We start from the raw sequence: 71202 nt of genomic DNA on the forward strand, positions 1-71202 counted from the left end.
AGGAGGGAAGAGCCAGGAAACAGTGGCGGTGAAACCCGCATATGAAACTGCAAAGGCTTCTCCCTTGAGCCTGGATTTCTGCAGCAGGAGAGCAGGCTACAAACGCCCAGGAGTGTAGTGTCAAGTAGAACCTGTCTTTGGGAGAAAAGCGACCAGTGATTTTGCATAAGTCACCTGAGACAGCAGGCCAAATATTTCCTGGCAGGGTTGTGTGTGTGACCATCAGCAGGTCAGGAGAAAAGCCTTTTCGGTTTTTTTTCAGGAGTGCTGAAGAGCTCGTCAGGTTTCTAGGCTGGAGGGAACCAAGCCCTTTGTCCCTGCTCCCCTTCCTGTGCTCAAGAAAGTTCCTCCTGAAGTTTTTGTGGCTGAGTTGATCGCAAATCTCAGAAAACCTGCAGACTGGGCTCTTGAGTCTCCCTTTACTTGCTGTCTTCAGCAGAAGCACAGCAGAAATGCGTAGTGGTTGGCTTCAAACCTTGAGAGGAAACTGAGGAAATGAGGATGGCAGAGAGCACAGGATGCTTGTCCTTCCCTGGGAGATAACTGTCTTTCCTGACTCTGTCCTCCTAATGCCCTTTCCACTTCATAGCTCCTAATGAGCTTTCCTTCTGAGATGGCATAATTGATATGTAATTAATGAAATCCAGAACAGTTAATCTCAGTTTGTAATTGGCTTTGGAGTATGCTGTTTCTGTTTCAAAATGGAGAAGAGCTTGTGTGCCCATCCGTTTGCTTTGAGTGCTGCCTCTTCTTACCAAGCTCAGAGCTTGGTCAGACCATGCAAAGATTGTACTTTGTAGGGTAGGAGAAAGGCAAATGTTCTGGATAGGGAGGGTCACTTGTCTTCTGTAGAGAGAGGATCATGTTAAACTGCAATGACTGTGAATCTACCTGGTCCTGTAGCCAGGGCCTCCTCTGCCATCCCTTTCAGCAAGCATATGCACCTTGAGGTGACTGCAGAGATCACTGAAACCTCCTCTGCCACCATCCACTTGCTTCCCAAGTCCTGCAATGGAGATGCCACGCCTGGATCAGTGTTTCCTCTCCAGAGCCATTTCTGGTGCCTGCACATGAACCTATGGCAAGGGCTGCCAGCTGACTGGCACACTCACTGCAGGGTGTCCTGGCCACCTCTCCCCCACAGGAGCATGACCAGCAAGCAAGCCCCATGCTTTGTGCTGCTCAGCACCCCAGTTCTCACTGCAGTCACTGGGCAGACTGGGCTGTGGTCAGGCAGCAGACAGGTAGAACCAGTACCTGAGTCATGACTGGGTTTGTTCAAAGTCTAAACTTCCTATTGCTCCTTTGCCCCTCTCCCGTTCACTTTCCCATAAACTGTACCTTTGTTTGACTCTCAGCACACCCTCCTTTCCTGTCTTTCTGTTTTTCCCCCAGAGACTTCTGATATGCATTGCAAGATGTCTGGAACTGCCAGGTTGTGTGGCACAATGTAAATATCACAGCATCAGGCAGGAGATAGCATCTTTCTCCAGTTGCAGAAGTCCCATGTCTCTCTGTATGTTCCTGGACATGGTAAACCTTCTGCACCAGATGTAAAGGAGTCAAAAAAAGGAAGTTATAGTAATTTTTCCCAGTTTGAACCACTAAGGGGATTTTTGGCACTGTGTAAACCACTGCAATAGCTGTTTGGGTGGGACACTTGCAAACTTTGCAGAAATCTCCATGGGAACCCTAATGATTGAAAATACACCTGTCTGTAAAAAAAAAAAAAAATGTGCCTCTGATTTGAAGAAAGCCAACCTCAGTTGAGTAAACAGCAAAATTCAAGATAAGGAAACGTTCACCCCAGTATATCCACACTGGACCCACGCTCCAGCTCCTATCTGTGGGCAATGTCCAGCAATCGTGTGAAGATAAAAATGACCTGACTGTTCACTCATCCAGCTTAACGGTGCTTTTCAGCAAATACGAACCAAAATGTTCTCTCCAGAGTGCCTTTCCTCTTCTTAGAGCAGAAGACAAAACAACTCCTTCTTAAAATGTTCAGCACTTGACTAGCCACCTCCTTGTGACCTGACTGCTGCTTATGTGGCACAGGTTTGGGGCTGTCTGCTGAGAACGTGTGCCGGGCGTCTTGGGTAGCTTTTGTGAGTCCAAACCTGTTGGGGGGCAGAGTCCTTGCCCCAGCTGAAGCAGTTACTAAATCAGCTCTCTGCCCAGTTTTTCCTGGAAAAAAGTGGCAATCAGGAGCCCAGGCTCCTCACTAAGGACGCTGTTACAAGGGAAAAGATGATACATGGTGCATCTTAAAAGTGACCACTGGAAGCACTGAGACAAACCGTGCTTGGTTCCTAACCAGGTCAATGCTCCTTTGTGTTGCAATTAGAGTGGAATAATGCACGTTGCATATGGTACAGTCCAAATTTCTCATAGAGATTAGTGTTGTGGAGCTGGGCAGAGCTCAGGAGCCTGATTGTAATTGTGAGGCATGGCAGTCCTTTGAAACTGCTTTTAGTGCAGGGCTGGAAAGGGCCTCTTGACTCATGTCCACTTACCTTCTATTTTAGACAACTTTGTCATCTAGTAGTTTTCACAAACAGTACATGTTTGGTATCCCAGGGAAGGGGTTGTCCTTACAGTGTTTCATCTGCTAAACTCTCCAGAACCTCCAGGCTCTATGATGAAAAAAAGTGTGCTTTCTAACCTGTCTTGAATTTTGTCCAGCTCATACCCACCTAATTTTTGTCCAAAATTGCTCTTTTGTTTATAAATCTTCTTTTCTATTCCTAGCATGAGAATTTCATGATGAGGTTATCCAGTGTCTATGTCTCAACTTCTCCTTGCAGTTTGTCCCAAACTGCAGTGTGTAATCGTTAGAGCATTGGACCTCCTGGCTCCATAGTATTAACAGATGTCACAAAATTAGAGAGATTTCAGAAATTCTTGGGGTGTCTAAAGAAACTAAGACTGCTGATCACCTCTAGGACAAATTAGAGGGACTACCCTGCTGTCCCAGCATCGCTGTTCCTCTCAGGCAAGGGTTGGTGTCCAAGAGGATTCTGTCAAGGCCAGTGACTCTTTCTAAGTCACTTGTTTGCCAGCCATACTTGGCCAAGGTTTAGACAGGGTGAGAGGAAAGCAAACCTCCATGTTTTCATGACAAAATATATTTTAACATAGCAAGACCTGTTTGCTCATTTAGTTTAAAAGCCCATCCATTTTCAACCTCCCCAGACTCTCAGGAAGCACCCCTCCCCTTTGCCTCTCCAGTCCCCAAGCCTAAAGCCTTGCAGGTTGTCATTGCTGCATTGAGACAACTATTTAAATTAGGGATGGGAACTCCATTGATGCTCTCTGCTTCACAGATACAGAAGAAAGAGATCAACCCAGGTCTGAGGAGTTTATTAGCTGATGCAAGCATGACCCCATGCCATCTAAACCTCCAGGAAGCAAGTCAGATTGATGCTCTGCTGATAAACATATCAGCAGCTGAGGAGCTGAGCACAGTGCGGCTCCCATAATTACTGACTCTGGTTCAAAGGCTTTTATGCAAAGGAACAATGGGCACCAAAACAGTTTTGTAGCCTGTTATGCACTGCAGTGTTTTGCTGTGAAGGAAAGGCTTGCCCTGTCAGAGAAGCCTCCTTTTGATATCCCTGCCCTCTTCACAGCACAGAGGTAATTCCTGCTGGTAAGGAGGCTATTGTCCACTTTTTAAGAACAGAAGCCAGGGGTGTACCTGCTGGCTAAGGAGATGAAAAAAAGGTCTTAGTAAAAAGGGAAGTGACAAGCAAAAAAATGTTCTTCTCATTGCAAATCTGTCCCTATTATCAAAGGATTTCCCTGTCACCAGCAGTGCCTGGGATGGAACTGACAGCTCATCTGTTTTGCCTTTGCTGCCAGCAGTGGAGCACATCTGTGCGTGTCATTAAGTAGTGTGCAGAAGACATTTACATTTTTTCCTCATGTCCATTTTTCCTCTTTGCTCATTGAGGTTCTGCCTTTGAAATGAAGTCTGTGTTCAGCATCATCTGGGAAACTGTGGGATGTGAGATGCTGCCCAGCCAGGCCCTGCCATTCCGGGGTGCTCTCAGAGCTGCTCCCACCTACGTCAGAACCAGCTTCTTCTTGAGCAACTCTGCAACCAGCCATGGATATTATGACTGGGCAGCTTCCTTATACCCAGAGCAGTATTTACTTTGCAGAGGAATGCTTTGTGTAAAGCATTCATGCCCTGCTCACTCAGCAGTGCTGAGGCAGGACTCTCTGTGCAGCACCTCACACATGGAGTGAGTCCCTCCAAGGTTCTTTCCAGCCTTTGTGAAAGGCAGGCCTTTTTCCAGTTCTCTGGGTTTCTTAGAACTCTGACCCTTGCACACAAAACTGGATTATCCCTTACAGTCTTCCATCTCTTTTCTGGGATGTGGTTTATTTTCATTCAGTTGCTTTTCTTCCTGCTCATTTTTCCTTCCTGCCCCAGAACAGCAAAGCAGTGTATTTACACCGCAGCCAGAGCTACAGAAAGTGCATCCATGCTATTGCAGAAGAGCAGAATTCTGTCCTAGATGATGGATTGTTTGGAGGACAAGGGAAGAAATAAAAGGGCAGCGATCCTCATGGGGTTATCCCAGCAGGCTCCTAACACCTGTACTTTTCCAGCCTCATTTTATAGCGTGACAGGTGTGACAGTGAAATGCTCTGCTTCCTGACCAGCCAGAGAGGTTTTGCTGCAAGTCATGATGGAAGTGCAATTTTAAACCACCAGGCTTCTTTTGCTCTCCTGCAAATGCTTGTTGGGATCTCTGGAGGTACAGGCAGGCTGGTAGGCCAGGGTCACCTGAGTGTTTATCTACAGTCAGGGTCTCTGAGGTTGGCACAGACTTCAGCTGTAAGGAAGCCTGCAGCCAGCATCCAGGAGTGTGTGTTGGCTAGCAGGCTGAGCTGAATAACAAAAACATGAATTAGTTACTAACAGTAACACAGTACCTACTTCATATTGTGCATAGTACTAATTTTCACTTTTCTTCCAAGTGCTGCAGCTTGCTAGAACTGGATTTCTTCTCTGGGGCATATATTCATACTGCTTTGGAATATTTCTGGCAAATATTCCAATGCAGATTTTTGTTATGAGCTACACTGAACCCCAGGATTTCTGTAGGACAGAAAACTTCCCCTCTAGGAAACCATGAATCCTTTCACTCATGAATGAAAGAGGCAGCATGGTGTGCTCACCTCAGAGAGATCTCTTTTCCCACAGACATAAGGGATCTTGAAAGAGATATCCTTCCAGCCAGGGCTCTGATGGTATCAGAGCTGCAAGGGCTGAAGGTGCAACTTGTTTCTTTTCAGTAGGAAGCCAAGAATCCAGAAGATGACCAAATCAGGAATGGTCAGTGTGGTTGGCTTTTTTCCAGGGTTCATTGCTGAGAACAGGCCTGTGATCCAGCAGCCCTGGTTGCATTGCAATGGGTTATCACCAAAATGGGACTGTTCCATACACAAATCTATGGGAAAAAAATACTTGATCAAAATGTGAAAATGTTGATTAGATAATTCCTGGCCAGTACCAGCCTGTAACCCTTTTATCAGTCATGCTGTGTGAGATGAAAAGACAGGTATGCAGAGTACATGAAGCTGTGTAGTAGTTGGTGCTTGCTCCCTGCCAGGAGAGTTTCCCAAGAGTAGAATGACCAAAGGCAACAGCTGAGGACTCCAGTCAAAGGAGATGTCTGGAAGAACCTTGCAGGGGGAAGCGATCTTGCAGTGAGTCACCCTCGGCTCAGGTCTGATATCCCTGCCCAAAGAGGCAAAGGTAATTGCCTCTGATTAATGCTGGCAAACTTCTGTGAACTCCAATGAGGATATGAAAGGACTGACATGCCTCTTTGAGATGGGGTAAGATAGAGTACAGCCAAGTGTGGGAAGAAAATTAAGCTGAGATGTAGTTTTTAATTACCAATAAAGCCATGCTCTAGAATAGAGGGTTGAGAGCAGGACTCGGTCTCTTCCTACTCTTTTGTGATCCTTGATGTATAGAAAGGAGTTTAGGGAAGAGCAACCCAGGATTGCTGTGGAGTCCCATTTGTAGCATTTAAATGCTTGTGCTGCCCCCTCACCCTTTCTTGCTCAGAGGCTGTAATTATTTAGACTACAGAGGTAGCCAGAGATTTCCAGTGGATGCCAATAAAACATGGAAGGGCAGCATCAGTGGAGTCAGCACTGATATTTAGCAGAAGAAACACTACATCTTTACTGACTATTTATGTGGATGAGGCAGGAAGAAGGCTGCCCCCAGAGTGTGCTGTTTCCTCTTGATGAACACCCCAGGCGCTCAGCAGCCCCACTCTGGTCTCACCTCTGGAGGAGGGAGAGGGGAATGGTCCAAGCATGCTTGACAGCAAGTGGCAGCACAAGGCTTTCATGCCCCTTGGGTGCATCTGTCTGCAGCTCAGTCAGGAGGCATAGTGAGAGCCTGGAGGTGCTGAGCTCACGTTGCCCTGCCACATCGAGTGTCGTGACAGCAGCACGGACTTCAGTGTGGCCTTGGACATGACCGCCTGGGCACCAGCTGCTTACCCAGAGACCTTGGCCTGCTTGGAAGCCTGTGCTGCTCATCAGCTGCTCTTGGCTACTGAAGCCTGCAGGGGTGTCTCAGTATTCAGAATGCCTCTTCCTCCTCTGCCCCTCCTAAAAAGGATAGACTCAGAATGGGATGCCGTTTCTACACCCATAATTAAAGCTAGTTCAGACTCCTGTTCTGGAAGAGTTGCTGCTGCTGCTGGGCTCCTGGACTTCCTGTGTGGTGTCCTCTCATCCACATGGGCTGTGGCTGTGCTCAGATAGTGCTGCCTGTGCTACAGGCATCACATGGAAGAAGCAGAACAGACATGAATGTCCCACATTCTGCTCTTGAGCCCATCTCTTTATTTTATCTGGAGACTTGAGAGCTGCGTGGAGACATCACGTTTCAGTCTTCCTCCTCTCCCACCACATCACCAAGGTGGCATATGCACTATTGAGTAGCAATAGGCATAGAGCTTCCTTTTAATCATCTCCTAACTTTGCAGACCATATGATTCATGTTTCCTTCAGCAATATTAAAGATATTATAAATATATAATATTATAAAGATAATATAATTTTATAATATATATATTATAAAGATATATTGGAGATAATTGCTCTCAGAGCTAGAGGTATAACCAAGAGGGTTTGATTTTCCAGTTCTCTCTGGAAACTCATGAAGGGCAATAATGGACACATTTTAGGACTTTTATTCCATTTTAAGGACCATGAAAAAAAGCATTGTCATGTTCCTGGCAATAACCCTTCCCCTCCTATTGCACCCTCTGTGTACCAGTTCATAAATGTTTATCATACCCCACAAAGGGAAAGGAACTCCATTTTGCAAATGGAAAATGGAAGTCATTCACCCAAAACTGCACAGGGAAATTATGTTAAAGCCTGGGATAGCATTTCCAGGTTTCTGATGACCTAAATTATATTTAGACTTATCTTCTCCCTCAACACCTAATACACTATCTTTATTATCCAAAAAGAGATGTTTGGAGATAGTGAATAAGTGCACTACATGTAAAGCTAGGATACTGCCATTACTGGTACACACAAGGCAGGCAGGTACTGCAAGAAGTCCTCTTCCTCCCAAAGTATGGATGTATTTTATTTATTTGCACAAAGTCCCTGTATTTCAGGTTCAGCATCCTTTGACAGGAGTTTTGTACATATAAGACTTTACTGTTAGATGCTAATAACTTATTGCTCTACAAATCTATTTGGCTTACAAGAAAAAAACCAAATCATCCTGCAGAAGATATCACAACACTAGATATCCTCTCCTACCCTCCCTTCAAATTATACATTGCTGTCCAGATAATATTCCAGGGTGGCTGACATCTTTCATCTACTCTATGTTATTAAAACCCCTTAGCAAGCAGAATGAAAATTCCTCTGTGCTATGTATAGCACCATGTGTAAAACAATTCACAGCTGGGAATACAGCCTAGGCACCCACACTTGGATCTTTATGGTTTGGGTTTTGCAAGCCTTTTTTCTCGGTGCCTGCCAAGCCTCTGGCTGGCCGGTGGCATTGGCACTCCGCAAGAAGCCTGCTGCTCTCCTTTCCTGGCAGAGCCTTCACAGCGTTTCAAAGTCTCCCTCCACTGCGGTTATTAAAGGCTTTTGTTTATCTTGTGAAATCTGCCCTGTGAATGCTGACGCTGACTGAAGCGCTGGGAGAGTTTCCCTGACTCTTCCTCTCTCAGTCTCTCACGGGTCTATTCCCATGAAAATGATCTCAGGTGTGCAGTGCGTCACCAGCCTGCCCCGGGCGCTCCCTGCCCCGCTGGCAGGGAAGATGAATGCGCTCGTTCTGAAGCTCTGCCCGTAGCTGGGTGCTCCTGCTGCCTCCTCACTGCGGACGGCGAGAGCCATCCCAGCGCAGGCCCCGGCTGTCCCCGGGCACAGCCGCTCCCCAGGAGTGGCAAAGGGCTCCCTGCAGGCGTGCAGCGAGGGCTCTGCACACCATAGAAACCCATGGGCACCGCTTGGGCAGCGCTTTCCCAGCCTCTCTCCCATCCAGCCCTGCAGGGATGCAGCCTCTGACGGGAAAACCAAATCCTCCCACGATGAGCTGTCCTTCAGCACGTGATGCTGACTTTCCCTTTGGAGGAGAAAGGATCTCCAGTGTGTAGGGCTGAGGTGTTGACCCACCTTCCAATGGAGATCCCAGCTAGATCCTTGGCAGATTCCAGCTACATCCCTGTGTCCCTGCTGCCGCTGAGCAATGTAACCAGGTGTTTACCTGGAGAAGCAGAGAGTTAAGCTCCGTGGCAGGGTGAGATGCTTATGAGGAAGGTGGAGGAAGGGACAAGCCCATGGCTTGAGCGTCCTGAGCTCCCTGCAGAGTTTAACATTTGTGATGGCGCCACCATCACCATCATTCACATGTCGGTAACTGCTTGGGAATCTCTAGTGCTGTCCCCACCAGGAAATTCCACCATGCCAGCGACACAGTGCAGCCACAGGAAGGGGGCTTTGCTGTCTGTGATTGATTCGCTAAACTGGGCTCTCTTCCACAGGAGGTCGAGCTCTTCCACCCTCACGACCGACTGGCAGAGCCAGGTCCCATGGGTGGGCTCCTGCTGCCAGCTGGGGAGCAGCAGGCACCAGGCCTGGCTCTGAGGCTGCCGCTGCAGTGCTTCCTTCTGCCCTGAGAGCCTGGGGAAGGTTTCAGCAGCGCCCGGTTCACTTTCTGAGAAAACAAGGAAAGAGAGCTTTACCCCAGACCCTGGGAAGCCCGTGTATTTTCATTGTATTTTAATTTTAAGAGATTGTCTGCCCCGCCCAAGATTATCTCATGGGAAAGAAAAGTCTGGCTCAGTGACTCGTGGTGAAACTTGTCCCACAGCCAAATTTCTTTGCACCTGATGTTCCTCCATAGCAGCAGAAACCGGAGTATTTTAGTTCACAACACTGCCCTAGGGGTAGTGCTGAGGATAAGGGGTTGGAGGGGGAGGATGGGACCCACATCTCCTGCTCCCCTAGAACAAGTCCTGCAAGTTTGGATGCCAAGCAGCTCAGTCTGGGAGCTGGAAAGGGCATGGTGTCACCCTGGGAACCAGGATCACGTGGGGCTGCAGCAGAGGGAACCTGTCTCAGGGATAAGTTGAGACATACCCTGCCCTCTTGTGCAATAGGTCTTTGCAAGTACAATGCTGTACTTACACGGTGGGAATGGGGAGCCCAGGGCTGGACTCTGCAGAGGCATGAGTAAGCAGCTTCCAGGAGGCCCAGGTGCCAGCTGGGCCAGCTCTTTGATTCCTTCTCTGGGAGCAGATGCAGACCAAGTGCTGGGCCTCAACCAGCATTCTCCACTACAAGAAGGACAGTCTTAGAGCCATATTGTAAACTTCAAGTGGTTCCTTTGGAAAAATGCTTTATTTCCTAGGCTCACTACAGAGCGATTTAGCAGGGTCAAAGAGAGGCAATGATGTAAACTGACTCGAGACGTACAAGCAGACCGTGTGGCCAAGGGCAGCATCCTGGGCAAAAAGGACTCTCAGCAGAACAGAACAGCAGCAGTTCAGTTTGCACACAGGCTGTGAGAGGAAAAACATGCCTTGTGGTGACAGCATCTGTTTGAGCAGTGCCGCTGCTCCCTTCTGCTCTTGTGGTGTTCCCACACTGCTCTTTGAGAGACTGCAGAAAAGACCATGGGAAAGGACCAATCTAGTCCAAATTAGGAGTAGGAATGTATTAGGAGCAAAGTTGAAGCAGGTTACTTATCTGCCAGTAGACCTGAGAAAAGCCAGACCCTGCTTCCAAGCTGGGCCTAACTTGGAGCAACCTGAAGAAAAAGCCAGTTAGCACCTGAGGATTAAATTGGGGAGTGTTAAGAAAGTGATAAGGTTGTCAATGTAATCACATCCTCTCAGGAAATGGGGGGAGGATGCCATTCCGAGGTAATTGCATTTCAGCAGGGTTCCTCCTGCTGGGCTCATGTCAGCTCCTAACCTGGTTATGGTTCAGCCTGTCCCTTCAAAATAAATAGGATGTAACCTACAGGGCATAAAGATCTCCAGAAGGACTTTCAGACTTGCCCTTTTGGTGCTGGAATGAGGATGTGCTGAGTCAGATGAAACTTGGTATTATTTTGGGGTTTAGTTCCCAGTCAGAGTTCAGTGGAAGCTAAGGAAAGTGTTTTTAGCTGGAAACATTTTTGGCACAGCTAAGCCCATTTAGGGTGCAATGCCTACAGAAAAAGGAAACCAAAGGGTCCTTTCCACACTGTGTGCCTTCTGTTGCTGACATTCACACTCAGGTCCTTTGGCAATGGCAGCAAGCACACTGGCGTCTTGTGGATTTAAAAAAACATGGTGTGTACCTGTACTGAAGTATTTGTACTGTTACCTATGCTAGGTCTCAACCAGCATTCTCCAGTACAGTAAGGACAGTCTTCCTTATCAGTTACTCTGCTGGATGCAAGGATATGCAGGAGTCTGCTACCCAGGATCCAAGTCAAAGCCCTGAGCAAGAAAGAAGGTATTAGGAAATTTCTACCCTGTAGAAATGTTGGTGCTTTTAGCATTTGATGCTGAGTTTTTGCTATGGAACAAGTCAGATCAACTAATCATAAGAATCCTTTGTGGAAGAAACTAAGCAGCACTTGTGAGGAATTGTGCTGGCCTACCAATGGACTGGGCTAACTTCACCCAGCCTGGTGGGGGGGCTTGTGTTAGCAACAGTTTCCCAGGAACTCCTCTGAGCTCTCAGCAGCATCTGAAAATACAGGTTGGTCAAGCAGCGCTGCAAGACAGAAACAAGCCCAGACTCTACCAAAGCCAGGTAGTAGCACAGATCCAGTACTGCGCTGTAAGAGGATGAGAGCAAGGCTTTACAGACACCTCAGGTGGCTTTGGTAGGAAGCTCCATTTAATGAGATAGATTCACCTCCCCACACCCAGAAGTTCAGCTTTGTTCACGGATTTCAGGGAGTTTAGAGTGCTTATTGTGCATATGACAGGATATGGCTCAGTAGAATGACTCACTCCCTGTAAAGTTAATTCACACTTTGCTGCTATTTCCATTCACAGGTGCTTCTGTAAGATTTAGTGCCAGGAAGTTACAAAGCTGGGAGCCAGCTCCAAATACTCCTATAGGTTACTTTACACCTAGTAAACAGTGGGTCTGTAGGACAGTGGGGTTGCAGACTTGGTAAATAGCCATGCCCCCTCCCCCACAAAAAGCCCAAACAAATCCTAAAAATCCCAACAACCTCCTCACCCAAACCACAAGTTCCCAAATCATGTTGTATTGGTAGTGATTTCCTATTCCCTTCTAAATTTCCCCATTACCTCTGCTACTCTGGTTTTTTGTCCATTTTTTCCTAGCTCTCTGCTGAACCACCACACTCCTCCCTCAGCAACCTCACTTTCCAGCCATCTGACTCTGGAGCAGCTATGGGGCCCCATATCTGGACAGGCAGGAGCCCTAACCTATCTGTAATACTGAAGACAAGGCTAAAAGTGTTAGTCCCGTGAGCTGTCTTGGATGGAGCCTCTGCATCCTATGTGGCACAGGCAAAATTTTTCAGCACTTGAGCTGTGTTTAACTGCCAAGATAAGCGAAGTGAAGCTGGTTCTAAATTATCCATCAGCCTAATGACAGAGCAGCATGCTGTCATCAAGGCTCCAAATGCAGGTCCTGCATGATCTTGGCCCAGTGAGGGCTGGGAGGGCTTCCTGACTGGTTCCTGGAGAGTGGCTTCTGGGGAGAGGCATTGAAAACCCTGGATGTTTGCTACTCCATCCCCCTCAGCAGCCTCCATACTGAGGGGCTGCTGAGGTAGAGAAAGATTAACTGAGGTAAGAGAAGGAACCTGGAAAGTTTCAGCTATGAGGGGATTTTTACCATTGCTAGTGGGGGTTAGGACATGGAGTGAGAAGTGGGGCCATTTCCCTGTTATGCTTTTTGTCAGTAAAATGGAGTAACTCCCTCTCCAAATTAAAGCCCAACTTAATTTGCACTGACAAAATTACAAACACAAATTGTGGACATTAAAATATTTATTTGAACAAATTTTAGACACAATCACATAGATCGAAATTAGCTCTCAGTACAGTTTCTTTTCCAGAATGAAATAACCCCTGTTTCATACCAAGCTACTGCAGGACAACCCTTGCTGTCCTTGGCAGGAAGGAGGCTGGTGTTCTTTCCACCTGTGGCTTTGCTCCACAGGGATGTGGCATGCTCTTTGGCAGGTCACACCACAGCCCTTGTTCTCACAGGCTAAAGAAGTGTGTAAAGACCCAACAGACAACCTGAACTAGTGATGCAGCAAGGTGCCTGTACAGGTAGGATATGCACACAGGGATGCATTGCTGAGTGAGAGCTTTGTCAGGTGTCCTACCTAGACCTGTGTCAGACATGTCACTTCTAGCTACTGTCTCTGTGCTCACCATCTCTTGGGACTCCTCATGGACCCAAATGGCATTTCAGTTGGAGGAGTTCGTTCAACATTCAGCTCGTTTTGCTGCACCATCCTTTTCAGGTCTCTGAGCCTTACCCTAGAAGCAGCTCCAAGGCTGTGGGCCACTTCCCTTCCCAGGAACACTTCACCTCTTTCATTCTGCAGTACTGCCCAGGGAAACAGCATCTTGTCTCACATCCTGGGAACTACATAAGTGGCAATACAAAACCAGCCGGCTGTGAGAGCTGTTGGGAGGCATTTGTTTGGAGCCAGACTGCATTAGTCACGTTTGCCTTGCTACAGGCTCACCAGCTCACCTGTGCTTGCCTTTGGTCTAGGGCAAACCATTCACAGCTATTTCTCTTTCTGTCACATTACTCCAGAGTGTCCTCAAAGCGATGGGCTGTGGCCAGATGCAGAGAACCCCCTGAGTATCAAAAGCATCTCTTGACAGACCTGTCATGCTCTCTGCTACATAAACCAAAATGAAATGTCTCTGCAAAAGAACATTTAGAAATTGCTGCAAGTTCTGTAATAAAATATAATAAAATGTGAATAGACTCTCTGAGGTATTAATCCCCTGAGAAAGTGGTGAGAGGGGAAGGGAGTGAAACCAGAGGAATTATTTTCTCCAGTAAAAACTTCATGGATTTCCTTTGCTTTTGATTTCAGCAGATCAAGCAGTGGCTTTTAAAAAAGGGAAGCATAACAGAAAGAAGCCCTGAGTCCTCTGTTCCTGTTCTGCAGCCTCAGAAAAAACAGTACAAGGTAAATTCCATTCTTCAGTGTAGATCTGAAATTGATGATTTTACTAATAAAGAGAAACTCTCTCACTACAACCCCCTCCTTTTGATTCAGAACTGAATGTATTGACAATATTACTTTGAAATTCATATCACTAGCAAAATTTTCAGGTCTCTAAAGGTTACCCTGCATATTAGCATCTCAGCTAAGTAGAATCACAACTTTAATTTAACAACATTCATTCTCCTTTCCTTCTCCATCTACCTTTCTTCATTCCATCTTTCTCCATTCTATTTGCTTCCTTTTCTTCCTTCTCCCTCCATCTACATTTGACCCCTTGGTAGTGTTATAAACCCTTTGCTGACCCAATTTTTTCTCTGCTAGACAGAGTCACACCTCACTCTTCCTCACCTCTTCTTTCTTTCGAAACACCACACACACAAAAGGCCTTTCAAAGTTGGTCTCCAAGTCCACAACTACCTCTTAGGCTAGGACTGTAACACCTGCACCCAGAGGACTAGAGAGTCCTCTCAGAGAAGGTTTTGCTCAAAGTATTACTGTAGCTCCCAGTGCATTTTCTCTTCAGCCTGCTAATGGCCTTTATTTAGGAAACAACTTCTCAAGAGTACTCCTAGTACAGGACCTTTAAGAAAGAGAGCTGCTTTTTCACATCCAAGTGAATTCTACCTATTTTGGTAAATGGAATCAGAGGGGGAACCCAAGTCTCATGCTACAAACTCTGCACCCCATGCCTGACCACATTGCCCCTGCCCTACTCTCTGCCACGCCTGTAAATCAGCCAAGACACAGGCTGATTTCAGAAGTCCCTCATGTTTATTATGCTGCATCAGAACTCTGAAAGTGTGTGAGTTTCAACCAGAAAACTGGTCATTTTGAACAATGCAAGGAACCTGCCTGTTCTGGGGTACTGAGTCTTGATGTACGAATGGCTCCCATTAGTCTGGGACACTACAGACGTATCCAGAAGGTATTACAGCTGCCTGGACCATTCCACATCTCAGCACCATGGAAATCTAGTTCATGTCTCCTTGGCATCTGATACTGTACCCAGCAAGAGACAGGTTTCCAAGCCCAGCAGCTTATCATACCCTCCTTGCTGGGGCCATAGGAGCAGTCACTCCAAGAAGGTGCAGAGCCAATTCTGGCATTTTCCCCTCCCTCAAAGCAGCTTCAGACAAAGCAAAAGAACTTCTTCCAGCGGCACTTAGAGAGAGTCTTGATGCCTTTGGCAGTCATCTTCTTTTCCTGACGTGCCTTGTGCTCAACACCACTGACAATGGCCATGTCAAAAACTTCTTTAAGGTTCTTCTGGGTCAGTGCTGAGCATTCCAGGTAGGCTTCAGCCCGGATTTTGTCAGCTAGACCTTCTGCCTGAGGCCGGGGCACGGGCTTCACGTGGTAGCGATCCAGGCTGATGAGGACATTGACATCGTCCCGCAGGTCTGCCTGTGTCCCCACGAGCAGCACTGGCGCCCGCGGGTTGTGAGTTCGTATCTCAGGGATCCATTTCTCTGTAATGTTCTGGAAGGAGCTTGGGTTTACCACACTGAAGCAGACAAGGAAGACATCGGTGTCAGGGTAACAAAGCGAGCGCAAACAGTCAAAGTCCTCCTGTAGAAAAGGGAGGGGAAAAAAAATCTTCACTGGACTGCTCTTCTAATAGCATGATGCTGCAGTAGCTTTTCTACAAGTTAACTAGGATAGCAACAGAGGCAGGGCATTGTACTGACTTCATGGTCATGACACATTTCAGACACAAGTTTTAGAGTTGTGGGCATCTGTCATTCACTTGTCTGTGACTGCCATACCAGCAAATGGCTGGTGCTGGACCAGTGCATTTCCTCTCTTCCCAGTTAAACACCTCCTTCCTCAAAGCCTGAAAACAATGCCCGTCCTACAGGACCAGAGTTGACAGCTGCTTTGATAGAGCTTACCTGTCCAGCAGTGTCCCACAGCTGAATTCGGACTGGGGCTCCATCCACGAGGACCTGCACTGTAGCAGAAGGAGAATAAGGATGAGTCTAAAGCAGCTGGCCAGCATACACAAGTACACTCAAGGTTTTTCCTGAGCACTTCATACCCTGCTGAACAGACTCACTGAAGTCAGTCACATCTCCTCCTAGCTGAGCATCCTCCCAAACCTCACCAAGACTTGAAGCTTACACTGGAAACGTTAAGAGAACTGCAGCAGATCTGTTTTGTTAGCTCTCACGTGATTTGTGCTCATCTCCAGAATTCTGAAAGAACAGTTCCATGTTACTGGACAACTGCTCCTCTGGATAAGGAGAGCCCTTAGCCAAACAGTTCCTTGAGAACCACTTAAAACCCACCTTTGTAATGAAGAAGCTATTAAGGAAACAGTGATCAGTGAAATCCTTTTCAGACTATCCACACACCAAAAAACTGCTGAGTTACACAGGTAAGGCTTGCTCCCATTTCACTCCCTAATCACAGTAAGCCTTCATGTGGTATCAACTGACTCAGCCTGAGAGCTGGCAGGACCTCTGATGGCAATCAGGAATGAAACTGTTAGATGTTTAAGTGCATAGACACCACACAGATTAGGCTAGGAACTGAGGAGAGGGGAAAAAAGGGTTGTGGAGCTGAAAATCACTTGAAAAGTCCTGACAAGGTGGATGGGGCTGTGCTTGGATGAATAGAGGCAGACATCATGGCTAAGGTGACACTTGACATGAGTTAGCTCTACTGCTGTGTGCAGGGAGGAGGCCTTATTGTCTTTTTTGTTAAAAAAAAAAAAAACAACAAAAAAACCCAAAAATGAAACAAAACCAAAAAGCCCCCCAAAACCCAGAAACAGAAAAAAAATCTCACAACCAGAAGCAAGATAAATCTTTTGTGATTCTTGAAGTAACTTGTCAGGTGAGAAGTGACAGAAGAGAGTTTAACACAAGCTTTTGAAGGAGAGCACTCCTCCCTGAAAACAGTCTTGGGGAAAAAAGGGGGACACAGACAAAAAGATGAACTGAAGTTTGGTGGGAGACCAAGACTGGAAGAAAAAAGAAGGGGTGGGTGCGTCCACAGAGCCACTCCTTGCGGCGTAGCTGAAAGTCATTGCTTCCGTGTGACTGGGAAACAGTTGGGTTGTTACCATATCTGCCCCAGAGGAGGAAGAGAAACCTGTTCCTGATCAAAGAACCTGCTAGATCCTGACTTGATCTTCAAGGCAGCAGGCATTTGACTTTCTAGTATCTGGTTTTCTCTGTCTCACAAGTGCACCGAGAGAAGGAATTAGCATCTCAGAAATGTCTCGCCATCTTCAGAAGAAACTCACCACGCATATTACCTACTGCTCCAGCGTCTGCACAGAGTTTCATCCCATCTGCTGCTAGCTTGAGCTACGTTAGCAACTCTGCAACAGCCCTCCAAATACCGCCCTCACAAGGTCCACACCCTCAGGATGAGGATAGATCATGGTACAATAGCGAAGGGGCTGGCAGAACAGGACAGCCTGGTGGAGAAAGGTCACCGGGTGCACATTTCACTCAAGGCTGCTCTAGCTGGCAGTAACATCCAGCAGGAGGTAGAGCCAGACACATCTGCATGTGGCTGGGTTGCTGTCCCAGAGACATCCCCCTGACAATGCAACACCTTCTCCTATCTTGTTATTGGCATCACAGTCCCATGAGCAGGATTAAGGTTAGAATTTAAACTGCTGAGTTCTGCAGGCTGTTTCAATGGCAGGTATTCCCCAAAAGTGGAAGGAATTGGATTGAAATTTCTGAGCTGGATCCTGAGCATAATATTTGACTCCAGGAAGGGACTTTCTTCAGGCTTACCCAGGGTAAAAGTAGGAGTGGGAAAGGAAACTTGTCTGTTCTTCCATTTCCTCCCAATAAGCAGAAAGTGAACTTCACAAGACACATTTTTAATGTTTTTGATTTATATCATTACAAACCCTATGAACATCTGAAGGCAGACTCAGTACTGGGACATCCAGACTGGAACTAAACCCATGTGCAGCTATCTTCAGAATATCTGCTGTTAATCAGGAAGTCTCTGCATTCATCTTGCCTTCACCTTTCTGGACCATTTTTTTATAGATTTGCACTTCCAAAAATGTGCAGTCTAATAACTACAGTAATGTTAAGCCTCTCTTAGTCTAATCCATACACATTAATGCAAAGAGAGCAGAGAGTGCAGTAACCTTTCCCTTGGAGGACTGATGATTCCTTACATCTGTTCACAAAGGGCTTCTGGACCATGAACAGCAGCGTGTTCTCAGTCCAGTTCCTTCAAGTTCTCAGTCCAATTCCTTCAAGTGGAATAACTTGGAGAAGGTAAATCAACAGCTCTCAGCGTGAGCAACTGAGGGGGGACATTGAAACAAAACACTCCCTCTAAGCACCCCTAAGACTATGACACATTGGATGTCTCATTCCTGGTCTGACTTGAGCACATCTCTAATCTACCAATCTACATTGCCAAGTAGTGCTGTGTTTCTTCATATCAAATGAAGAGAAGAAGTCTTTCAAAGGGCTTTGTATTCTCCTGGGGTTTATATTAGAAATTGGAGCCCAAAGGAAGAGGAGTGTAGAACAAGAACAAAGATAGCATTTACAAAAGTGGAAACTAATGAGAGCTCATCAGCTTGCAATTCTAGCCAGACCTATAAAACCCGTCAACTTTTTGACAACCTCTGTTCAATGCAAACTTCACCAGACATGGAGAGAAAAGGATGGTTTTCCCGAGTATCAGTTGAAGCTAAAATTACAGCCTTACACTGTAGACTATTTCTGAAGCAAAAACCACCACTAACAATAAAAAAAAAGCAACTAAGCCCCCTTCTATTTAGGCATAACAACACCACAAAACCAGGAAGATGCCCAAGTTCATAGAACTTGCAAATCAACTTGACACAGATGCAGAACGGAGGACCTCCACCTGCTAAACCTCAGAAAACGCGGGAGGGACTCGGTCTGAGTCCCAGAAATGCCCGCAGGCTGTGTGCCCGCAGAGCCCCCGGTGCGCAGCCCGTGCTCCCGGGAGCGCTCGCCCCCACCCGCGCCGGGGCCCCGCTCCTCCCGAGCTTCCCGCGGTCTCGCTGCTCCAGACTGCATCCTCCGGGCCGCCCCGTGCCCCGCGCAGCCCGGCCGGGCACCTACCGGAGAAGGTGTCGAGGGCGGTGGGCTGGTACTCGTCGGGGTACCCGTTGGTGGTGTAGCTGACCACCAGGCTGGTCTTTCCCACGGCGCCATCGCCCACCAGCACGCACTTGATTCCCAGCTCCGGGCCGCTGCCCCGGGACGGGCTGTGTCTCCGTACGGCGGGCGCGTAATCCAGCAGCTCCTGGGGAGGCATGGCAATGGCAATGGCACTGACGGTGGCACGGCGGACTCGACAGGGCTCAGCGTGGGGAGCGGCGCGGCAGGCCCGCTGCCATGCTCCTGAGAGCGGGCTGCTGTCGGAGCTGCCGTACGGGGCCACCTTCTCCAGCCCGCCGAGCTTCGCTCCTCATCACTGCACCTGCCACCCTGCGCACAAAACCAGCCCCCATTTCCCTAGTCCCGCCCTGTCCCGCCCCGCCGGGAGGTGGCCGGGCCCAGCCCTGCTCAGCCGCCTCCTCCCGCCGCCGTCCCGCGGGCGAGGGTCCCGCTGCGGCACCCCCTGCCCCGCCAGGCCCCCGAGCGGCGCCTGCCCTCGGAATTTCGGCAGGTGCCACGCCGGGCTCTGAGCCGCGCACACACGGGAAAGCCGCGCTCCATCCAAGTCGCCCCCGCTTGCTTTTTGAGAGAAGCAGCTCCACTGTGCCGTTTGGGGCATCTGTGATTTCTGCCATGAAATCAGGACAGAAGTAAAGCCAACCGTGCTGGTCAATATTGTGAAGGACAATATAAAGCAAATGGCCAAAAGTCATCCCATTTGTTAACTACATGATTGGCATTACTGGGTTGCTGGGGCCCAGCCAAGCTGTTCCTACCTGCTGGCAAAAGCTGCAAAGTGTATTTTCCCAGCTGCATGGACAAGTGCAGGAGTTCCCAGTCTGCTGCCTGTTTTTCATATTCACCTCTGGTAGCTCCCACACCACACTGTGCCCTTGGCAGCTAAGAAGAGAGCTCCATCCCTGCCCTGAGGAGCTCGCCGTCTAAAGCAGCATGACTAAACACAGGAGTGGGAACACACCACTTAAAAGGAGAGACACAACCACACTATCTCAGCCATCACTGCACACCAGTGTAGCACCTCCAAGTGATTGGAAACACTGGAGGGAAAGTATTAATTCCTGCAATACCCTATATTGCAACATTAGCTTTGAATGTGGAGCTGCCTCCTAATGGAGGAGCTAGACTAGGCTATCAATGAACAATACTCATTTAGTTACCATGATGTCCTTCAGGGTCCTCTCAGCAAGGCAGACCTGTCTGCACTAGGCAGGTCTGTGCTGCAAGCAGCTGCTGATTAGCAGTTGGTGAGTTTGTCTTGCTGTAGTTTGCATCCATGCTGAGAAATATACAAAGGTGTTCCACCTATACTAATGCTGAACTTGAGAAGAAATCTTTAAGACAGGTACAGTCTAGAGTGCTTTTCCCTGTGGGTGACAGAAAGTCATGAGCACTGTAACCCTTCAGGTTCAGTGGACAAAGCATGTCCTCTCTTTGGAGATGGCCAAAAAGCTTCCTGGGAACTGCAAGAAGGCTTTTCCTCTGCAGTTTTCTCTAGCAGTTTGTTTGAATCAACCCCTTATATGTTTTTACACATAGCACAGCCTTGAATTTCTACAGCTACAAAAAATGGGGATGGTATTAGAAACTAGGCTGCTGCTAAAACATGTGCCAGGTAGTCTTGCTAGAGCAAGTGGCTGCTATCTCAAGGGACTGGCTTGCATTAGACTGTTTTTTTCCAGTGCCATGATCTTCAGTGCTAGTTCAGAGCCAGGTGACAGCTGAACTGCTCCAGAAAAGGCAGAATGCACTGGGGCAGGCCATACTCTGCAGTGTGTGAGCTGTGGCAGTGCCTGCAATGGGACCAGCAAGGACACACTACACTGCAGCTGGGACAGGCAGCACACCAAACAAGGATCTTACAAAGCTTTCCCAGTGCATTTCAGACCGGCTGACTTTCTATGAACTATGACATTTCCATTTAATCAGAAGAAATGAATGTAAATGAGGGATTATTTGCCAAATTGTTCACTGTTGGCAGGGACAAGAGATGAAGAGAAGTTGACAGTTCAAGTTCCCTATTTGCTGCTTGCTTATCTCCCTTAAGAAGATACACTGTTGCCCCATTCCACAGATCCAGCCCTTCTTCTCTCATTCCTTACCTAAAATCTCTTCCTTCTGGGACTACGCTCCTTTTTCCTTGCAGTTTCTGACAACCGTTGGTTGACACACACTTAATTTGTCAATGAGCTTAAGTGATTTTTAATCTATATTTAAACAAAGTGATTAAGCAAACAAACAGGGCCGCTCCCATGGATTCGTTTCTCAGGTCTTTCCTTGGTCCTGACAGCTAACAGTGGATGCAGGTTTGGTTTCACAACGCAGAGAGCACTCAGATATTTTGGGTTTGCTAGATTTTTTTTTCACAGTTCTGGCTTTTTTGCGGGGAAAGTCTATGCCATTCCCTGAGCTGCTGAACCAACAGCTCTGGGGACTGGCTCTGCCTATGCAGGCAGCAGGTACATTAGGAGAGCCCGTTGTGTACTGCTTGCCTGACGTGCTCCTCTGCCAAAATCAGTTGTGCCTGAGTGGGAAATACACAGTCTGCAAGGCTGTATTTGGCCTCACTCCCAGGAATTATAATTAGTACAAATTATGATGGTATTTCTCATTATGTGAATTCCTATCCACCAAGAACTAAGTGCAGAAGATCAAACTCTTTCCAGGCAGATCAAATACAGATTTCAGGTCCTGTTAGTTTGTAGCCATTACTCAGCTGGGCTGCACTATCTAGGCTGCTCCATTAAAGCGATTTACAGTGGAAATAATTTCTATATTCAGGCAGTGTGTGACTGTCACCACCAAAGAATCTTTATACATCTGTACAAAGTCCTGTTATTAAAAAACCCAGTTATTTAGAGGAAGTCACTTCTGTTCTGCCCATTCCTATTAATTATAATAACTTTTCTCACCACTGCTGTGGCAGGAGAAGTCCATCTATGGACCAAATCAAGAACAGTACATAAGCCAATTTGGATGAGGAGGACACATAGACTTGTCCCTTGTGGGGATGAAACTACAGATCAGCTCAAACTATTCCATATAATTTCCATTCTGAAGTGCAGTACTATAATATGGGGAAATGGTGACACTGGGATTTTTAGCAGATAGTGGTCCTGACTTTCAGTGGCTCCTGAGCGATACTTGACCTCCAACAACCTTGTATTCTGTTGCTCTGACATCATTGTGTTCTGCCTCCTTGGATGATATTCTGCTTCCCAGTCTTGTACGAAACTCACAGAGTGGAAGCCATTCTCATTTTTGCAAAGCTTAGCAAATTACTCATGTTGCCTCAGAAAAAGCATTGTATGTTATGGGAGGTGGCAGTTTTAAAAATAGCATGGCTCCCTTCTCACCAAGGGAAAGGAAAAATATTATCAGCCCCTCCTAACATGGCAGTGAGCAAACCCAGCCTTCAGCATTAGCTGCATTTGTACAAGCGGGCTGCATTTGTCAATATGGCTCCTTAGGAAATGGTGCCCTGGGATCCCATCCCTGAGTCTGTTCACAGACCGCACAAGAGAAACCTAAACAACGAGAAAGGGGGGCACAGTGAGAACAGGCGACAATGCCATCACACAGGGCAGGTGGGTGGGGATCCACATTGAGAGGGGGGCTAAATTGGAGCGCAGGTGCCAGAGCAAACTGGATCCCGTGATGCCAAGAGACACAAGAAATCGAGGTGCAGCCGCTGCCCAGCTGGTCGAATTCGTAATTGCAAGCAATGACACAACCAGTTCTGAGTCACCCAGTGTTTGTCATGCACCTGAGTGTGCTTCCTCCCTGGGAAAAATCGAGCTAACTATAATTACCACTTAAAAGGAGTGACAGACAAAAGGGACAAGACAAGAGCTGGAGCCTGGTTTTCCCTTGTGGTGTGCCTTGTCTAGTTACTGTAACCCTCAGGAAGTGATGTCAAACGCTTATTTGTATAATTTTCTATCAATTTCGCTGAGGCAGAAACAGACACAACACAAAGTCAGTGAAACATCAGGCTGTACCCATTCACAGAAAAAATTATGACAGGAGAAGTCTAAGGAAGACTTTTTCTAGTACTTTCTTTCCTTTATGGAGATTTTGATTAATAGGAACTCCATAGTTTCTGAGTCTCCAGCAATAAAAATGCTTTACAATTCTATAGCAGCTAATGGATACTTCTGCTGTGAACTGGAGGTGTGTGCTTTAGAAATGCCTTTGGGAAAAAGAAAAGGAGAGAGAAACAATATTAGAATACAGCTCCCACTGTCCTGGCCTCTGAACTAGTTCATTGCTTTTTGGAAATAAAGGCAATGTCAGAGATGCACAGAGAGGTTCTGATTCACCTGTTCACTGCCACTCTTGTTAAATGTGGAGGCAAAGAACCACAAGAACAGTATTGTACTACATTTTCAGATTAAAGAATAGTAAGTTTAAATGAAATAACAATGCCGCTAGCTTCAAAAATATTTTCTTGAACGTTCCAATGGGAGACAAGCACCATATTGCACTAAGTCCCTTTCTCAAACTCTACTTCATCTCCTGATTTGCTTAGGAACTAGTCCTACCTCTCAGACATGCTGGGAATAATTTAGAAGTGTGTTGCCATCTGCTGGAGAAAGTATATATTTTAATACATCAACTGCTGAATATGAAAGAACAGGCAAAGTTTAAGGCGTTCAAAGACTTTGTTTAAATCTGAAAGAGAAACAGCAAATTTCAGACTAAAGACGGGTTGGAAGACAATGCTCTGAGCTTAATTTAATTATGTCACTCAATCGGACGTTTTACACCAAAAGAGGCGCTAACGTTTAACAGGAATGGGTGAGGGAATTAGCAAGAGAAAGGTGCTAAAGTTCACATACCTCCTGGGAAACAAGGAAAGGCAGGCAGTTAACACTAAACAGTGAAGGGCTGGGTTTAAGAGGGATCGGAAAACCATAAAATGCTCTAAGATTACTGTCTCTGCCAAGTTATCAGTTTCAGTTCTCAGGCTTATCATTTATGGATCTTCGTTGAGGATCAAAACTGAGGGATTAGCCACAGGGTGCTGGTGATGGGAAAAAGGTTTTCTCACTGCAAAAGCATGTTCCCATCCTGCTTTTTTCACACTCTAGGACAGATGGGTTACGTCCTAGGGTTTCCATGGGGGCACTCGGTGGGTTTACAAAGGGCAGCCTGCTCTGGAATGCACATGTAACAGCAACAGACATTGGTAGTTCACCTGTGGGAAAACAAAGTGTCAGGGGAGCCGCGGTCTGCAGGTCTGCAACTGCTGCTCGGGCACGATACAGTTCCACCCAGTGTTTACTGGTCCGTAGGAGTCTGTTTCTGACAATGGGTTTGAAGAGCTTGGGAGGTTGGTTAATGGTTAGGAGGCGGGCTCTGGCAAGATTCTGAGCTTTGATCTCTTCCAGGGTAAATTTTAATTGTCCGATGGCTCCCCGTGTAGATTCCAGTTCAGGTTCTCATGGGTAATTGCGATACCCAGGGTACACAGCCACTGAAATTCTGTTTACTGCATTAAATTTTTATACAGCATTCAAAAGGTCACTCAGAAATGCTGTCCCTTCTCTTGTGACAAGGTCCCTTGATTGAGTGGGGGACACAGGTATCTGCAGCACTCTCCTCAAAGCAGTTACAGGGGTGTCTCATAGCCTGGAAACATGTTACACCTTTGTGGGTATCTTATGGAGGCTGGTGCATTTAGGGGGTTACACCTATTTGCCTACGGCTTCTAAGAACATAGGGTCTTTGTTGTGTTCATCACTGTGAAGGAATATTCTATATACAGTGAGGTGGAGTGATGATCAGTACTGTCTGTAGTGGAAATCTGTGAGGAAGTCCAGGGCTTAATTCAAATTTTAATTGTGTCAGTAGATTCTGCCCTTACTTCTTTCCACAGCCACATCTTCCTGCCCTCTCCTCTGCACCAGCACTCATGTTTACATCATGGAATAACAGAGTCATCTGCTGCAGGGCAATGAACTGTCTCACTCTGCAGTCATATACAAACTGTTGTGCACCAAGAGGGGGTTGGACAGGGCAGGCAGGAATGACACAGACAGCATTGAGGAAGCCCAGATTTAGACAGGGTTTATCTCCTGGGAGTCTAAACTTTGGACACATTGTATTTTTATCAATGTAGTTATCTGGAATTACCTGTTTCTCTAGGCATTTGAGGAGAATAACATGCCATGCAAGCCCTAGATGTTGATAGCTGTGTCCACAGCTTGGAGAAAATGTTAACTGTTTAAGTGAAAATTACTGCATATTGCTGCTGTGACCACAGCCGTACCAAAGCAAGACAAGGATTTAGGTTTCCAACCCAAACATATCACCAAAATCTCCTAAATTCTCTCACACAAGTCCCTCTTATAGACTTACACCACTGCTACACACAAAATGTAATCATCTGATTCTCCACACATTCCTGGTGAATCAAAGAGCTGATAAATCTTTCCTCTGCAACCCTTGCTCTTCTCTTCTTTTCAGAATACCAAATCTGTGAATGTAGCACTGGGATATAATTATTGCACATGTTTGTAAATTAAATAATCACAGCAGATGATACTGCAGATGGATGGAGCAGGCTTGTGGGCTTGGGTTAGCTTTAGGCTGATGTTTTATTTCCAAATAAGGTGAAAATCTGGCCTCCAATTTAACCACATTAAAATCAGACACAGGTTTCTCATGAGGTATTAGCCCTAACAGGCAATAGTATCTGCCAGAATGAGAACAAAAATCTCTTCCATTTCTAGACCTGACCAAGAAAAAAACAACTTATAAAGCATGGCCTGATCTAAGCTTTGAGTTGAAACAGCCCACAGAGTTGCACGCTGAGAAGTTTGTGCACTAATGTCAATTTACCCTAATATCCAGATATATTTCAAGACAGTTTATTTCCCCCTTACCAAATAACCCTTCAGTTTTCTACTGCTAAAATATGACTACAAAGATGAAAAGTAGAAGCATCATTGCTGAAGACAACAGGGGGAGACCTCATCTCAAATGAGGGGTCAACTATGCTCACCCCTGTGACATAAGCATGAGCTGAAGCTGCAACAAATGTAGAGAATTGTAGGATGCTCCAAGGAAGTAATCACCTCCTCTTAAGAGAAGTCAAGAACTTATTGTTTTGATAAATCCTGGATTTGGTACCTCCAAATGAAGGCTATGATTGGTGATGATTTTGCTGAGGAAATGAAAGCTCACTAATGTCCTGTATACTAAAGATCAGTGTTCGAATAAGAACAAAAGGATTCAGACTAGCCACAGCTTATGTTAGACTAGAAATCAGAGCTTGAATTCATGGGAGTGTTTGGAACAGGTATGAGCTAGAGCAGTCAGGGGAAAAATACCCACACTATCAGACAGAGCTTGACAGGAATAGAGAAAGGACTACTATATGAGGTGGTATCTACAAGAGTGGGAGAATGGATCTGATAGTCCAAGAAGTCCCTTCCTACCTCATTACCCTAAACCTAATGTAATTTGTTTGTGCCTTTTGAGATGCTGAAAGGGAACAGTCGCTGCTTATGAAGATCAGGATGATTAGACAGCAAAAGAATGTGGTCTTGCTATTTTGGCTCAGAGCTGCCACATGAAGAGGGTAAACAGCAGAGGCTGGGACTGGTGCTTGAAGGCAGACTAGGTCAGCAAAAGCCTTGCTCTGTTTTTAGCAAAGCAGGCAGAGGTGACCCTGTGGAGGCGTGCCATGGGAGCTCAGGAACCCAGCTAGCGTGGGACCTGCATGTCTGGCTCAGCACTGGGGAGAAGGCCTGAGGCTGAGTGATGCAGACCACAGCCCTAGTTTATGAGGGCGTGGTGTCCAGTAAGAGCAGAGCAAAAGGAGGTGTAACTTGGTTTGTGAGAGGCCAACCACATGGAACTGCTGCTTGTGGTGCCTCACTGCCACCTGATGTGCAAACTAAGTTTGGGAAGACCTCTAGTGTGTTGTAATGGATCCCTCTGTGTTGCAAGCTGTCCTGTACCCTGAGAGACATTTCTCCATCGCTTCCAGAAAGTGAAGTATGGTGTATAGCACATATAGAGTGTACACATATACATCTCTGCTCATTTTATATAGGATGAAACCCAAAGGGTTGTGTAAGAGACTAGTCTTTTTGGTTAACACCACTGTTATAAATTCTGCTAGTTTAAGCTAGAGGATAAAACTGTAAATAACAGTTGTTGGTACACCAGAACATAAGAAAACTCCAGGTTGTAAATAGTATTTAGCGACAGAAACTGGGTCCAACACAGAAGCCTGGGATAAACTTGCAGAGCAAGTCTAGTGTAGTTCAAGGAGCACCTTACGCTGGATCCCCTTATGCTGCACCTCAATGATCATTCTAGTGATAAAACCAAGATTCTGCCACCCAATGCTACATGACAGCCACAACACAGGAGTTTTTACAGAGTGTTTTAAACCAGATAATTCCCAGTTGCAGTCAGTAGAATTGCTCTGGCAATCATGACTGATTCTAGTAGGGCACACTGCTGCATTAATGAGGTAATTTTGTCACACATGTAGCTGCACACAACAGGACAGTGTCACTGAAAACTGGGAAAGAAAACCTTCAAACCAGAGCTACAGGTTGGAAAGCTGCCACTACTTTGTTACAGTGCCAGGTTAATGGGGCGTAGGGGTGTCTCTCTGCCTGTTATGCACACTAAGATTCACATTTCTATTACCTATATGCAATTTTTTATATGAATATGTATTTACATTCCAAGAAGTTTACAGCCATTTCCAAGCAGCCTTCTACATCTGCTGATTAATTGTGTAGGTCTTATTACCATGCTTATGTATTAGGGAAGGGGTCTCTAGTGGCCATTTGAGGGATCTCCAGTGGTCGTGTGGGACGCTAACCTACCTCTTTTAGCCCTCATTGGCGGCAAATTCAAGTTTTGATGTTATATTCAACAACAAACCCAGAGCGTACATCCCACCTAGAGGATCTTCTGGTTATTACTAGCGTATAAAAATGCTGACTTTGTTTATTCGAGTGGGCCCTTTCTTAATTCGACATAAGCCTTTCGGTACCCACGGCAGTGAGCTGAAGCGGCGGGCACCGCGCGGAGCCCAAGGCCCGGCAGTAAGGGCACAGGGCGACCGGCCAGTTCCGGGGGAACACCGGGAACGGCAGCGTCGGGGACGGCAGCGTCAGGACACACTCGCACCGCCCCAGTCCCGCCGCCATCGCCGTAAAGCAGCGACCTCGCCGCCGGCCCCGCCCCGCCCGCGCATGCGCAGGCGCACGTGCCGCGGGTCAGCTGAGCGCGCCGCGCTCGGGCCGCGCTGGGCCATGGCGTCCATCCTGGACGAGTACGAGGACTCGCTGCACCGCTCCGTGTCCGTGCCGCAAAGCCGCGCCACCGTGGGCATCCCGCACTCCGGTACGTGTGCCCCGGGGCCTCCCGCGTGCGGCCTTCCTGCCGAGAGGGGGAGGCGAGGCGGCAGCTCCTGGTGGGGAGCAGGGCACGCCAGGCTGTGCTGCCTGGAAGAGGTGTGTCACTGTGTGCGTGGGGCCAAGCGTTAGGCTGCGGCTTGTCTTTGCCACGGCTTGCTGTGGGAGGTGTTTGGGGACGGGGAGCGCTCCATTCCTGGCTGGACAGAGTGCTGGTGCGGGCCAGGCCAGCGAACCCGCCGTGCCGTGCTGTGTGGGAGGCTGCGGCCGGAGGGGTGGGAGTCGCAGGTGCCTGTGTGTCACAAATTACACCCGCCACACCTCAGCCCTGTGCAGCTAGAGCTGTGCCAGAGGGTTATGAACGCTCCGTCACCTTACTTCTCCTTTCTGCTCCTCTCTGAGGAAGCCATCCGTGTTACGGATGTGTGCACAGCTGATCCTGCACGGAGCTCCTTTCCTAACCCAGGCTCAGTTTACCAAGGACTTCGTTTCTCTAGAGTGGTTCCTTTAGGCTGACTACACGATGGCGAGGTGACCAGCAAAGCAGTCCTTATCACTGCTACACTTTTCTGTCAAAGGGTGTGAGGCTTTGCTGTACTGCACTGCTCAGTGTAGCGTTCCATCAGTGTCAAGTAATCGTGTGATGACCAGTCCGTTTTTTCTTTCATGTCAGAGAAATTTGTTTCATTATTATTCCATGATAAATTCAATATTTATTAGGTTCAATAACCATTTTCTACTAGATGTCACCTCTCAATGTTTTTTCAGTGTGCCAGGGAAATGTAGGGTATGAGAGAATTCTGTTGCACCTGAATTTTCATGGTAGTACCAGCTGCTATGCAGAGCTGGTGGTTTTGGGTTACAAGTTTGGAAATACATGGACACATTCTTTCAAGTTTTTTTCCTGGTGTAGTGTTGCCCGCTGGTAACTTTCGGGGAAACCAAGTTGTGAGGTTCATCTACGTGCTAAGAATTTATCAAAATTCTGCCATACTATGTATATTATGGAGTATAAATACATTGGCACAGTTACTCTGAGTCTAGATATTGAGGTAGGTATGTTCCCCTTGCTTGTTTTGACATGCTTGGTTCTTTCATTGTTCAATGTTAGATACAGAATAAGTGGCCTGAATAGGTGTTGTGCAGAACAGTGTTAGGACAAGTCGTGTCACGGAAAATAAATTTTTCAGGACTCAGCTTTTCTTCTTGACAGCTGCAACACTGTCTTCAGTCATGACTGTCTTACACTTGAGAAATCTGCCTGTTTGCTCACAGTTGATATTGGCAGAGGAAGTTTGGGAAACTGCTTAGTTGCAAAGGCACAGCCTAATCAGGATTTCAGTTATTCTTAATTAGGCCACACAGGCAATTTTAAATAAAATTTGGGTTGGTAAAAGTTGTGGGCAATCTGAAGTGTAAGTAAATTTATATTGTAAAAAGATACAATAGTTACCTTCCGGAAGGCAGTCCTTAATGTTAGGTTTGCAGTTTTGGAAGATGTTGAAACTTATTCCTCAGTTTCAGGGAAGTGTTCCTCATGCTTGTTTAACTGCAGGTACTGTTTCTCAAGGTTGTAGATAAACAAGCAGTGACTCTGTATCCAACCTGAAGGCCTCCTGCATTGGGAACTTCAAATACTGTAGCTCTAGCTTTGAAAAGCCTGCTTTGACCCACTAGACCGTACTGGTCATCTTAGATCTTTGGACAGATTAAAAGGTCTGAGGAAATAGGTAGCTTTGCCCAGAAATCAGGGTGTGAAATGATGCAGTAGAATCTTGATTAAACAGAAGAGGGACACTGGGGGCAAGATGAGGGAGGAGACTGTTTGAAAGGAATGAATGTTATAAAATGGACATGTCCTTTGTATAGAGAACTGTATATTAAGGAAGCTCTTCCTTCTCCTATTAGGGACAATAGCTAAAATCCTCATGTTAATGGTGATGATCCTGTGGATGTTATAAATGTAATGGATACAGGCCTAAAGTGCCCAGAATACTGAAATCCAATACTTTGGCTTGAACTATGACAGAATTAAACCATAAACAGCTTCTCCTTAACTCTAAACCCTTACCTCTGCACAGGTGCTATTTGTTCCCTTTCCTTCCTGCCTCTGAGTTTCTTTGCTGAGTCAACCTTGCTTTGCCAGGTGACAGTCTGAAAAAAGATTTCAGATTACCTGGATGAATGTGACTTGATGATCTGGTAACATGTGGGTTTTCCAGAGTAATCCTTCCCTTTTATGTATATATATAAATAGGTATTTATTGGTTAGCTGTGATATCATGTGACTCTGTACCTTGGGAGCTTTTTGTCCGTGTTTTGAACTGCAGTTCATACCAGTGAATTTAAACTGTGGCATTGCAGCTCCCTAATCTGAAAAGAAGAACATCAGTTCTACTTAACTGGAAATAAAGGAATGCACTGTTGTGTAAATGGGTAGTGTGTAAGGTGTGGATCAATGCATAAGAAAAAAGCACATGCAAAAGGCTGCCTAGTCAGGCTGTGATTGCTTTGTCTCTTCCTGCATGTGCACCTTTCTTCTGGAAAAAGTGTATTTTAAGGATTCTCCAGCTGGTCTAGAGGAGAGGCAGAGGCAAGGAGAAAGCACTGGTAGAACAGACAATTAAAGGACTTGCCTACTAGTAGCAGGCTACTTTCCATTACTACATTGTCTTTTTCAACACCAGTAGGGCTGGAATTAGAGGGTTTTTTTCCCTCTGTATTCCTGCTCCATGGAGCACACTTCCTTTTCAGTAAAACTTGGAGCAGGACACAATCCTCTTAGTATTTTAGGCTGGATTTTGATGTAGTTTGTGGTTGTTGTTATGGGGTTTTGTCTTATTCAGTTTCTAAGTGTTCACATTCTTTCTCCAGGATATGTCAATGCACGACTGGAGAAGGAAACGCCAATATTTAACAAGCAGAGGATTGATTTTGCTCCTCCTGAGAAAATTAACAGCTTAGTGGTCTCCTCTAACCAGCTCTGTATGAGCCTTGGGAAAGACACCCTTCTCAGGTAATGCTGCCAGAATCCTGAAGTTATTGTTTGTTTTTCCCCTGCCTTCTTTTTTTCCCCTAAGTTGTTAGAGAGCTTATGTTTGCAAACTGGATAAAAAGCCGCAAGCCCGATATGGAAAGCAGGTGAGGAGTTACAGTATGTGAACTTTTGTTGGCAGCATGCTTTTGTGGTTTCTCTTTGCAGGATTGATCTTGGAAAGCCAGATGAACCTAATCAGGTAGAGCTGGGACGCAAAGATGAAGCCAAAGTCTACAAGATGTTTTTGGACCACACAGGTGAGGCAGTGGGTGATGGATATTTACAGACAGTGAACAGAGCAGAGCAAGTGCTGGTGAAGGAGTTCTCTTTCTGCTTTGTGCATAAGGAGAACAGACCAATCTTGCTTGAGCCAGAGTCTTTTTCCAGGGCCCCTGCCCACTGGTTTGCCCTTTTGCTATTAGTAAAGCACAGGCTTGTGCCTGTGTTGTGTTTTCAGACTCTGAAATGAACACATGCAATTAGGCTGTTCTGGGCAAGGCTAAAACCAATCAAAGGAAGGTTTGCAGTCGCTCTCTGCTGTATGGTTTATATGGGAATTTTTAAAAAGGGCCATAGAACATCTACAGTTCACTGTAGCCTAGACTGATTTAAAAAAACTGAACAAAAATTTGGAAAGAGATGCTCATATCTCTCGCCAACTGCCAGGGATAGGAGGGAACTCTGGGAAGTGTTTATCCTTAGAACATTTATTTAAACAGAATACCTTCTTGCTAAAGCATCTGGTACCAGTTATTTAACATTGCAACATATGGACTACTGTTCTGATCCAGCATGGAAATCCCCCACATTCCCATGAATGCCTGGGAAAGTCTTGGATTAAGTATGTTGATATTGGAATTTATCAAATGTTAAGATTAGAAGCTGCAGGAATTTGGCTTGCTTAGGCACAGTCTTGATTTGTTCTCTCCTTCTCCCTCCCATACCCCTCTGCTGTTGGCAGGCTCTCATCTCCTGATTGCTCTGAACACCAGCGAATGCCTTTACCTGAACAGAAGTGTTCAGAAAGTGCGGGCACTCTCCCGCTGGAAAGGACACTTGATTGAAAGTGTGGGCTGGAACAAATTTCTTGGTTCAGAAACCAACACAGGGCCTATCCTGGTGGGGACATCCCAGGGACAGATCTATGAGGCTGAAATCTCTGTCAGCGAAGGAAGCCTCTTCAGCACTAACCCTGACCAGTACTTCCGACAGGTCTACACTCTGGAGGAGGAATCTGGACCTGCCCCAGTCTGCTGCTTGGAAATCGAACGAGGGCTAGAAGGGAAATTTTTTATTATAGCCACCACCAGGAAGAGACTCTTTCAGTTTGTTGGCAAGGTGCCTGAAGGGACAGAGCAGCAAGGCTTCAGCTCCATATTTGCTGTGCATGCTGACCATCTGCCCAGCTTTCGGGAGTTTCCAGCCAACTTGGGTTTCAGCGAGATTGCCTTTTACACTCCGAAACTGCGTTCCAACCCACGCTCCTTTGCCTGGATGATGGGGAACGGTGTTCTATATGGTACCTTGGATTACAGTCGTCCTGATTCAATTCTGAGTGATGAACGGGTCTGGGTTTATCCTCCTGACATTGACATAACTGTGAACAAGCCAATATCCATTGTGCTTACCCAGTTCCACTTTCTGTTGCTGCTGCCTGACCGGGTGAAGGCTGTCTGCACTCTGAACGGACAGGTTGTTTTTCAGGATCTGTTCCTGGAGAAGTTTGGCTTGCTGACACGCATGATTAAAGATCCCACAGTCCAGCAGATATGGATCCACACTGAGAAAGTAGTGTTCCGCTACCATGTCCAGCGGGAATCCAGAGATGTGTGGAAGATGTATATGAATATGAACAAATTTGATTTAGCAAAAGAGTATTGTAAGGACCGTCCAGAGTGTCTTGACATTGTGTTGGCCAAAGAGGCAGAGCACTGCTTCCAAAACAAGAGGTATCTGGACAGTGCCAAATGTTATGCGCTGACCCAGAACTACTTTGAGGAGATTGCTCTGAAGTTCATTGAAGCCAAGCAAGAAGAGGCCCTGATGGAGTTTCTGATTAAGAAGCTAAGTAACCTAAAGCCTTCGGAGAAGACACAGACTACTCTGCTGACCACGTGGTTGACAGAGCTGTACCTGAACTGGCTGGGCATATTGCAAGGAGATCTCTCACAGCGAAATCTCTATTTGGATACACGGGAGAAGTTCCGCACTTTCCTGAGCAGCCCTAAAAACAAAGACTGTCTTTTTAATAATCGGGCATCTATTTATGAACTGTTGGCAAGCCATGGCGACACAGAGCACATGGTCTACTTTGCAGTCATCATGCAGGATTACGAGCGTGTAGTAGCTCACCACTGCCAGCACGACGAGTACGACGAGGCTCTAAATGTGCTGTCCAGGCACAGAGACGAGAAACTCTTCTACAAGTTCTCTCCGGTTCTCATCCAGCATATTCCCAAGAAGGTGGTTGATGCTTGGATTTCTATGGGCTCTAGGCTGGATGCCAGGAACCTCATTCCAGCCCTTGTTAACTACAGCCAGAGTGCCAGCACCCAGCAGATCAATGAAGCCATCAGATATATGGAGTTCTGTGTCTACCAGTTGGAGGAAACCCAGCAAGCCATTCACAACTACCTGTTGTCTCTGTATGCTTTGTGTCGGCCGGACTCGTTGCTGTCATACCTGGAGCAAGCAGGAACCAACCCAAACAGGATCCACTACGACCTGAAGTATGCACTACGCCTGTGTGCAGAGCATGGGCACCACCGTGCATGTGTCCACATTTACAAAGTGATGGAATTATATGAGGAGGCTGTGGATCTCGCCTTACAGGTATGTGTGTATCTGTGCATGCTGTGATACACGGGAATGTAGCTTGTTCAAGTCACCTTGAACAGCAGAGCATTGAGAGGAGCCGGACGGACTCGCAGGTATCAAAGCAGTGTAGCTGAGGCTTGGAAAAAAGACCCATCTCTGTTAATATTTTTGTGCGCTTTCACAACTGTTTCAAGTAGGCAGCTGACTGGCAAGCCATAACCGAGGGTGGAGGCATGAATACAATAAGGAGGCCCACTGTCTGTTTCAAGCTCAGTCTCGGGCATAAAATACCTTTAACATATCTGCATTTATGCAAGATTTGTATAGCTATTGTTAAGGATTCTAATTACCTATTCATAGCTTTGGTAATTATCACAGAAGTCTTTGTCAGCTTAGTCTGACCTTCAGGGAGATGCTGGATTTTTTTCCTATTGAATTGCTGTGTCTTCGCTGAAATGTGAGGCCAGCAAAGATACTATAACATGAATTTGCCCTTTCTGTGCTGTTGGGTAGCAAGCTAATCTTCAGTGAGGAGTGCTGGTAGAGGGGAGAGGTGTTTGCCGTGGAAACATGGAGCAGGCCAGTAGTGCAGTCCTAGGCAGTGAGATAGCGATAGAGGTTTTCTAAATGCCTCTTAAAATGGACAGCAGGCTTTGAAGTTGAATGGTAGATAAACAAAGAGGGAAGCTTAACTCTGTTTCCTTGTCTGTCCAACTTCTAGGTGGATGTTGATCTTGCCAAGTCCTGTGCAGATCTTCCTGAAGATGATGAGGAGCTCCGGAAGAAGCTGTGGTTGAAGATCGCTCGCCATGTTGTCCAGGAAGAGAAGGATGTCAAGAAGGCAATGGCCTGCCTCTCCAGCTGTGCCCTGCTGAAGATTGAAGATGTGCTGCCATTCTTTCCAGACTTTGTCACTATTGACCATTTCAAGGAGGCAATCTGTAACTCCCTGGAGGATTACAACAAGCACATTGAGGAGCTGAAAAGGGAGATGGAGGAAGCCACGCAGAGTGCCAAGAGGATCCGAGAGGACATCCAGGAAATGAGAAATAAATATGGCTCTGTGGAGCCTCAGGAAAAATGTGCTGCTTGTGACTTTCCTCTTCTAAACCGCCCTTTTTACCTTTTCCTCTGTGGTCACATGTTTCACTATGACTGTCTACTTCAAGCAGTTTTCCCTAACCTTCCTGCCTATAAGCAGGCAAAACTTGAAGATCTTCAGAAGAAGCTGGCAGCTACCAGCCAGCCATCCAAGAGCCACCATCGTCCCAAGGATGCAGACACCATTAGCTTGGGGAAGGGGCAGCAGAGCCGGGAACAGATCAAAGCTGACATTGATGACATTGTGGCAGCTGAGTGTGTGTACTGTGGTGAGCTGATGATCCGGTCCATTGACAAGCCTTTTATTGATCCCCAGAAGTATGAAGAGGAGATGCAAAGCTGGCTGTAATTTTCCAAATCTTCAACTGTCAAATTGTGAAGCTTCTGTGCTGGGGATATAACCTCCAGGAGCAGGAACATGATGACTTCTGTGCAACTCTAAACAAAGGGTAGTGCAGTCTTTTTACCAGTGTTAGGGAGAACTAGTCTTGAGAAGTGGGGAGATGTAGCTATGGCTGTCTAAGAACTTTAACAATACTTAGAGCTAACCAACTGGAATATATTTAGCAGGTGTTTCTGCTTGCAGTTCTTCTGAGGTTCTCAGTGTGAAGCTAAATGGAGTGCCTTGTTGTCCAGAACGAATTGGGAACAGCCTGTGATTTATCTGCCCTGTTGTGTGGTATTTGTTTTGGTGAAGATGAGCTGAAAGAGAAAGGCAGTGAAGGCCACTAAGCAATGTAGTCTTCATTCATAATTTTCAAAGCTAGAATTGCCCTCTGTTTCCTTTTTGTTGAGAGTCTATAACCACATACATAGAAAGAACATGAAAGGACAGAAGCTCTTACATATTAATATTTTGTAAACATCATGCTACACAAATACATGTTTCTACACTATGTGATACAAGAATGTGTATAATTTTCAATTATTCAATTATACAATCTTGCAGGAAAATTATAAAAGTAATTTGCGTGCAATTCAGGGTGTATAATTCTCTTTCTCATAAGCTTTATGCATGAGACCAGGCACATTTGGATTTTCTGTAGGTACTGTTTCTCAAAATGCCTGTTCACCTCTCCTCTTCCCATCCTATTTCTACTATAACTGCCTTTGTGTAGTGGGTCTTGGTTTTCTCTTCACCCCAAACCAAAACTGATAGATGCAGTGGTAAGGTTTCAACTGACACTCTGCAAGCAGGAGCACAATCTGTTTGTGTATCTTGCTGTGGTTCTCTTCTGCACTTGAGCATTAGACTCAGGATATAGTCAGGGGTTTGCTCGAGGGTAGTCTACAGAAATGTTCTGTTGATGTGAAATTTGCTTTGCCCTTTGAAGCTAGTACCTTGTGCCTAAACAGTCTTTTGCCTTCCACTTTTTGGAGATGGCTGCATGTCAATGCATCTATCTATTGCTCCAACTTGGAAAATTTTTCCCAGAAGGTAGCAATCACTATGTTGTGAGTGAGAGAAGAAAAAATTGTCATTAACAGTTTAGCAAGGGTTCCTTGTTTTGTTTTAGGAAAATAAGATTTTAATTAGGTTTTGCTGTTTGGGACTGAATCACAAAGGTAGTGATTGGCAGAAGAACTGAATGTTCTAAAAGACAAAATACAATTCTTGTAATTAAGGCAATAGAAAATACTGTCTTCTGAAAAGTCACCTCAGTTCTTTCACATGAATATGTGTGCTTGTCTTGAATACCTCTCTCAATCTCCTAACCACTTACCCTGCTTGTAGGGTTGTAGAAATGGATCTTCATGTTATTGTAGGAGAATATGTATTGGTTTCCTCAAGGATCTGACCTAAGAATTCTGAGTTCAGAACTTCAGAAGAACATTTATGTTTTTGTTGGGAGCATCAGCCTGGAACGAACTAATTTTATCTGTGTAAAATGACATGAGTAATAAAAAACAGAAATGAAATTAGGAAGACCTGAGGTTTCAAGATCCTCTTTTCTTTGATGGAGCCATGGGATAGGCAGTCCCATTAGCACCTCGTGGTGTGTGTTTGCTGGCTTGTCAGAAAGCACTTTTTCAGAAAACCCACATGCTGTAGTTTTCTTTGGCTTTGCATAGCCTTTTGCTTTGAATAAGTTGGTGGGTCTGGCAGGAGGATTTGTGATGAGACCTAAATGTGATGTCTTTTGAAGTTTACCATTAAACCTGTTATAACTGGCCATTCCTGTGAATCATCATCTTTTCCTGTAAGCAGTGTGATATTTAAGGTTTGTCATTGCAAACCAACAGTAGCCTCCCACCCAAACCAATTTCTGGTCAAAGGTAAGTGGCTCTTTTTCTGCCCTTTAGTAGAACATGGGTATCAGCTCATTCTGATGCAGGGGTGATTTCACATTATTTTGACATGTTCTTAACACTTGTTCTGTCTCTTTTGGGTTTTTACAGAATGCTTTCCTGGTATATTAGAATTATCATAGTCTTCCATTATTTTTCCTGTTTGTGCTAGAGAAGTCCCATCACTAAATAGACCATTGCAGAGTGATCTGCTTGTCCAGAGTATTGGAAGAAGCTGTGGGAAATGAGGCATAGCAAGTAAATAAAAACCCTCTGGTCTTTGCCTGAGATTGGGTGGTGGGGAAAGGCGCCTCTGATTCCAGTCATGGGTATTAATAGACCTCAGTTAACAAAACTAGAACTATGTATTTTTTAATGACTAGTATGCAATATTCTCTGAGGGCTGTAGGCACATGCACCAGATACATCTACCACAAATCTCATTCTTCCTCACCATTGTTAACTGAAAAATGATTTGATTTGTTGTCAAGGTTATAGAGAGTGTTACTGCTGGCAAAGACTGCAGTAGTGATTAAATGACTAGTGCCAGTAATACAAAAAGGTACATAAAGGTATCTTCCAAACTTTCTTTGCATTGTCACGTGCTTCAAAAAGTTTCAGTAACCACTTACCTGTGCTTCTTGGCAATTTTGCAACATCACTCAGTGAAAAAGGTAAGAGGGTTTATTTTTTCTTGGGAGGGGTGGGGTGGGTTTGTGGTGGTGGAGGGAAGTGAACTGCTTACTGTTCTCCCATAAATCTAATCTTCAAGATCTCTTCCTCTTTGCATTCAGAATAGCATTTTTATCTTTTCTCCTTGTAACTTCAGCACAGTTACATTTTAGAACTTACAGTCCTTTGTATGTATTTTAAACTATGAATGAACTGTACCAGCTGTTCAAAACTGTGGCCTTGGGTCTTGTCCTTGTCTGTGTGAATAACTCCTACCACTTAGCCTTATGCAGCTGAAGAATAGCATAACCAAAAGGGTGTGGGGAAGCCCCAGCCCTGTGTACCCAGAACAAATATCTGTAGCTCCATCTACACTGAAGAAATTCAGTAGTGCAGGCAAGGCCTAAAGCAAACTTGTGCCTACTACATGGCCTCTCCTAGGCTTTGAGCAAGGGATAGGGAGAAATGCTCTGAGTTGGGGGAGACAGTGGTGTGTGTTTTGAAAGAGTTTGTAGAGAATTTCGGGTGCACTTCCTGTAGTTGGCAGCAGCTAAATGAAATGCTGAAAGCAGTAGGTTCTGTGTCCTTTCTAAAAATGAATGCCCAGGCTGGGAATTTAGAAAGGCAAATTGTTAAAGCAGCCACTAGATGTCATTGCTGTCCATTTAAATACTGGGGTTTGCTGCAGAGAGCTGAAAGCGTTCTGTAGCAGAAGGAAGAATGGCACAAAAGCGAGGAACTGAAGCAGGATCCCAGTGCTTTTGGAGAGCTGTGCTGGGTGCTTGGAGACACAGCCTTTGGTGTAAGGTAGCTTGGATTTGGTGTAAGGATTTGAGCTAAAGATGCTAAAAAAATTGTCTCTAACTAAATGGCAATTTCAGCTCACAGATAACTGATTTTAATGTTTTGAACATCAAAAGCTGGATTTACTATGTTAATAAATGAGTATCACAGAATTGTGGAATCGTTTATGTTGGAAGAGACCTTTAAGATCACAACCCAGCATAGCCAAATCCATCACTAAACCACATCTCCAAGTGCCACATCCACATGCCTTTTAAATGCCTTCTGTGATGGTGAGTCCAGCCCTTCCCTGGACAGCCTGTTCCAGTGCCTGACCACTCTTTCACTAAAGAAATGTTTCATAATATCCAAACTTAACCTCCCCTGGCACAACTTAAAGGCCATTTCCTCTCATCCTGTTACTTGTGGCCTGGGAGAAGAGGCCAACTGGCCACTTGCTACAACCTTCTTTCAGGTAGTTGTAAAGAACAGTAAGATTCCACCTGGGCCTCCTTTTTTCCAGTCTAAACAACCCCAGTTCTCTTGGCTACTCCTAAGACTTGTGCTCCAGACCCTTGTTGCTCTTCGGACACCTTTTGGTGCTCCAGCTCCTCAGTATCTGTCTTGTAGTGAGAGGCCTGAGACTCAACATGGGGTTTGAGGTGTGGCCTCTTTTGTTGAATTGTATTCTAGTGTAAGTTCCCTTTAGACCTGGCTGATTTATTAAACTGCAGAGAGATCATCTCTGGGCTTGGAGTTGCAAAATCTGGTGGCCTTGGGTCTGGGGTCATCTTTGCTTGCTTCTTCATACTCTCATGACAGCAGCTCCTTAGTTGCCTGAGTTCACTTTTAGTTAGTCTTGTTAAAAGCACCAGTAAAGCTGGGTTTGTAATGTGACATTGGACACTGACTTGCACAAACAGATAAGCTAGTATGTTTGCTTTTTCCTTTGCAGTTGTAGCATCATAATCCCCGTAAAACAGCCAGTGGGAGTAGGTACATCTTGTACTCTATCAAAATAAGATGTAGTTTGACTCAGACTGTAGTCATGTATTAGCATGTATTTCTTGGAATGGGTAGTTCCCATTCACCCCTGCCCTGTCAATGCCAACATATAGATTGTCTATGTTTACAAGTGCAAATTCTTAGTTTCTAGTGGGATTTCATGGGAAGTCTGTTCCTTGCTTCACTTCGTCCAACAACTCTATACTGAGCTGTGGGAAGACAGAGCAAAACCAGATTTCTTACTTACAGTAAGTGTGCTGAGCTGAAGTTTGAGGTTTGAAATGTACAAGATTTATGGTGTTTTTGAATTTTAAGTCGTTACTATTGAGATGGATTAAGTATTTTTCTCTAGAATAGAGGGAGTAAGATGTGATTCACTGTGGTATGTGTAGTGTTTATGATAGAATCTTATGGCATCTACAAAGAAGAGAGGGGCTGTCCAGGGTCTTCTGTTGGTTTTGTACATGAAGGAAGTGATGCACTAGAAGGGAAAGGGAATGGTGGTTTCTGTAAAATAATTTGGCCAAACTTCATGTATCTGACTTCAGGGAAGCTTCTGCAGTAAAACTGTGATATTGATGGATCTGTGCTTCTTGTGCTGAGATGATAAAGAAGAAAAATAACTTCCTTTGAAATAAGGACTTTGTTAAAATTGAAGAGCTTAGGGCTTGAAAGAGGGACATTACAGGCATTCCTTAAATTCATTGTGAATTATGCATGCATTCAGCTCCTAAACTGTCTGTTATCTCTGATTATGCCCAGTCCTGACTTTACACCTTCTGAATCCTTTGGGATTTGCATTTTATGGTAATACTGTGATTTTGGAGACTTGTGATACTTCCCCCTCAACTCACTGTTTTTTTCACTCCCAGATCTCATGGAAAGGCATCAGGCAACTTATTTAGGGTATGAATTTCAAAGCGACCTGGCCTGCAGCTGCTTTCAGGTGAAAGGAAGGGGGAAAGGATTAGACAAACTTGTTAGATCTGCTCGTTGAAACTTGTTGGGATGGAGAGAAAAAGGGGCTCAGGCATTTCCTCTCTGTCATGGCCAGAGGGATTGGAGGCAGTTTGTTTGAGTAGGACTGGTTGCTTAGAAACAGGGAAGCTACAGGAGCACTCTAAGGTTACAGTACATCTCTAACTAATCCTATACACTGTCTTTGCCATGGAGGGGCAGCTCAGTAGAGGATGTCTGTATTGGGTTCAGACTTGCTACAGTGCCTCTAGGTCCCTGTGGTGATGGGAGAGCTGTTCTAATTCAACACTTGAGCTGCAGAGCTTGGTAGGTGTGGGAATAAGTACAACTGATAAATCTGTATGATATCAGGCTGCCTCACTGCACAGAGCTTTCCATCATATGCCTCCTAGCACCACAGAAATACCCTTGCTTTATAAAGGGCCATACAGGCCATACCTGATGTGAGACAGGCAGGACTTTCCCTACTTTGCAGGAGTTCATATATTTGTGCTGTGCTGCTGTGTTGGCTGTGGGCTGTGTTGTCTTCAGAAGAGGATTAGATACAGCCTTTCATTTAACACATGGTTTGTTTGCTTCATCTGAACTGAGAATACTAGTTTTTGGTAGAGTTTTATTACAGTGTAAGTGTTCCACAGGAGCTGAACTATAGCCTGCCCCTCATTTCATGATCCATCCTGAATGGTTCCTTGTAGGTGATGGCTGAGAGGAAAAGGATTGAACAACTGGTTTGGTATCCAAAACCAGACATTCCCTACTTCACGTGTGCTGGTCACTTGGCATGGGGCATGATCTTCAGAACACAGCCTGAACTTGGAGGCTGCTGGACTCTGCTTAAGCAGACATCTATGTTTTCCAATTAGTCAGTTATTCAACAGTCTTTTTTCATCTCTTTGTGTGCACATGCTGAATAGATTTTCTAGTAAACAAATTATTACTGTGAAACTGGGTTCATAAGGAAGTTGTTCCTATCTAAAGATTCTCTTTTATTTTCACATGTTTATTAAAAGTGAGGTACACAGTGTGGTTTTGAGGAATGTCACAGGCAAAGAGGAGCACAAAGGCTGATGGATTAGTTTTTGAGGACTCTTTTCTACAGACTCTGCATGACAATTATTAGCAGCTGCCCTGGCTGTGTTTGATGGCTGCTGCATGTTTTTCACCATGTGAACAAGACACTTATTCTCTGCTAAGAGCCTAGAAAGGCAAGGGTAGTAAAAAATTGCTCTTTGACTAATTACCACTACCAGTAGCTATCAAGATAACAGTATCATTGATCTAAATAAAAAATTCCACATGAAGCTGAACAATATTTTGCCACCCTTGATAACAGGACTGTAGACTTAGATGAGCTCATGTTGTTTGAGAGAATTGAACGGTGGTTGGGTGAGGAGGAGAGAGAGACTTGAGGCTTATGCTCCTGGATGCCTCAATTCTTTGTTGAATGCTTGCCTGTGTGTCACAGTGTGACTGTCTCAGTGTGACACCTGCATTTGTGTCACAGTGGTACATTCTGCTGAGCAGTCTTTTTGGGAGAAACACATTTCCTTATGTTCTGCAGTCTGTTTCAAACACTTGCCTGCTTGCCCAGTTAATGAGATTGGAACAACTAGGACCATGTTATCTTTCTATGTACTTCTGATAAGTTGCTTATGGTAATCCTCAATATATGCTTCAAAGACTTGCAGTGGCAGGATTTCCAAAGCAAAAAGTATTTGAGTACAGGAAACACCTAATGGAAGGTGAACAGAAATGTCATCTTCTGTAAACTTGAGGGGGTGCAAATCAATTAATGTGGACTTTTCTGTCTATAAGTAGCATCTTCTTAAATCTGTTGTTGGCTGTTGATTGGGAAATGTCTTGTGACCTGGATGCACCTAATATTGGTACCTACAGCCAGTCCTAGGAGACAGTGTAGTGGAACAATGTGTAGCAGTGTTCAGAAGGCAGCAAGACTGGGCTCTGGCAGTAGTTTCTTTGCTGGTGTAGAATCAGAGTTTTCTCCCTGAAGGCTGCTTTCCTCTGCAGTATGGTGACAGAAACAGAAGGGAGTTTCCAGAAGAATCTTGAACAGCCCTTGTACCCTAAGGAGAGGTTACCTGGAAAGTGGTACTTATGGAATTGAGTGGTTCAGTATGGTGTTTTAGCAGCTGTGAGTTGCTTGCTTGATGCTGTGGCAGCTGAACCAAAGGTAAAGTTGTGGGTTATTTACCTGCCAGGCACCTTGTCCTGCTCTGGGTTATGCTCTGAATGAAATCAACAATTTGAGAAATTCATGTTAAAATGAGGAAAGAGGAAGAATTTCTGCACACAACATAGATATTGCTGTGAGTTCTTCAGCACATCTGCTTTGTTTAGGTCAGAGCAAGGTTAAATACTCTCTGTAGGTCAACAAAAATCTGTAGGTAGGGCCTTGAGCAGAGGTTCAAAGTGCTGTCTTCTTATCCTGTTCTTCAGAAATTAGGACACTGGTGGAGCTGACTACCTTCATTTGAGACCCTGAGTCAAGAGTGATGGCTAAAAAATCATTTTAATTGATTCCTCTATCATTGGGACAGGCACCATCTTAGCAGACACCTTTGTCTCTCACTTAATTCTTTCACCTCCTTTGCTCATGGATTTAGCAAAGAACTGTTTGATTCTGGCATAAATAGAGGAAGGGTTAGTACATGGGGAGTGGTGAAGCTCCCTGCCACTAAGCTTGAAAATTAAGGAAGAAAGGAAGAGAATTATATGAAGAAGGTAAAAGAGGCCCTCTGGGTTTCAGATTTCAGAAGGATGAAACGTGGGATACAGACCAAAGCTGTGCCAGGGTAGTGTGATGTGTATTGCAATGCTTATTTCAATACAGCAGAATTAGTACAAGCTGTGAAAATTCTTGCTTCTGGCAAGTCTCTCTTTTCTGAAGAGTGTATTACTTTTCTCTGAATCATAGACAGGAACATCACAGATTTGTGAAGAGAAAAGAGTTTTAGATTTTATAATTTGCAGCAGGCACAGAGGATGATCTACAAGCCTCCTTTATTAATGAAATGAGGAGTTAGAGAGAAGGACAGAGCATACTTTGGATTCAAGAGGGTGTATAAACAGCTCTCCTAGAGGCTGCTATCATAGCTGGCTTTTAGGTGATTTTATTTCCTAAACAACACTGTATATATGGAAATACTCAGGATCTTTAAAATGCTCTTAGATGCTTGCACAGCTGAGTCACTCCTGAGGTGTCAGCAGGACAATTGAGTGTCGTGTCTGAACTAAAGCCACCTCTGGCATGTCCAGGTAGCTGTGCTGAGATGTCTCAGTAGCAAAGCAATGGGATTGCTGTTTTAGCAAAGGTTGTGATTTAAGTCTGCAGAGATTGCCCACAATAGCATAGTCATATTGAAGAACTGAGTCTGGATATTTTTGGTGGTTTTTTCACTGCTTTTTCAGTGCCACAAATGACATGTGAAGAGGATTTGGCTTTTCACTGTGCTTCCATCTTTCTGACTTATACTATTAGTGAGTATGGGAGGCTCAAGATGGCTGGAGAAACTATTCCTCCCATTGACAATCAGGAATCTGATCTTGCAGAGAAGTGACTGAGTTGTTCTTCCCCGTTTCAAGATGGGCCACACAATATGTCCTTGAAAACAAAAAACAGCCCTCCAAAACCAGCCCTCTCCAAAAAAGCAGTGTGGCAAATCTCTCTCAACCAGCTTTATTTCTGTTCCCTCTCTGAAAGTTTTAAGTTAGCTAATTTGGGTTACAAGCAGTACAAAACCCTTGGGTTTTGGTAGCAGTCCAAGCTGGTAGCCTATGAGAAGTTATTGTGTTCAGATGCCTTCTGAGTGGGGACGTAAACACAACATGTTGCAGGCTGCAGCTGTTAGATGGAGATTGCAGTAATGTCCCTGAAAAACTGAATTAAAAAAAAAAAAAAAAAAAAGCAAAGTCGTTGGATTTGAATAAATGGGGGTGTTGCTCTCTGCCCTTATGTAGTCCAGTGCATATCAAAGGCCCCCTTCCTTTAATAGCAGGAAGGAAATAAGATCTGTATCTCTTGGGAACATGCTTCTAAAACCAACTTTCACTTGCATTCCTATGTCTCCTTTTAGTCCCTCTGAATAGTAAAAATTCACATTGTCACATTTTAGTCACCTCAGCCTGGATATTAGATCACTTCAGGGTGTTGGTTTTTAGTCACAGTCTTACTAATGTCTTAATTTGGGTGTTAGTGTTCCTCTCCCATGTTCAGGTGCCTAATATGGATTCTTATCACCCCAAAACAGTGAGACTGGATCCCAGCCCAGCATGCGTGGGCATTGGCAGCACTTGGATATTTATAGGGATTTCTACTTCCTTCTTTTCTTTGGGCCGCTTTCTTACTACAAGAATTTCTGATTTCTTCCATGCACCGGTGAATGCAACCCTTCTAGGGTGGTGTCTGGGCAGAGGATGTTATGTATGTGCCTTCCCAGCTGCCAGGGCCAGTGCAAACAGGCATAGCACAGCACTGGCCTGAAAGGCACTGAGGGGAAAAAAAAGTACCACCTTTTTCACACCCTTGGATCTAGTTTTGGGAGATTACTTAGCCTTGTTGATTTATTGTGTCATTATTAAACTCAAGTATCTTGACATCTCAAGCACTATTACAATGTGGTTAGAGATGGAGAGAGAGTCAAATGCCCTGAACATTTTTATGGTTGATAATTTCCTCTGGATCTACAGAGTGGCAGAAGGGTGGAACTTTCAAAGAGCACTGTATTGGTTTTGTTTTCATCCATTCTTTGAAAGGTGAATCAATAAAATCTGATTCTTACAGAAATCTTTACAATTGCCACTTGAAGTTTCATCTTACTTCCTAGGTACTCATGGTAGAGAAGGACATCAGCAGAGGTGGCTGCTTGACAGGTCCTCATGTGCAGAGTAGCCCAAAGCATTTTCTGGCTGGGGAATGCAGAGCAGCAAATTCACTTTTCCTTTCCCTTGCTGGTGATTCTGTCTGGGTTTCTCTGTTCCACTCAGATGTCATTTCCCTCAAAAAATTGTAGGAATCTGGTAACTCTGCTTCATTCTGAAATTTCAGTTAAAATTTGTCAGTATGTCTCTGGGAGCTCAGCACCAGAAATATGATTTTTAGAAGCTTTGTTTCCTTTGAAAGCCAGAGGAATAATGTGAATATTAGATCTGAGCTGCTGTAATCAAGGCTTGGGACTATGTGGGATGGAGCAGAACCCTGAATGCATGGCTGGAGAAGGAAAACCTGCAGTGGACATATTTTGCATTTCCTATCAGAAGGCACTAGATTAGGAGCCCTTACTTCAATGAGTCCATAGCATCCTCTGTGTCTCATTAACAGATGGTTCTAAAAGGCAACGGTGGAAATGCAAACTCATGCATGTTTGTCCTTGCTCTGCTTGTGCCTCTCCTGGCAGCACTTGCTGGCATAATCTGTCAGAAATTAACCTTTTGCTTGAGGTATTGTTACACAGGCTGGTATAATTCATCCCATTGCCTGTGACAAGTATCTGTCTAACCCCTCCACACACTTCCCACCTAGAAGGAATTATGTCAGAATGGTAGAGAAATGCTGGGTGTAGGATCTCACCTTTGTAACGGGCAACTTTCTTCTCCCACTCTAAGTTTTTCTGTGCTTTCATTGCCAGGATTGTCCACACAATCCTCTACCCCAATTACCCATTGATTAGGGCTCCTCTGGTAATCTGCCAGATGCAGGTTTGTTACCAACAGATGGCAGAAAGCATTTGAGGTAATGAGAGAAAGGATAATGATTGCTGATCTGCATAATAATCAGCTTGTGAACAGGTTTCATGGTTTTTTTCCATTTCCACTGGCTCAAAGATTGCACTGTCAGACAACCAGCACCTTCTCTTGAGTTAAGGAAAGAGTAAGGGAGGAACCAAATTCTTCCAGCTACTGTTAAGATTTCTGGAGGTACACACACACTCCAGAACACAGATTAGGATTTTAGCCAGAGTCAGAGGCTGCACCCAGAGTATTAGGAATGAATGCTCAGTCCTCTTGTGATCAAGACCACTAACTGACCAATCTGGTCAGAAATACTTTCCTTTTTCTGTTTTCTGAGACAATTTCCCCCCGTTGTACCACAAGGCAAGAAGATCCCCATCTCCCTTGGACCAACATCACTTTACACTGTCTAATACCTAGTATGAAAGAAAGACTTCCCAATTCCCTGTGTTTTGGAGTTCTTCAAACAAATTCTACAGCTTTGCAAGTTGACACAGCCTCACACAAGTCTACATCTAATCTACTCCAGAGTTCTTGCAGGAAGAAGTCTTCTCTGGAACACCCTAGAACAGTGTTATTGGAGTGGTATATCTTATAACACCAGTTTCCTGTGCTGCACAAGATGTGTAGTACAGATTTTCACTGTTTGAAATCTACAGGATGCTTGGACTCTAACTGTCCCTATCTGAAATGAGCCCTATAACACTCACTCAAAAATCATTTTGGTGCCATTTACTGTGACTTTTGGCAAAGGATTTGGATTGAAGAACTGTTTTTAAAAAACAGCCTTACACAAGTGGGTGCTAATGCTGGGTTGTTCTTCAGGTGGACTGGTAGACATGACAGACAAATTTCCATCAAATCTCTTTTACTTTGTGGAATCCCTTCCTTGGTTTAAGATCTAGATGGAGATTTCTGAAATTCAGACTTGATTTCATAGAATAGTAAATGCAGATGTTTTCCCTGATAAACCTTTCTGTTTACTCTGGATGCTGATAATGCAGCAGCCTCCTGCCAGCTCTTTGCAAGGATGATATTTATCACATTCTCAGCTGTATCACTTGTCACTATTAATTTTAGCATCTGAACCTTACAAGGCAATCACTATCTACTCCTGTCCATGTGTTGCAGCTGTATCCTCCCTCTCCAGGAGAGGGAGGATTTTTTTTGAGCTCATACTCTAAAGGACAAGGATTTACTATTAAGTCTTGAGGCCTTGCTACAGACATTGCTGTTGGTTACAGGATTTTCCTGGCCTTTGCCTGGTTTCTAAGGAAACAATACCTGGGCATCTGAGGTTGTGCACATTTGTTATATCCTTTTTTTCTCTGTCTGTGGTTTTTCTCTATGCTTTCTGAATTTATTTGCCAAGTGCAATTTTATTTGAGAGATACATTTAAAGTTACTGACTTACTGTAAGTTTCCTGAACATAGATGATGGGGAATGACTCTAAAGACAACACCTATGGTGTACGTTCAGAATTGGAGATACTAGAGAATCTATATGAAAGAAAAACAGGGGAGGCTGTGGCCACAGGAAAAGATGCTTCTGATGCTGGAACTTACTAGACACATGAGAGTTCAAATGCTAATTCATATAACAGCTATCTTCTTTAATTTGACTTCTGCAATCATTAGTGAAAACTAGCCCCAGTAGTCACTGTGAGGGAAAAACCCCAAGTTCCTTGTATTTTTCAGAGACTGTCTATGACTGTCCTAATTTAGCACCACTGCAACCCTACAGACCATCCTTGTAGATGCCTGCAGGACACTTATGAACATGTTCTATTTATTTTCTGGAAAGAGAATGGCTGAACCATGTCCTGTGTTAGAGGGTGATGTTTGTAAAGAAAGATGGAGCTTTTAGCCATTCTGTTGAACAGGTGACCCCTGATTAAGTTGGGTCTTGCCCAGAAGCCCTGCAGGGAGAGAGAAAAGCCTGAGGCAGAGACTTCACGTGCGTCTGAGCTGGCATTTGATTCTTCTGGCTTGTGGATGACACCAGTGGGCAATAAGATCTGACAAGGTATGTGTAGGGACAGAAGAGGTGAGAAAAGGGGAAAGGACTTTCATCTCCTGGTAACAGTGAGCTATTTAATTTACTGTGTCTCAGGCTGCTGAGAGTTTGGATATGTAAAGATAATGTGTATTGCCAAGGCAGGAGCTCTCTTGGTGGAAACAATAATCATGACAAATGGGAGTCAACTGCAAGACTGTGTGTATCCTGACAGCAGCATGCTGGGTGAAAAACAGACTTCTTGGAACCGATCAGAGTGTAAGTAAAAACAAGCGTGTGGGGGGTGGAGGGGAGCTGGTTTTGGGTTTTATGTTTCTCCCAAAGAGCATAGTGTGTTAATGCTTCTTTCTTTACCCAGGGCCCTGCCTGGTGTTAGCTGGTTGCAGTAGTGAGCAGACTTTAGGTGCAGTGCTGGTGCAGGGTTAGGTATTCTCTGCCATGGGAAACAGAGGCACTCTGGGGCAGGACTTGGGTCTGCACAGGCCACTCGGGAGACAGTGACAGTACAGGCTGCTGATAATGGGCAGAGCTCTGTCAGGCAGCAGAGGCTGGGGAGGTGTCCCTTGTGCTTAAAGGGGACTTCTTTAGCTGGGTTATGGGTATCTGCATGGGGGGAAGGGGGTTTTCCAGGAGGAGAGATGGGGTCTGGACTGTGTCCATCTCTCCCCATCCCAGATGTGTTGATCTTTGCAAAGACGGCTACATTTGTTAGCTGGGAGAGCAGAGTTCCTTGACTGCTGGCAGAGGATAATGCTGCTGAGCCTGCTCCTTCTCAGGGAGGTTGAACAGAACTGTTTCTGCCACTGAATTCCCAGGGACCATGCGTAGATTGAGGCTGTCACACTAGTTACAATGACCCACAGAGGTACTGGGACTTCTGCACCAATCTTTTGAGTCAAGAAATTGAGAGAGTGAGGGTTTATTTAGGGAACAAATAGAAGTGCATCTGGAAAACAGAAATAAAAGCAGAGGGGCTTTAATGTTTTTAAGAGCCTCCCTCTCCATAAGTTTCCTTGAAAGTGTTCTCAAGGCTGCTGTCACTTCAAGCCTATACAAGACCAAAACCACTTCTCTTTAGCAGGGGAAACAGATGCTCAAAAAAATGAGGCTATGTTGCTTAAGACAGTTGTGTTCAATGAAGTAGTATTCAGGACCTTTCCTGCTGGCAAAAGTGAGGCTAAGCTTAGGAGCCACTGAACTGCTGTTAATAGCTTATCACAGTTATTTTCTCTCTGCTGCTATCCTGGCTTTGACTCCTGGCTTTGGTCCACATAATAATACTGTGCATCTCCTGTGAAAGATGCCCCATACACTATTTTTTCAGACAGCAGAGAGGTGCAAAGTTTGCTGTTCAAAAGCAGTTATTTGTTATTCATTACAGATATCTAACTGCTTTCTCTGGCCTTAGTCTTTTTTTCAGATGAACATAACCAAAAGGACTAAGAGGGAATAGGGAACTCTCATTTCTACATGTCTTTATCTCATCCTAATTTGCATGTGTTTATTCAGAGTGCTGCTGAACACCTGTGTTTGCTGCTGCTGAAATTGCATCTTGGGACTTTTTGGAAATAAATTGCAGGTTTTTATTATTTATCCAGTACACCTGCTTTCACTTTCTTCCTTCCCTGCTTCTCTGGGAAGCCTCATCAATGCCACTTCTAAGGCTTCAGAGACAAACTACTACAAAAATATTGCCAGTGATTCCATAGAAAAGAGTGGCTGGCACAAGGCATTTCTAATTCCTTGTAGTGCTTAACTAACTAGTCTGAGAATGCTGAGCTATTCATTAGCACACATAACAACAGTCCTGTGTGCTACTTCAAAGAGGGAATTTAGCTCTGCAACAGTCCTACTGAGATATTTTATTGCCTTTGACTTGAGAGCCTTTCTTCCTAGTGAAGATGTCTGGCTTCACAAGTGCAGGTTGCTTTATCTACAGATGGCACACTTTTAATTCATCTTTAAAGGGGCTTGTTCATAGCAGCCCCAACTCTAGAGTGAAACTGATTGTGTTCTTGTGTCATATGGTGGGTGATTCTGAGAGAGGACTGGACACTTGTAAAGGCTAATCTTTAATAAGAGCTAGGAAGATTTGCAGCCACGGAGTGGTGTAAGTTTTTGGGTCCTCCATAAAGCATTCCACTCTGCTATACATCCTGAGTCTTGGTCAGGCCATCATCAGGCAGGACACTTCATAAGTCTGTCAGTGCTGCAAAGCTCCAGAGAAGTGCTAAGAGCTGCAGAGTAGGGATGATGCAGGTAGTGTATAGGCAACACATTAAGCTGAGATGTCTGAAGTGATTAGGATCCTCAGCTGTTCTGTCCCTTCCCAAAATGGTTGCTTTGCAGTGGTGTTAGCTGGAGAAGGTCTGAGTAGAAGAGAAAAATCAGTGCTCACACTCTTAGAGAACAACTTCTCTTCTTGAACCAGCCTAAACAGCTCTGCTAAGTAGGAAAGAGGATCTGGTGGTGAGGAGTATCTTACCCCTTGATAATTAGCAGCAGATAGCAAAAGAAACCCCATTGTGAACTTGGCTTTGATACATGATGGTGGTTCAGGAGCTGCTATGGCACTTCACCTTTGCAGCTGATCCTGCAGTGAGGGTGCAGCTCCCTGCTTGAGGGAGACATGGCAGATGGCTGCAGGAAGATATGGGGGATTGTTCCATAACTATCACAGTTTAATCTGCCACCACACATGAGAAATACCACGATTCTAGGTTTTGTTCAGCAGGGCTTCATTTTCTGCTCTCACTTTACAGGGTTGACCAAAAGAAAGCCTATTTTGGGGAGAGTCTATTTTTAACTGAGCACTGATTTTTTTCTCTTCCCCTCTTATCATAGTATATAACAGTGGATTCTTCATGCAGTCAACACCTTTTTCTTAAAACTGGTGCAAACCAGAACCAAATAAAATAGTTCATGATAAGTTACCATCTGCTTAATGCTGTTGTTCTTTGAAGGCGTAAAAAACGTAGTACATCTTCCTGGTTCTGCCACTTGCCTGTTCTGTGGTTTGAGAGTCACATAGTTCTATGATAAAGTAAGAAGAATGATACCTGTGGCAGATGGCTGTGTGGCTATCTCAGGCTCACAAAGCCAACAGGAGTATAAGACAGGCTTATTTCTGAGTCAGAAAAAGCACTCTCACCATGTCTGTGAAGTGGATAGGGAAAAGAAGGCTCCCAAAGAAAGTCTGTTGCAGGTTTTCTGTCCTCTGCCTGGATTGCTGCCAGAGCTGGTGATGGAATGAATGCTGCAACAGATTAAAGTTACACTAATCCAGATCATCCAGAAATGCGAGACCTCCAATCATGCATGGGGAGGCCAGAAAATTACACTGTTGTCATTCTAAAAAAGAAAATACTCTTTCCTAATGTTCCACTGGGACTATCTCATTGCAATCCAGTGACCTTACAGTGAGCACCTAGGAAGTCCTTGCTGATTTCTTGCTGCTCCTGCTTCATGTTCCTCTGGAACTGAGGAATACTTTGAAGGCTGCCTTGTGGGGGCAATATACCTATTCAGTATTGCACCTTGATTAATACATACTTAAGTCTTTGAAAATTGTTATTTATAAAAGCAGTGCCTGCAGTGGTTCAGAGTGCAGATACATTGCTTAAACATTATCAAACAATTGTGAGCACCAGGGTTTAGAATTACAGAGTACCTCTGAGGCAGGCAATGCTTGTATAGACAGCTTTATTTCAATCACAACACATTTTAAATTGTGAAACAAAGTTGGTCCATACTGGAATGACACCAGCTGAGCTCCCTTCCCCTGCCTAAAATACAGGCTTGTGGTCAGTTTTTCTAGCTTTTTTTTTTCCACTTACCCTCTTCTTGAGTAGTTTTCTGTATTACATCAGGATTACATCAGGGCATCATTTTGCATAATCTGAGACATCCCATGACTGCCTTTTAAAATGTGTCCAGTAGGACTATTCTCTCTGGCACGCAGAACAGTTTGGGCTTCAATTTGGGCTGATGCTACAGAAGAAATGCAGTTGTTGTGAGTCAAAATAGAGTAAGAGGGAGACCCTTCTCTGAGGACTGGGCATGCTGGGACTGAAAAACTTTATGCATACACAAGAAATAGCACTGGGTGATTCACTTTAGTCAGTCATGTGAGTTTCTTTGGCAGTCTGCTTCTGTTTTTCCTTGTTATAAAAAGTAGCAAATGCACTTCCACCAAAAATCTGTGCAGGAGTGGTTAACTTTTATTAGACCCTTAGGTCCAAACAAGAGCAACAATACTGTGGAAACTTACAGATTTTTCCCCTCCGAAAAACACAGCCCTCATGGAGAGTTAGACTATTCACCTCTCTTGTTAGCCTTCATAAAATATGTATAATTATAGGAGCAAGAATTGTAGGAAAGCAATGAAAGGATATGTTCCTGCATGTTTGTCTAGATGTTGCAGGTCAGGCAAGCTCCTGAGGAAGAAGCCCTCAGGGCTTTCAAACAATCTTGCCAGCTAGAGAGCATGAGTCCAAGAAATTTTGACACTTACAAAATGAAGTTCTGCTGCTTCTGTTTTGGGCCTCCAGCATTTTTTGGACATTATTCTATAGCAGAGAAGGACAGAAGCTAACTTTGAAAATACAAGTATTTCATCATTGTCTTCTTTCAGAGCCTGGGCTTTAAAACAAATCTGAAAAGAAAGATGTGAGAGCTGTCACAGTGACTATTCCAATTTGCTTTTTCAAGCTCTTCTGTACAACTCTCACATAAAGAGACACAGGTCTGACCCAAAAGTGAAGACATAGTATGTATTCACAACTTTGTCACATGGCATGGCTGCACATGCAGTCTGTGGCAATGCCATAGGGCTCTCAGAGTCACTCAGGCTTTCTACTGGGTCCTGTTCTCAGAACTTCATGTCTGTTTTCTGTGAAAATTATATCCTTTGCCTTTTGCAAGGAGAAAAGTTAATGCCACTCCTTGTCTAAATCAGTGCTGTTTTTTCCTCTAATGAGCCCCAGCCAAATGCTGTATCTGAAAAGAATCTTTATTGTGTGCAAATATTCATTTGTAGCTTGCAAGCTGATTGATCCCCTGTGGGTCAAGAGGAGAGTGCCAGGAAAGGGAAGAATTCGATTCTGCCTTTTCAAGACTAATCCTGAAGCACAAGTGTTCGCATGCTGGAAAGTGTTTCGGTACATTTCTGAGAATTATGAATATAATCCAATACAGCTGTTGTGCTAGCGTGTGTCACTTCCTCTCCTCTTGCACCAGATGTGGGCCCCTGGATTTTGGAGACCTGTATAGGAAACCTCCACACCTGGTTGTACAAAGTGTTTCTGCTGGCCAGTGAATTCAAGCAGGACTCAATACTCTGCAATAGTATTATTGCCTTTTGTGCTACAGGAAGTCCTGGTAAACTTTGGCCAAGCGTAGGGCACTCAGTTTGGCTTCCTCTAAATTGTCACAAAGTAGGAGGTGCTTAGTAAAAAACCCCTCACCTTTGTGTTGTTGGGGGCACTGTAGCTCTCAGTCTTTATCTGGTGTTAGGATAATGCTAGAATTGAGTGTTGTTCTGTCTGCTATAGACTTTGTCCTGAATGAGATTGATTTGCAAAAAGCAATGACACTAGCGGAAGAAGGGAAGATAAATAATCCATGTGTGCTGTTTTACCAGGTTGTATTTGCTACAGTTCTATGGGAATTTCTTCTTGCTTTTCTTGGAGAGAGGAAAGGGTGGGGGAGAGGGGCTTGGGGGATGGAGAGTAGAAGGGAATATCCAGCATCTTACTTTCATTTAGCCATGTTTTTTAAGCTAAAAGAGAGATTTGAAAAACCTAACTGCTTGTGCAATCCCCACTATATAATAATTCAAGCTGCTTACAAAGCTTACAGGCTCCTCTACCTCTCCAGTGCTGTTTTTCAGTCATGGAGAAATCTATAGTTCTGGCCCTGTGGCATTTTTTAGAGGCATGGGGATGTTAATGCCAGAATCTTGGCAACTTTCCAACCAGAGTAATTACATTCTGCCGACCTGAAATTCTTCCTGCTTCCACACAAGGTCACTTTAGGCACCAACAGAGCCAGTTGGTTACAAGCCGGTGCCCTGCTTTGCCCTCCCCTCCATCCCTTTGGTCAATCCTTCAGTCACCTTCTCCTCAAAGGCACAGAGGGCTCCGTGCTCACCCTAAGGTAGCCAGTGCCCCGTAAAAATTGGGCAGAGGAAATGGGTCTGATCAAATCCCCTGAACTGCTGTCATTAGGTTTTGAAGTATGACCTGATATCCCGTTTCCTTTGATAAGTCCGGGGCTGGTATTTTAACAGACAGTGGCTCTTTTCTTGTTTTCCCTTCGACCCCTTTGGAGCCAGTGTGGCACAGCTAATTCATGGAGGAAATTACATTTATTACTTCTCCGAGCAAATGCGCCCTCTCTGCAATGCCGTTTCGTGCAGCGTAGGGCAGATGCAAGTCAGCCAGCCCATTTTCCTAATTTCATTTGGAGGGATCAAGAGACACCATGCTGGTCTCACAGGCTGGGGGCTCAGTCTAGAAAGAAAAGGCGCAGCAGGCTCCCGCATTGATGGAATCTATGGCATTGCCCCAAATGTTGGTTGTCCAACAAGAAAAAATCTCAAGGACAAAGCATATCCTTCCAAAACCAAAACAAACTGCCCCAACAAAACCAAACCTGCCTTTGTGACAGCCCTGACTGCGAGGAAGGCATCTTGAGCAGAGGCAGTAGCAGTAACTCAGTTCTTGTTTCAGTGTAGATCTGCTTGTACTGACTTTGCCTACCCATCCTGCAAAGCAGAGCTGAAAAAACCTTGACCAGGAAACTCTGATATTCAAGGCAGATCTTTTCTCATGCCCTGCCTGCACAGTATCCACTGTGGCTGTGAACAGACCTAAATCTCCAGGCACTAATCCCACAGGTCTTTGTGTATTAATTCTTTACAGTGCCTCCATGCTTGCTTTCCTCTTATGCCCGGACTCTCTTTGATGTCCCAGCTTGCAGGTTTTTAAAATGACACAATCTAGGAAGGATTTGGGGAGAGGACAAAACATGTGAGAGACACATATTGGCCAGCTTGGGAGCTGGTTTTGTTGTAAAAAAAAAAAAGTTTTCCTCATCTACACACTCTGTTTTCTTTTTAGCCTCCTTTGCCTCTGTTTATTTTAAGGAGATGGTGCTAGGAAGAGACATGGTACTCATGTCTGATAAAATTATACAAAGGAGGTTTGAAGAGATATCAGGATGGTCCTTCAAGCTTTCTTAATTCAGCAATGCTGTCAAAACAAATATTACAGGACTTGTTCTCAAATTTCTCATTCTTATTTGAAAGTGGTAAAAAGTGAGCAATTATTCAGAACAAATATTCTCACCAGCTTCACCAGCTTCACCTCAGAGTGAATTTAACACTTGTATGGGTTTAAAAAAACTTCTGTAAAGAGTCAGGAAAAGAAAGTATAATTGCATTTCTACTTTAATTAAACTTAAGGCAGTTCTCTATGAAGGTTTCATCTTTTCAGTGGATGAGGCTAGATTTGAAGCTGTCTCTTGAAACACGTAAGATAGAAGTGCCGGGACAAAGTCTGGTTTTCAAATAACTGTGAAATCTCATGAACAGCATGCAGCTAAATAGCATAGCTAAAGATTAAAAAGACTGATCTAATAGGGAAAGCAGATGACCACCTAATATTAAAGTTGTTTTTAAAAATGTATTAACCCAATTTCTAACCCTTCAGTCAACTGCCTTAAAATTCTACTGCCTTTGGCTTCAAGCCAAAGCATCACTGTGCTACACAGAACTACAATAACCTATGGACAAATTTTGAAAACAAAAGAAAAACAGAAATCAGCATATTTGAAACTCTCCTTGTGATCTCTTGTTATCGTGTTTTTATCCTCAGTATGCAATACCATTCACCATGAGCCAAGGCAGAGATAAATGGTATGTCGTTGCTCTGGTTCTGGGGTTTTCAGGTGTGCCCAGCTGTGCCTCTGGGGTGCCAGTCAGAGGTGGGGTGTGGGCAGGCTTCGGCACATCATGCTGTCTTAATCTCTGCAGCATTTGGCCCCTGCAGCTCTTCCCCTGACAACACCATGCTGCAACAGAGAATTTGCTTGATAAAAAGCACCAGTTTAGGAAGTGGTGGGGAGACTGCAAGACTGACTAGGTAAAGAGAGGGCATGTCTGCTGGCAGGCAAGAAAGCAAGGCAAGGAAAAGGGTGAAGCCTGCAGATGGGAGAATTAGTGCCTGCTGTTTGTGGGGCAAGGGCAGAAGGAGCTCCTGCCAGAAATCTGGTGCTGGCAGAGGGATACATAGGCACACACACACACACGGAAGGAAGCGTGTGTGTATTCATGGGTGCATATGGCTGGGCCCATGTGCTTAGACATGTGGCATGTTTATGCAGATTCCCTATATGTATAAACACACCAGGAACAGGTCTGCCTTTTCAGAAGTGATTCACAGTTTGGGGTAAGCGAACACACTGCCTCCATGCAGCTTGCTTTGTCGGGAAGGGTCTGGTTCCCTCTGGCCCGCAGTTGCGGCCCTGCAGGAGCAGCAGCAGTTGCGGGGCCATGCCCACGGTGCTGGGCCCGAGCGTGGCCGCGGTGCCGCTCGGTGCCTGCCGGAGCCGGGCTCTGGGCCCTGCCGTGCCAAGGCTGACTCCATGCTGCAGCCACGCTGAATTTTAAGAGCAGCCTCGAGGCTGGGCCTGAGGCCAAATTTGCCGACTGCCCACACGTGGGACTGGGTTGAGGGTGAACCAGTGAGCGTATTCAAGGGAAGAGACTTGAATGAGCTCTGTGTATTTACTCGTCGCACAGGCAGGTCCCAGCGTGCCGTGCCTGCCCCATCTGCTCTTGTGGCAATGGCACATGACCGACAGGCACACAAAATACCCCAGTCTCTGCCTCAGTTGTCACCTGCCACAGGGGCAGCTGGGATTAGAGCTCCACTGTAGCTCAAGGCTGTTCAGGCTTCCATGGCCTCCCTGGCTGGGCCTGCTCAGGTGCACGTTGTTGCAGCTGTGTAATGTCAGGGAACGCTTTTACCCCTTCTGTAGTTCATTCACCCCTCCAGAGGCAGGTTCCTACTAAGTACCCCTGCTGGGACGTTTGAGGTTCCCAGTGGAGCTCCTGGGTGGGACACAGCTCTGTGTCCAGCACCATGGTACCGAGCTGTATCTGCATACACGTGCAATGCAGTACTCAAGTGGCAGGAAGCACTGTGCATCACATAATCTCCGTTCAGATGTACTATAAAGTTTTCTAGTGACCCAGTAGAAAAGTTTCTAGTATTGAACTAAGCATAGAAGCATAAATATGATAATTTACCCATAAGATGCATGAACTGGAAAAATTGCATGTCAGCCAAATCTTGTCTGGCATCAGCTTGAGGTACTGCATCAGCAAATTGCGAAATGAGCTTTTTTCCCTCTAAAATTCAGTTTACTTTGAAAAAATAGGCACCATACATCTGGCCACAATTATACTATTAAGAGAGCAACAAAACAGAGATTTGGATTTTTGTTTTAGTTATTTGGGCTTAGAAATGATCAGTAGTTTAGGTGCCCCACTTTTTTAAAAATCTTTGAAGTTCTTAATGCCATGTATCAATGTGCATATCAAAATGGCATGGCAGTGTTACACTGGACAGGGAGCAGTCTAGAAGTTTACTATACTTTGATTTATGATCCCACTTAAAGTGCTTGCATTGAAGTACTTTGATGAAATGGGGTTGAGATCAGTTTTAAGTCCTCATCCTACAGATGTCTTCAAACTTTTCTTATTGATGGATTTGCCATGCGAAAGGGGACACCTTGGAGCCAAACACATGGCACAAGTTAAGAAACACAGACCTGAGCAACACAGAGCTTTAAAGAGCTACATCAGCAGTTAAGCACCTGTAAGGCAGATAAAAATAGGCAGGGATGGCATAAGAACATCTGAAATATCCCTTTCTAGCCCTGCAACGCACCCTCATCTTTTTCTCATGTCAAAACGGAAGCTTTGTCACTTGTCAAGAATCCAAATGATTCTAGTGTGCTGCAGACACTTACATTGAATCACTTCCACCAGAGTTTCAAGCTGCTTTCAGGATTGCAGCAAAACTGTAGACTGCAAACTCTTGCTTGTCCATATGGAAAGTGCAGCAGCAGCAGCTTCCAGGGTCTGAAGGAGTGCAGAGAGACATGGGCAGCCCTAACACGTGTGCTGGGTGGTTGCTGGCTCGTGGTATTCCATGGCCCTAGAGCTGATGGATGATTGTGAAAGAGCTGTCCCCTCATGGATGTAGGATTCAGTGCTGCCTGATACACGGAGTGCAGAGGGTGCATCCTCCAGCTTCTCCTCTAATTTATGCACATTGTAAAGCCTGTCCTCCCCAGCATCTGAGAAGGCAGTGGCCCCACATTCCACTGAGGACAAAAGACGCAGAGCACCAGCCTGTTCCTGTGTGTGTAGAAAGGCTCAAGGAATTCTCTGTCCATTTTTTTGGGGTAGAACTGGATTTTTTGTATGAGTGTGGGTTAGAAATTTATGCTGCTGGTTTTGGTTTGTTATAGGTTCAACTGCAGTATGGATTTGGCCATATTTGTTCTGGGCACAGATTTTCTGGAGGATTCCAAATGAGAGGGTGCAAGAGAAAGAATTACAGATGTTCCTATACATCTCCTTTTACTATGTGAAGTCCCGAGGGTCATTTGAAAGTCTTGAATTAAGGTCTTTGTGTTTTCTGTGCCAAGCCTCAGTTAAATTTGCCAGCACGACCCTCTGCTCCCTGGATCACTTTAGCACTAAAGACTAAAGTTGTTAAACCAGCGTCAGAGTGATTTGCAACAGTATCGTGTTATACAGCAGACTGGGAGAGAATTCTACAAAATTGGAAATTGGAAGTGCTGTAGAAACGGTGAAGAATATTGCCATCCACCAGGCTGTGAGTAGAGTCCAGTTGCTGTTTCTGGCACCTGGCAAAACAAGATAGATGCCCTTTAGCCTGTGGGTTGGGCTTTGAATGCACAGGCATAAAAACCCAATTTGTGGTACAAAGGAAAAAATTAAAAAACCCCAACCAAACAGGAAATATCTTAAGAAACTGTTACAAAATAACTACCAGAAAAACATCTTGCCTGTATTTAAACAGGGAGAAGAGGCCAGACACTAGCCTGGCAGAGGAAGATATCAGACAAGCAGGAAGCAGTGGGAGGCTTAGCAAACTTTAATGGCCAGTGGGCTGCAGACAAGGCTGGGCTGAGGGCATGCTTCCAGCCCACCTGGGAAAAGAGCAGCACATGCTTCCCTGTAAAGGGCACCATGGGCTGGATTTCAGGAGAGGGGGCAGAATGGAGTGCTTCCTGTATGGTTTGTTCCTACCTTTGAGTGCATCAGAAGAAAGCCCTCTGAATCAGTCCCCTTCTCACTGATTGCCCTCAAGTAGGGGCTGCAACAAGATGATTTACTACCCAAGATACATGCAATGTATTTCCCATCAGTTCCTCCTCCTCTTTTGCTAGGCCCCTGCCAGCTGCATCCATGTACTGGGATCAGCCAGCATGCCAAGAGCAGCTGATGTGTTTGAGCACGTGTGCTCCCCCCAGCAGTCCTTGATTGGACTGGCCCCCAGCAGAGGAGGGGAGCACTATGCAGTGCTGAGAAGTTCCACATCACCAAAAAATGAGATGCTTCCATTCTGTGTAACTAATCTTATGTCAGATGGGAGGGATGAAGGGAAATGTGTACATCAAGCACAGGTAAGTCTGCAAGTCTCTGCATGACACTCTCCCTCCCACCACAACACATGCACAAACTATTTCCAGATTGCAAATATAGCTGATTAACTGTACTCATTATTTGTTTGGCCTAAGTAAAGAGTTAGGTGTTTGAACAGGTTGTTTGGCAGAATTCAGGAGGCTGAGTTCAGGTTGTAAACCTGAAATTCCTACACTCCTCTCTCTCACTTAGCACCTCTTTTTTTTTTTTTCCCCCCGCCCTCAAAAGAAATCCCCATGCCGAGAAAAAGCTTTGTTTTTGTTGTTCTGAACAATTTAGTACCTGTCTTCCTCAAAGCTTACCTAAACCATTCCCAGGTGTACATTTGCTGAGTAAAACCACTGGATGCTGGGGAATAGTTTTGATGGCTCCTATTAAAAAGTTTCACTGTGTAGGGAAGAACCCAATACCCATCGAGCCAGAAGATGAGTGCAAGAGGGATCCTCGCTCCTCATCCCCTTGGGAGCCCAATCCCCCTTCTCTGCTGAGCTGACTTCCTCTGTGGGAAGTGCACACTTCCCCTTTAGGCAGTCTGGGGGATCCCATTTACATCTGCAAGGTAGAGCAGTCTTGTGAGGAGACTCAGTGCCTCCCCCCAGCCTGTGGATCTGGACTCCTTTCTGGATGCTGGGCAGCAGGGAACCAGATGTGGCTACACCAATTCCCTTAGCTTCCTTCAGGTGGGGTTAAAATTTTTGCGCCTGGTGCTGAGTATACCCTGGTCGCATTTCAGCTGTGTTTTTAGTAGAATAGAAGTAAAAATAAAGTCCAAATATTCCCTTGACCATCTTTTCCTAAATCTGATCTGTAGGACCCTTCATGTCTTCCTTGGCATTGTCAACTTCTCCTGCTCTCTCTCCCTATTAAAACCCTTCTCCCTTTTGCAGTGGTTTGTGATGAAAGTTTGAAGGGGTTTTCTCATTTTGGAATGTATCTTGGATAGGCCCTTCTCCTATCCCAAAGTAGCCTTAAATCAGGCATCCAACTCCACCAGGTAATTTGTACATGAGGAATGTCACAGAGCCAGACTCAGACACTGGCAGGTCTGGAGCTGACTGAACCTGTCCCCTTGAACCATGGTGCAAGGGGAGCCCAGATACAGCTCTGTCCCCCTTTCCCTTTGAGCAGATCCTTGTTCTAAGCTCATCTGGTCTATAATGTGCTTGTGGCACAGCAGCAGCACTGCGTGCACACACCTGATAGGTTGGAGAGTGCAGAGCAGCATTTCAAAGCAATGAGGGATCATCAGGAACACTCTGGCTAAAGTCATGCAACTCCCAAAGCACAGAGCTGAATTTCATGTGATTCACTGTGTTCAAATCCAGAAAAAAGCATGAGAAAAATATATCTAATGGTACTAAGGCCAGGAGGATGTAGCTCAATCCAAGGCGAAACCTGGTGGAAGGAAATACAGTAGCAGTGGAATATGAAAAGGGATTTTAAATTCTTGCAAACAAAGATACCTTTTGTGACCATGGCCCTTCCTTCTGCTATATCAGCACTTTGTCGGTAACAGCTTGGGAGTCTGAAATCAGCTTCTAAACCCTTGACCTCTTCGTGTGAAAAAGCAGCAGCAGGCGGAGGTGGATTTGCTGTGGATAAAGCTCTTTTCCACAAACTGTTTATCATTTAATATCAATCTAGGGACAAAGATAGCCATAAATCTATGTAAGGCATCTATATACTGTGTCCATTCTAGTACTGAATGGGATGTGTGCCAGGCAAGTGGACTGTGGGGTGGCTGGGCTCTTACTCTGTGAAGGGTTTTGCTAGAAAATTGGAAAAATTATATTTAGGCAAAAAAAATCAGATTGTTCAAGTAGGTACTATTACATTTGTGTTTACATTAAGGCTCCTACTAAAATGTAAAATATGTCATCAGCTATTTCAATTTGGGTTACCTTTTAAAAATTGATACATAAAAGGCAAAGAAAACATGAAAGATTTTGATAGATGTGATTTCTCCTGCCTTTATTCCTACTTTCCCCTCTTTGTCTGAGATGGCCTATTTGCAGATACAGTTAGGAGATAATTTTGTTCTTAATTTGAAAGGATTGAGTCAGCACTGAAAACTAAAAAGTTCAGCATTATCAAGAGATCACTTTTTTTCCCTTTGCTGTGCTGCATTATTTCTTGCTTAAGAGTGCTTATCCTGGTCCATGTGGTGTTCTAAAATGTAAATCCCAAGGCAGGTCTATGGCTTATTTTTCCTTACCGGCTGCCTACAGAAATTGTTCTGGAGACACAAACCCCCAGATGATCAGATCTGATCCTCTACTGGAAAATTCCAGTCCCTCATTTCTTGGAGATCAGTAGCTAACTGCACAATGTCCACCTCCAGCCTTCAAAGACTGGTCCCTCTCCTAGGATACCTGTCTATCTCTGTTTCTGGTAATTTTTTAGCAATATCAACTACTCCACAGTTCTGAGCCCTGTACCAAGGAGGCCTGGATAACTGGTCTGTTTTGTGGCTGTGTGCCTGAGCTTGATGGAAAGTTCTGTGCCAGAGAGCAGGAAATTTGCACTTCTGGTTAGGCAATGTTGTGCTTGTGGCATTGTAACACGAATGTTTTGCTGCTCTGCGGCTCTGCTTTCTTGAAGGGAATTAGAGCTTCAGAAGAATGGGAATGAACATTTTTGAATGCCAGCAGTTTACAACTGATCATAGCAAGGGCTCCAGGAGCCATCTTCAACACACAGGAACAAAAGGTTCAGCAGCAGTCTCCAGCCTCCCAAAGCTCTATAACAGTGACCACTCTGGGTTTGATGGGAAGTAATCTGAACCTCAGCTGTTTCTTGAAGCTTGGTCTTGCCTTCCCCAGTCATATCTTGGTTTTGTTTTGGCGGGGGGTGGGGGGTGGTTAATTTCTTTTTTACCTCCTAGCATATTTCATTGCATTGCAGGGAAAATCTAAGCAAAGTGGGTCTCAGTGATCTTCCATGCCAAGGCAGGGTCATTATAGCCTCTGATAACTTTGGTGCTGGGCAGAGTGATTCCTTGGCAGCATGGATGTCTGCTCTGACCTGCTGTCTCTTGACACTTGTACCAGAGCATTTATCTGCCCCTATGGAGTATGCTGAGGCAGATACTTGCTCTTACATTGCCCTGTCCCTAAAATGCTGCCCTAAATTGTGGAGAAGAACAAGTTGGTCATCTGAGGAGAGTTCATGGCTTTCTCCTACTGCAGCTTCCCACCTCACGTGACAAAAATCCTTCAGCTCTTCCATGACACTGCAGCAGCATTCACCTGCCAACTTGTCTGTGACTAGTGCTGCATTCTTGTCATGGCATTTCACCAGCCCACCCTGTCATAACAAACAGGCATCTTTGCCAAATAAGCCATGAGACTTGTGATCTGCCTAGGGCTATGTACATCTAGCTTTCCAGGGAGCCTGCAGGATTCTGCCTCACTATTTCCTCCAAGCAGCAGCAGACGTCTTTCAATCCTATAGTGCCCCAGCTGTTGCACTTTCTTATTCCGGACTCACCTCTTCCCTCCAGGGCTTCACATGACCCCAAACATCTGCAGCATCTGGCATACCCATGTTAGCAAGAGAGGACAGTCCTGGGCTCTCCAAGGCGAGTGAGTTCCTGACTTCTTGCTGCTCAGGAAGCGTGGGGCTGGGCTGCTCAGTGCCTTGTCTGTTGTCTGCAATGCAAGCAGCATCTCCCCCTCCCCACACCCAGACAGACCCAGATGCCAGGGTCGGCAAGCAAGGGCACCACGAGGGGACCTGCCAGCTCTGCCACTGCAGCTGCTCCCTCTGTTGCTGGCAGCTGGGCTTGAATATTCATGGCAACAAAAGATTAGCACTGTGTATGCTTGGCACTGGAGACAGATAAACTTTCTTGAGGTGCCGGTGGCTCTGTTCTCATCCCATTCAAAGAGCTTGCTCCCTCTCCCCTGCTCCACTTGTCTGCTGCATCGACCAGCTGATTCCCTTGCTCTATAAATGGCCTCTGTTGGGAAAGGGAGGCGAGCTGCTTGATTAAGTATTCAGCAAAGTGGCTCAGAGTCCAGACAAACCAGCGTGGATCTTGCCAACACTTGCACTCAATTGGCACTGAGGAAAGGCAGGGAAAAAGCTCATTTATAAATAGGCAAATTTTTGCAAGGTGTACTTATCAGCTGCTATCTCTGATCAAGTAATTCAGACTTTTAAGACTATCATTACCTCTGATTTCCTCTGGGGTTTAGGGGTTTTAGTATCTAAAGAACATTCAAGGGGACTTAGACCTTGCAGTGATGTAGAAACTTTTCAGTTTCATCTCACACCATGACTGATAGGCTCAAAATACTGTCTGCCACTTCTTCCTCCCTTCCCTGAACATGTCTGGAAATGAGAGGGGAAAAAAAAAAAAAGAAAACACCAAAATAATGATTGTTCTTAAATTATTGATGTTGGTCAGAACTGGAAAAGGAGAACTTTGTTACTCTCCTCCTTTTATCACCAGGTTATTGTTTGTGAAAGGAGCCTGGATTTGTGAGAGCACAGGAGAGTTGGCAGCTTTGAAAACTGTCTCAAATGAGGGGATGAGTGACCTGGGCAGATAGACAATGAGAGCTGGGAGTGTGATGTGAGTGCTTATGTGACCATCTAGGAGATGCCCTTACTTACTCTACATTTGAACTACTCTTTGATCCTTTCTTGGTATATGCCTTGGCAGTTTTCAGTCCTCCATGGGCCAGCAGGGCTGGGCCATGTTTAGCACAGAGCAGATTATTGCTCATGCTGAGAAGGGGAACCTGAAAAGGTTACAGACAAATAATGTCTGGAGATTGAAGAAAAATTGGTTACAGATGACCAGGCAAAACCATCAGCATGATAGTGGTAGCTCTTCAAAAGCATTCAGAATTTACAGAATCACAGAATCTCAGTCAGAAGGGATCCAGAAGGATCAAGTCCAATCCTTAATGAATGGCTCACACAGGGATCAAACCCACGTATGCAGAAGTGGTTTGGCTGTTGGGCTACCTTGCTCTTTCACTGAGGACTTCTTCCTTTTCCCACCCAATAAAGGTGGTGGCAGCTGGAGGCAACTGAGGTGCTATGGTGCTTCAGCAGTTCTGCTGGGGCTGTGGTGCTGCAGCTCTCCTCTGGGAAACATGTTGCTCCCATCACATTTTGTGCTGAGAGTCAGACTCCCCAACTAAGGCTGATCTCCCTCCCCATAGGACTTTATATTAAATGCCACACTTTAATATAAAGTTACATTGTAATATATTTCTGACCCCCAGATGAGTGCTTTGTCAGAGTCAGCTTTTGGTAAACAGAGCAAACAAATCTATCTCCCCAAATCTGAGACAGTATCTTTTCAGTCAGTGGAGAGAGAACAAATCATCTGACCTCTTCCAGCCCTCTGCTTTAGGCTGAGGTGAACTATACATTAGAAGTACCTGAACTTTTCAGGTGTTTGAAGGGAGTCCAATCAAGGAGATCAAATATGGACATCTGTGCCCTAGATGGGTACAGCAGCTAAACTGATATCTTCCTCAGCCAGGGCCAGTAATACCCCAAGGATCACCAGCATCCCCAAAACTGTCTGGGGCCAGAGGGATGGACCATGTTCACGCTCTGAAGAACTGTGCATGTAATGGCTCAGCACCATGTAATGTAGTCTTGTGCTGACAGTGGAGACAAAGGAGTTTTCCACCTCTTCCCCAGGGCACCGTATAATGAGGCTTTGGGGACCCAGCAGTAAATGAATGTCTACAAAAGGCTACCTGATGGTGTCTGCTCAAAGTAGCCAAATAATTATCTCACTTTGGCAAACTACACAGGTCTTCAACTCACAACAATATTAATAGTTTATTATTTGCTGCTGTGTGGGAAATGAGAGTAACTTTGAATTTTCAATAATTTGCTAGAAAATTAATTTCTGATGCCAAAAGCAAGGCTGCTGCATTGATAAGCATTCTCCAAGGGTGACAGTGGGGGAAGAAAAGAGCTTAGGGGCATGGCCACCTGCTCCTTCTTCATCTGACACTGCCACAGTCACAGTCTGCCTTGGCTTGACAGGTCTCTGGTGAGGATAGTTGGAGCAACCTTATTAGAATAGAAGAGTAAACTGTTGAGAAATGAAAGGTAAAATTTGTGTCTGACAGTTTCATGGGGCTATTTGGAAACAGGATCCTTGCAGTGCATGAAGTCATGTTGAAAGGTCAGTGCTGTAGAAAGGTCCACATGTGCTTTTTCTATGAGGCAAAATAGTTAACATTCTCAGTTGGATAGGTCTGTTCAAAGCTGATATTTTCCTCTCATGCCCTCACGAGTGAATTCCTGGTAATGATGATCACCCCTTGGCTTATTACTTGGGAGGCCAAACCACACTTCTCAGCTACATATTGCTCTCTTGTTTTGAGAATTCACTTGAGGAGATACCATATTACATTGCGCTGCTTTGTTCCCAAGCACCGGAAGGACTTTTCTCACCTCTTCCATATTCTTTTTTTCCTCTCTAGCCCCCAGTTAGGATCTCACATATTTCCTTCAACAGATTATTTCCTTCTCCTTTCACCATTTTGAACAGAGTACTTCATTCTCCATTTGCACACACGAAGCATTTGCCACCCTGTGCATCACCTGGAGCCTTCCCCACTCCCAAATTGTCCCACAGTGCGGCATTTGTCACTGTTCTGTTCTCAGTCCTGGAAATAATGCTCACTTTCTCATCCATGCTGTGTGCTGCTCTGACTCCTGTATTTCCCTCACAAAGGGAAAGGAAAGCTACCACTCAGCACACCAATTTTTCTTGCATCCAAACACGTGGACAAGCTGGAATTTGCACTCTTTCATGCCAACACACAGAGCAAACTGCCACTTCTTTGCTTCCAAGCTCCCTTGAACTGTCCATCTCTGGAGTCACTGTATTGGTGAATGTAGATGACACTCCCTCTGTGGATCCCAAAGCCATGAGCATGCCCAAGCTGCTCACTGCAGCATCTCAGGTGATATACCATCATCTGGCTGGGCACCACAACATTTTCACTGCAAGTTTCATCAGAAGAACACAAAGAAGAAAGCACCCTCTCCATGGCAGCACTGGGACACTGTAGCTCTTCCCCAGAGAGCAGCCTCAGGGCATCCATACCTCATTCCTAGACAGAGTCACAAGAGCAAGTGTGTGATTCATGTGGAGAGCAAAGCCAGCTCAGCCTGGCTCTTGCATGAAAAACTGATCCAGGATATTAGGCCTTCCTGCTGTTCTTATTTTAACTAATAGCAGAGAAATCCTTTCCTAATATAGACTGAGTGTCTGGGAAGGTCCACAATTATTCATTAGCATGAGAGGTGTCTAAATAGCTGGTACAACCCCTCCTCCAAACATGTGAAATATATGCCATGGCCTCAGAGAAATGGGCACAGGGCAGAGCTGAGATTCAGGACTCCCTGCTCTGAATTCTGCTCTGGCAGGGACCTTCCTGAGAGCTAACCCTGCTGTTGGTCTCTTTGGTGCCATTAACAAACCAGATGCTCCAGGATATCGATGCCCAATAGTTACTGCAGTAAGTGGAACATTCTGGAACAGTCCTAGGTATCCTTAGAGATGCTAGCTACTTCTCAATAAATTTAGCATCTGGAGTTTAACCCAGGGAGCATGTGTTTTTGGCTTGTTGTGAGCAAGCTCAGGTTGACTTCTCCTGGATAAAAGTTGTTCTGGCAGCTACAGCCAGTGCTCTCATCCTACTGCTGGCAGCTGCCTGGAATGCCACTGGAGAAGTAACATCATCAGCTTGCAACAGGATTCTTGTACCTCTGAGCAGACATAAACAGCCATCTTTATCCAGAGCCAGAGTAGAACTTGGTAAGAAAGAATTATTGATACTATAATATTTTTAAAGCTTCACTTTCATACAGCTTCTATGCAGAGATGCACAAATGCAGAGGGTAAGGAGACATTTAAAATTAAGGAGGATCTCAGAAATGAAGGTTTTTTACATTAATTTTGAATGCTGACAGACTTTCAGTGGACCTGAGAAATGCAATGATGCCCTTGCTGTTGAGAAGAGCTACAAGAAAATGAAGCCCTTATTTCCGGAGCACAATTATGATGTAGAGGCCCAGAGATGAGAGCTGTGCTAGAAAACCAAAAGACAAAAGAGACCAAAGAAAGGCAGAGAGACCCACTTGCCAGATCCTTAGGCATCTCTCTGGGGCATTTTAAGAACTTTTAAAAGGACTTTTAAATAAGGCAACCTGGCAGTGTTAATTTGTCAGAAATTATAGAGGTAGAGAATTATTTGAAACCTTCAAACTAAAGAAATCTACTTAATGACTTTTCTGACAAAGTGCCCCACCACAGTCAGCACTGAGACTGCTTAGTCCATAGAAATGGCCTGGTTTGTAAAAACACAAACAAACACAAAATCTCCTTGCAGTCTGCATGAAGATTGCAGAGATAAGGCTCTCTCAGAGTACAACAGGAAGCTCTGAGCTGGCAGCAGACCTTCTCCTATAAGGAATCTTGGAAGAGCTTTAAAGAGGCAGAATGTTGGGACACAGGAGGGGAAATGAGTAACAAACAGGAACCCTGCACAAAAACAACTGCCTTCTGTGGGCTGTGACGCTGGTTTTTCTCATGCAGCATGGGGAGACAAGGACTCTTCATTCTTAAACTTTCACCTTTGAAACAGCAGGCTAAGCATCAGTGTTACGTAGCAAACCATTGCATTTTCAGCAGTTCTCTCTTTACATGTCCTCTTCCTTTCCCATGAACCAATTATTATCTGTGAATTCATCTTCCTGGAAAAGAGATGATGGTTTGCAGATTATGAGACTCTCTTTTCTTTGGGGTAAGCACAGACCTTTCCTGGTGACACTGGCAGTGCTTATGTCCCATTAGGGCAGAGATCCCAAGACACATGTATTAAGTGTGCAGTCCAGCATTATGATGTAAGCTGTGATATTGTCTCTATAATTGGAATAAAATTAGTTCTGATGAAGAAAATACACCAGCTTACCTGGTGAGGGTGGTAAATTTTATGTGTGGATACAGATGGGGAGAAAACCTGGGTACACAATGTAGACAGTATTGTATTAGATTACACCACATATTCAGCTCTTGTCAGCCAGAGGTTTCTCATTTAATAATGGAATGCCTTGATTAAAAATGTGAGCTTCTGTTGGAATGAGGTGTAGCAAAGGACCAGGGTTGAACACTCGGAGTATTGGTCTGCACTGCTCTCTGTAGACAGTGTTGTTTCAATTGGAAAGCATGTCCATCCTTGTGGGCCAGCTGCCCAGCACTGGGTAAGCTGCTGTAGCAGCATCCCACTGCCATGACTTGGACTTTCAGCTGGAGGACACAAGCCCATAATGGCCCAAAACATGATTCTGTGTCTTTTGCTAGGAATAACGGGAAAATATCTTTCAGGCTGTCACCTTGATTACATAGCTAGTTACTCGTGTTCTGAGAAGGGGAGGGAAATACAGCACAGAGTGGGTAAGATACAGATATGGAACAAAGAATGGGCAGCTTCATTTCCCTTGTATTCTCCCATTAAGAAGCTGCTGATTCAAAGGTTTGACAATCAGACTCATGACTCCAGCTGCCCACCCTGCTCCTGTGCCAGAAGTTACCATCCCTGCCATGACATGTACCTGCTTCTGCACTGGGAACATCATGTCTTAGCTCAACCCACCCACCGGCAGCCTCAGGACCTGGAGAGCAGTTGTGGCACCATGTTAAGCACAGGGCTGCAGCAGAAGAACCAGAGAGTGAGAACAGCTAAAGCTTCTCTGGGCTGTAACTCCATGCTATGCACCAGGACTGATCACAAAACCCTTGCTTACTTCTGAAGCTGAAGCTTTAGGAGAGGAAAGCCCAGCTGTAGCTAATCTTTCCTGGCTTTCTAATGACAACAGCAGTGATTAACCTTGAAAGAATGTCTAAAAATACATAGAAGTAATGAGCTTACATGGTGCAATTTAGTGCTGTGCATGCTTCTGGCCGAAAACTGGACAAAACCCACAGGTGTCATTGTCTGTTTCATCCCAGATCAATTTAAGCAGCTTGACATGAAGGCTCTGAAGAATGAAGCCACAGAGCAGAAGCAGCAGCAGCAGACCTTGCATAGGAAAACACAGAGAATCAATCTACAAGAACTCCACAATTTTTCCAAGCTCACACTTTTTAGAAATATTTGCCCAGACTGCCTGCCTCTTACCAATGAAAGAAAACAACAATTTCACCTTACAGTTTTTCTCATGGCCAGTATCAATCATCATCTTTCCCTGACTGCACTAAGGGACAGTATTTTACACCAGTTTTTCACTTAGGTTTCCAGAGTGGCTGGTGTGGGGTTATGAATTGTCATCTTAGTGCTGATTAATATTTTGTAGCCACAGCAGCATTTCCAAGTTAACTAAGTGACTAAAGACTGAATGAATGGAAGCAGTTTGGGTCAAATGGAGTGTTCATTGCTATTCCAGGGGAGATCCTGTCCCTCTTGGACCTCAGAGGAGCAGAATCTGGGGCACTTGTACTGCTCGGAAAACTGTCAGCACAGCACACTAACAAATTCATAAGAGCTGCCCTTACGTGAACTATTAGGAGGCCAAGTGATTAATAGGTTGATCTGTTGAAACTGTTAAGTTCCTAAAAGCATGACTGAGTGGACTCATTGCTTACGATACAAGAAGCTGTTATTAACATTCCAATAGCTGGTTTTCGTTAAAGACATCTGTGACCTAGAACTGTGAAAGCCTGTTTGGTTTTGCATTT

At 45.0% G+C, this 71202-nt stretch overlaps 2 protein-coding genes across 2 annotated transcripts; one reads left to right on the plus strand and one right to left on the minus strand.

The window, feature by feature from the left end:
- Nucleotides 1–14884: 14884 nt before the first annotated feature.
- RHOV (ras homolog family member V) lies at nt 14885–19033 on the minus strand. Its single transcript, XM_054274986.1, has 3 exons — nt 18838–19033; nt 15649–15707; nt 14885–15325 (listed from the first exon to the last, which is right to left on the minus strand). Exons 1-3 carry the CDS (start codon nt 19031–19033, stop codon nt 14885–14887), a joined length of 696 nt encoding a protein of 231 aa, XP_054130961.1.
- A 9111-nt stretch (nt 19034–28144) lies between these two features.
- VPS18 (VPS18 core subunit of CORVET and HOPS complexes) lies at nt 28145–38192 on the plus strand. Its single transcript, XM_054274983.1, has 5 exons — nt 28145–28272; nt 31158–31299; nt 31486–31577; nt 32282–34152; nt 34859–38192. Exons 1-5 carry the CDS (start codon nt 28182–28184, stop codon nt 35585–35587), a joined length of 2925 nt encoding a protein of 974 aa, XP_054130958.1. The 5' UTR covers nt 28145–28181; the 3' UTR covers nt 35588–38192.
- The last annotated feature ends 33010 nt before the right edge of the window (nt 38193–71202 follow it).

This window comes from Melozone crissalis, unplaced genomic scaffold, assembly GCF_028551555.1.
Source record: "Melozone crissalis strain CALT ecotype California unplaced genomic scaffold, PUWL_Pcris_2 ptg000018l_1, whole genome shotgun sequence".
NCBI lineage: Eukaryota > Metazoa > Chordata > Aves > Passeriformes > Passerellidae > Melozone > Melozone crissalis.

Excerpts from the sequence above, each read along its gene's own strand:
- RHOV (XM_054274986.1), bottom strand. The coding sequence starts at position 19,033 with ATGCCTCCCCAGGAGCTGCTGGATTACGCGCCCGCCGTACGGAGACAC. Across the intron at positions 15,708-18,837 it reads CGCCCTCGACACCTTCTCCG|TGCAGGTCCTCGTGGATGGA; the intron begins GTAGGTGCCCGG and ends CTTCTGCTACAG. Across the intron at positions 15,326-15,648 it reads TGTGGGACACTGCTGGACAG|GAGGACTTTGACTGTTTGCG; the intron begins GTAAGCTCTATC and ends CCTTTTCTACAG.
- VPS18 (XM_054274983.1), top strand. The coding sequence starts at position 28,182 with ATGGCGTCCATCCTGGACGAGTACGAGGACTCGCTGCACCGCTCCGTG. Across the intron at positions 28,273-31,157 it reads CGTGGGCATCCCGCACTCCG|GATATGTCAATGCACGACTG; the intron begins GTACGTGTGCCC and ends TTCTTTCTCCAG. Across the intron at positions 34,153-34,858 it reads CTGTGGATCTCGCCTTACAG|GTGGATGTTGATCTTGCCAA; the intron begins GTATGTGTGTAT and ends TCCAACTTCTAG.